Raw genomic sequence first — 60,948 nt, 5'->3', positions numbered from 1 at the left:
TGACAAGGCACACTGTGCTGTCAATGGGGGCTTACATCCCCAATGACACTACTAATAAATGACCCTCTCACAAATTCCCACTGCACACCTGGGGACCATTCGTGGCACACCAGTGTGCCACGGCACAGTGATTGAAAATGGCTGCCTTAAGGTGTTCGATAGGGTAGGATGGGTTCTGCCTTGATACCAGAAACTATCCAGCACAGCCTGTTGGGAGCCCATAAGACAACCTCCCCCTCTGCTTTCTATCACTATACTTTTTGTTTTTTTAAAGAAAAACTTGTAGGTCAAGTTCTGCCCAGGTCTCCTTGAACATTCTCCCTAGCAGTGGCACACAGTCGGAGTGGGTCATGGCCAGAATTGGGAAACAGCTGAATCAACGGAGATATCAGAGATTCATAGAAGTTGCAGACAGGAAAAGGCTGAATATGGCCTCAATCTTGCCCTATTGTCTACATATTCCCAACTTTTGTCTGTTGTGTGTATTGCTGAGATAAAGCAACTTTGGGACTGAAGGAAGCCAATGGCAGAACAGCAGCAGAACAAAAGCTTACAGGGAACAGGGTGGAAGACAGTAACACTGCAGCCTTAAGACCAAAGTAGACTGGCTTTTTTCCTTCTGTCAAGTATGACTAATTCACCTTGGTTGGACTGATTTAGTACTATATATGAGAACTAAGTAAGTATATACTGTACATACTTGTGCGCTGTACTGTACAAGAATATGTACTGTATATACTTATGTAGAAGTAAAAAAAATTATGCCTAAAAATTAACCCTGAAAACCTGGGTCGATTTATATATGGTTCAATACAGTAAATAAAACTTCTAAGAGCCTGGTGAATTGGGGGTGGATATGGGCTAAGAAGCAGGACACAAGGGGGTGATGGTGAAAAAAGGAGTAATTTTACTTATCAGTAATTGTTCTGAGGCAGCAACAAAAAAAAAGGTAGCCATTTTAGCTGCTTCTCCAAATAGGAAAAGAAGGCACTTATGGGAATTGTAGTTCTGTATGAGGATTGCTGATATGGAAATGCAGCATTATATACCTCACAAAGCCTACAACTCCCATAAGCACCTTCATCTCCCTTTCTGCTTAGAAAAGAAGGTAAAATGGCTCCTATGTATTTATATGGTTTTTTGCTGCTGCCTCAGAACAATTGCTGATAAGTCATTTTAAAAAAAATTTCACACACCCCTAAGTTGCACCCCCAACTTAGCCAAGAAAATTCCATGATTTTGGTTCAAAACCTGCCTTCGATTTATATGCGAGATTGACACGGGCCATAAAAGAAGATTGTAGCAGTGCATTTTTTCAGAAAGAAAAAGAAATTTTTTTTTTAGTTTTTTAATCAACAGAAATATAGTAAGGTTTTATACACAGTTTATACGATAACAACAATTATTAAAGCTACCCAAAACAGAAATAGAAAAATCTATACTAGTGCTGTCTGATGAGTTGCAAATTAAATTACTTGCTCCAGTGACACAACATCCCAGTTAATGGGTAGCTGTTCTCTTAAAACACAAAATTACATCTAACAAGTTTCCAGTTATCTTAGTTTGCACATTAGAGTATCCATGTTTCTCCATTAACTGCTTGTATTCCAAACCACTTCTTTGCTTGCCTTCAGTCATACTGAGGGACTGTAGAACGGCTCTTGCAGGGCTTGTTCTCTTCTCATCAAGCACAGTTTCTGCTACTAGCAAAGCATTTCCTGCATTTGCAAAATAGCAATCAATAATTGTTTAGCAGCACATCCTAGCTTGCGAGTCATTGGGGCTTCCACCATGCCCTAACACCCTTTCCAGGCCTGCCAGCATTATACCAGGCTGCTCGGACTTGCTTCTGTTATTTAGGGCAAGCTTGGGTGTTACTCATGATAAGGGGAAAAATATCCCCTAACCCCGAGGCGACCTATAACCTTCTCCTAGGCTGCACTGGATACAGCAGAAGCCATACAGTCCTCCCACGCCAGCGCAGCTTAGAACTGGGCTGTGAATTGTGCTATCAGGGATATAAAACATGCACAAAGTAATATCCTTGTGTTCCCTGAAATATGTAAGTCTCCCCAGAGTTTATGGGAATTGAACATTTTTTATTAAATAGGTAGAAAATCACCAAGAGAGAATTACAAAATACCTAGATGTAAAATGTTAGCTTTGCTGACATCATCCAAATCTTCTCAGTCTGCCAGTAAACATAGTGTTCACTGTATCAAGAAAGAAAAATCACAAGTCTTACCTGGCTTGCAAACAGCAAATATTTTGCTTAACAGTATATGGACCTTTTCCTCAGAACAGTCATGTAGAATTTGTGAAAGAATATAAAGGTCTGCTTCTGGAATATTATCTTTGAAAAAATCTCCTGTTTGAAAAAATATTTTTAATAGTTTCAGAAAACATAACTAAATTTTCATCTCAGTAGCTTCATATATGCATTGACAGCCAGAGAGCAGACTGGTATTTACATTCCCCAGACAAAAGGCTCAGGAAATCTGTTTGCAAGCATTTACTTTCATTTGTAAAGACACTTACAGCCCACTCCTAGTCATGTCTACTCAGAAGTTAACTCCAACACACAGGAGTGTGTGGACTTACTCCCAGGAAAATGTGTAGTGTACTTGATTTATATGGTCTTAATTTGCATGTGTTTGAAATAGCGTGATTTGCACATTAAGGGCCCAATCCTCAACAGTGCACATCAGCTTACCGCCAGCACACACTGTCACAAACATGCCATAAGGCATGTTTGCAGGCCTAGTGCTGGGCACCAGTCGTAGCCCGGCGCTGGGCTACTGGTGGGTGGTCACCAGAGCTCCACCAATTGGCAGTTGCGCGGACCACTGAGCAGCGGAGAGGTAAGTGGAGGCGTGGGGGGAGGAGGGGTGGAGGCATTCCAGGGATGGGGGAAGCAGCATTCTGGGGGGATAGCGTGGGGAGAAAGAACTGGTGGAGTGAAGCTCCACCGAATCCAGACACGGAGGTTCTTGATTTACTGCTGACCTTTGGGTGGGCGGTGAATCAAGTAGACCATTGCGGGGCTACTTGCTTTACCCAGGGAAAGGGGACAAAAGTTCCCTTCTCCCAAGGAGCTGCTGCTGGCTGCCCGGAGTGTGCAGGATTTGGCAACAGCCATTTTTGGCACTGCTGCAGCCCCACACCCCAGGCAGCTCAGGACTGGGCTGTAAGACCATTACTGCGATTTATGCAGGCTCATTTTTAAATAGTGCAACTAAGCTTCCTACGCTCCCATGTTTGGCCAGCAAGTGAGACACATGGGATATTTGGCATACTTTTTAATGTGAGACCATTTATGGAAAACTCATCAGCATTGCCTGGGGAGTGAAGAATGCACAAAAATCCATTACAATGGATGCCAAGCTGGATGCAATATTGCAATTTAGAGACAGGAAGCATATCTCATACGTGGCTTACAGGAGACCACTATTTGTGCCATCCAAGAAACAAGGTAAAGAAAAGTGCTCAACTGGGGACAGCTGCAAGCACAAAGAAGAACCCTTATGCTAGAAGCTCCACAGTAGAGCAAGCATATGGAACAAATGCTGATATATATTTTTCTGTACTCTGTAGGAATATGTTACATGGACCTTTGACATAAATATATAACATCTTATAACCCCATATACCAACAACACATCTGCTTATACTGCACAGTAAGTATGTTTACCAGATCTGAGTGATACTTGAGTGGTGTTTTGTCTTGGCTGAAATCTGGACATACTTGCAATGACATCTGGAAGGTCAAATACAGTGACTGTCATGTCTGGGTAGAGATGGACTAGTTCATAGGCTAGAGCTCCAGTGCAACCTGCAGACAGCAAGATATTGAAACAATGGGTGTTTGTTAAACCTAATTCAGTTAAGACTTAGGTCTAATAAGTTTGGCATTCAATGCTTAATTAAGGGTAGTATTAAAAATATGCAAGAGGTTTGCATAGCCTGCAGAATTTCCCTGTGCAACCTCCCACTTTAGACATTACAACTTTGTACTACCAACCAAAACTGAAAGTAACCACTGTATTCCAGTGGTTCTCACACATTTAGCACTGTGACCCATTTTTTAGAATGAGAATCTGTCAGGGCCCATCACAAGTAATGTCATGACTGGAAGTGACATAATCAGGAAGAGATTTGACAATCCTAGGCTGCAATCCTACCCACATTTACCCAGGAGTAAGTCCCATTTACTATAATTGTTAAAAAATTATACATAGTAGCTTGTTAAAAGTACAGGTCTGTAACATTTGCCCAAATGCAGTCACATACCATGGTAACTTCAAGTCAAATATATTAAAAATAAAATATTGAAATTAATAGGGACCCACCTGAAATTGGCTTGCGACCCACCTAGTGGGTCCTGACCCACAGTCTGAGAAACACTGATGCATTAAGTTGGCTGCATTGGATTGGAACATCTATAGCCAATGGAACTTGATCTGGTTGTCATTGGATAGTGAGCCCATCCCAGAGAGGGCGAAGGGCCTCACTGGCCTTAAGCAGTCATCCTCTAAAAATGATTCCCCCCTCATTGCAAGTATTGAAAGAAAAGCTTTTGATACTTGCAATGAGCTACTCTTAAGTGCTCTCTAATTTTTAGCATCTTGGCCAAGAAAACTAGAAACTGAAAAAGAGTCTCGACTGCACCCATAATAAAATAAGGAAAGCATTTTTACCTATTCCATAGATAGCTCTTAAAGCTATCCCCCCTCCCACCAAAAGAGTAAAACAGAAAAAAAAGTAGCAACATTCAAAGGAGGCATATTTAGTGAATTATACATTTAATCATGATGGTCAACATGACAACATGGATAGGTATAATTTTATATTCTATGTGGTTTATCTTTTAAAAAATAAATATTGTTTAGGAACAAACAGTTTGAATGGTGTAAAGCTCGGGAGAAAAGACGGACTTAAGGATTTACCATTCCTATTGGATACGGTGGCAGGGGGGCTCTTTTATTATTGGTGGTGACAGAGACAATACACAATTGGTTCATAGAACAGAAAAGGGACAGGAGTGGTTGTGAGTTAAAGGAGTCAGAGGCTGATCCTTAGGCAGTGATAGTTGCTTACAGAATAGTTAAAAGAAAGGGAGATACAATTGAAGAAAAAAGCTTGTGGAATAAAAAGCTTTCCGAATGTATCCTGGAGAAGAGATACATTCGGTCAGGAGTTGCTTTGTTTTAAATAACTCACTTGGGGTGCAATCCTAACCAACTTTCTGGCACTGGCATAGCTGTGCCACTGGGGCATGTGCTGCATCCTGCAGTTGGGGGCAGTCAGGAGGCCTCCTCGAGGGAAGGCAATATTTGTTCCTTTACCTGAGAGTTGCATTGCCCTTATGTTGGTGCTGGAAAGTTGGTTAGGATTGTGCCCTTAGTTTAGTTATTACTGTTACAAATGAACTTCAAACCATACTAGAAAAGGTAACATTTGGATAGTCAGTCCCCATGCAGAATTAGTAATACGATGTAGCCCTGTATACTTGAGGGCTCTCTCTCTCCCTCTCTTCCCCCCCCCCACCCTAGTCCTCTCAAGTGGGGTATCAGTGTGACAGTTTCAGCAATACAGCATCTTTCTTTCTGGGGAGTAACCATGTAAGGTGACAACAGTGGGGTACAATCGGATTGAAAGAGACGCCACAACATTTTATGACTATTTCCATCAGTGCTTACCTCCCAAATCACATACCACTCTAAATGGTGAGAGATCAAAAGCTGTGGCTATATCTCTTGCTGTCGCTTTGGCAATGCCATGCACGGCACTCATAAAGCAGTGCTTCACCTCTGTTTGGTAACAGACATCCTTAAAAACAGAACAACCAATGTGTCTAAACTTATTTCAAATAGAAGGATAAAATAGCATGTATAAAACTGAGATGTTCATAGCAGTACACTCCTGAAAATTATAGTGGGCTGTAGTCCAAATTTATTTAGCAATGACCAAGGAAGTTAGTCATGGCTTTGTCTCATTGAAATTTCCATGGTGATCATAAAGAATAAAAATTCCCCCCCCCCCCACTTGTGCTACTGAGCAAGGAAGCAGCAGTTTGTCATTAGGGAGCAGGGCATCTTCTTCATCAAAGACGTTTAACAACCTGCAGCTCCTGGCTTGTCCTGATGGCAGACATGAATGCTTCTTCCCACATGAGATTGCTTGTTACTGCATTCATCATCCGAGGATGTGTTGTATTCCACTGCCTATGGCAGTGTGGCTGGTGGGATCATGCAACAGAACCATTTCACTAGCAGCATTCAGGGATGCTGAATCCCAACTGGCTCTATTGCTGTCAGATGTTAAAGATGTAGCCAAGACCTTTAATTTGGCCTTTAGTTAATCATGCTGTTTCTTCTATAGCAGCAGTTCTTAAACTCTCAGGGAGTTTGGGCCCCACTGTAAGTTCTTGCGGAACGTGGGGAGGCAGCAACACGATCACTAAAATTGCGGCGCTGTTGAGGGGCGAAGGGGCTTGCTTTGACTTACTAGAGCCTGCAGCAGGCTGCCAGTGGTGCAGGGAACCCCAAGCGAGCCTCCGCAGGGTTCCCCGACATGCAGATAATGTAAAAATAACATTCATGACCCACTTCCAGTTTCACAATCACAAACCGGAAGTGGTTCACAATCGCTATTTTGAGCGTCTCCGCATGTTGGGGAGCCCAGTGGAGGCTCGTGCAGGGCTCCCTGCACTCCCCGTTGCCTGCTGCAGGTAAGTCAAAGCAAGCCCCTGCGCCCCTTGAAAGCGACGCAATTCTGGTGATCGCATCACTGCCTTTCCCCCTGCCCGCCCCTTAAGGGGGCAGAGGCCAGGGCTCTCTGACTGGTGCATCACGATGCCCCAGTTTGAGAACCACAGTTCTACAGTTTTGTTTTGGGTTTTTTTTTTGCCTGCTGCTCTGTTGATTTTGAATTAAACCTGTACCGTTTCAGACTGAACAGGTACAGATGAATTTCCTTATCTGTGGCTTTCAGCATCAGCAGGGGTTCTGGGGACAGAACCCCCACAAATGCCAAGGCTCAGCTAAATCTGTGGCAGTATCTGTTTTAAAATTGTTTATTTTTGTTATGCAAGTTCCTTGATTATCCCTTCAATGGTACAGAAAGGTAGCAAACAAATATTTTGAATAAATAAAACTTCTGGGGAGATTATTAGGTTCTGCTAGACATTATGGAGAAGGTCCACTTCATGTGTGGTTACCATTTTTGGCAGCAACTGGCTCTTAAATCTAGCCTTAATAAGACCATGATCTCCCTTCTCTAACAGTGCAAAATTTACAAATTTATACCCTGCTTTATCTCCCTGACAGGCATTCAGGGCAGATATTTAGTCTACTGCTTTAGAGCTCCAATCAGTAAGAGAAGTGAGTGGTTTGTAGATTATAAGAATTTTAGGTTCCATTCTTGCACCACTGATTAGTGGCATCAAGCCAGGCCTTAAGAAACTTATTCCTAAATATACTGTGGTAAAGCTCTTACAATCCCAAACCTGTACTAGCTTATCAATCTAATAAAAGAATATGCAGAATCTACACTACCTGAAACAAATCCTCTGCTTTCTTCCCAAATACACGATTGTTCTGTGAAGTCCCTTCCTTGACTGCTAACTCCAGATGTGTGTACAGAGGCCACAAGTGGTCATTACAGTGGAGAATATATGCATGAAGTGAATATTCACCATCTGACACCAAATATGAGTTTGTCAAATCTGCATTGATATAACCTTTAAGTGACATTAAGAGAAGAGAAATTTGTAAGTTGTATTATTTTCATTAACAAGAAAAATTAGTATCATTTTCAGTTCTGCTAGAAGAGTATCTAATAGCTAGTAAACATTAAAATGACACAGGTCAAATCACTATTGCTCATTGAGGTTTATTTACTCCCTTCTTCTGGTACAGAACTCAATAATTTCTACACTAGTTTTCTGAAGCCATGTCAAGTTCAATTTTTAAGGTATTTCACTCATTTCATTGATTGCATTTTTTTCCGAGTTATATAAACCAATATTCAAGCTAGCAATCAAATTGCTTTAAAAGATACTACAACTTCCTTTTCTCTACTTTTCCTAGGCTTCCTATCACAATTGTTTAATAGCACATGGTCACCTTGATGGTTTTTTCCCAACAGACCAAGGGCAGTACACGCATCCAGTAATCTTTCTGTGCCACAAACAGAGGTATTAAGTTGTTTTGCAGCTTCCACAGCACTTACAGCACCTTTATCTTTGAGAAGATCAAATACTTTCAGCTTACAAGCCACAAACAAAGCCTGTAGAAACAAAATATGCACTTATTACTAGAAGAAACTCTCCATGAACACACCCACCCAACTCAAGATGCTCCAGAAGCCACCTACTCCCATTATTGCCCATCTTAAAGTCTAGTTTACAGTTAGTTTATCCACTTAAATGCCTTGTTGATCACAATATTCAAGGGATTATGATCAGCACGTTGTCATATAAAATCCAATATTTGTGGAACTGATTTATACCAGTTCTGTACTGTTACTTCTGTCACAGCCTCTTCCAGTAAAAATACACTGCCACAGTAACAATAGTACAGGGAAAAGAGGTTTTTTCCACAAAAGCTGAATGAACTACTGGAACATATTTCTAACCCCAGGATCTCTTAATATTGAACATTAATACTTAAAACTTAATATTAAATATTTTCAAAAAGCAGTGCAATGAACAATTAAGCCATTTCTGCCCAATGTTGCATATAAGCAACAGGGATCAAATGTGCACACCTGTGGGCTGGGCAGAAATGGGTTAACACATCTGGTCTTTTGTAGCTACCCTAGCATTCACAACTGAGAGTTTAAATAATCTGAAGGGATAGTTTGAACAATATTTTTTAACCCAAACCAATGCCGAGAGGTAAAGGACATGCATGTTCCAAGTTCCTCCTGTGGCTTCTCTGTGAGGCCTTGCGAGGTGGGCAAATTTCACTTGACCAAGACAACAAATTCTCAGTTCTGAACAACCAGATGTTTGATCAGCACTCAAAAGTGTCAGATATTTCTGGAAACTAAATTTGATATCCACTCTTTGAAGGAGGAACAGGCTGATGGTCTGAATTCAGCTACTGAATGCCAGTACAAGCAAAAATGCAACTATGGTGGTGTGCCAAGCACGCCTGCTTTGGGCTTAGTTTGGACAGGGAAACAAAATGAGCAAACACACATGCATCTTTACAACTGTTGTTATGTAATTCATTCTCTTCGGAGTACAATAACTCAGAAGAAGGTACACAGCTACTGCTGGCGGGGGGAAAAATGGAAATGGGCACTGGACAGCAAGCAGCCAGCAGATTTTTTGCACAATTGAGCAGAAGTTGAGCAGTTGAAATTTCAGCAGCAGTGCCCTTGAGGATTGGTGGCCACTCTTGGCTCACTTTGCTGCTAGTTCCAAAAAGTGGATGAAGAAAGGACACACAACTGGGAGTCTGCTCTGGGGCAGATGTGAGAAGTCATGCACTAAGTCCATGTCACATGAACAACCACTTCCCATCTCCAATAAGAGGGAAATTTTGGAATGTTGTTCTTTGAACTATTGTCCCGATTTTCAGATAGTCACAAAAAAGACAACTGCTTAACCTCTGCTCAGAGTATTTGTTTATTACACGTTAATTTAGTTCCATCTGATGACAATTCTGCATAAAGAGCAGATTAGCCATTGCTTTGCCCTATTAGGATCTATCAATATGTATATTTCGTATCGTGAAATTTCTGGACTTCAGATTGCCTTTCTTAAAATGTCAGTGCATGTATCAGGCTCGTAATTCACTATATAGGAAGAAACGTTTGTACATATTCATGAACAAAAGAACATATAATAGGTTACCTTTGATGCTCTGAAACCATCCAAAAGTTGCACAAGTTTTGATGGAAATCGTGTTGTATTTTCTATTATGCCATTCTGATTGTCCACAGGCACATTGTAGTTATGGTTGCTGCTATCATACTTCCCTGGGTGGTGAGCGACTGCACTACTCTTTAGATTCTTAGTATCTTTACACTGGCTTTTATCTGAAGAGTCACATTCCCCATCACTGAGGATCTCAAAAGTTTCTACTGAAGGGATAGAGTCATGCTTTATATGGTGGATGGTGTGCTTAGGAGGAGGGTAATATAATTCTGCTAATTTTTTGCAGAAATGATTCAGAGGAAATCCCACCACATTCAAGAAATCTCCATGGACATATTCCACTAGCATTCCCCCAAGAGCCTGGATCCCATATCCACCAGCTTTGTCCCTGAGAATGCAAAAAAACATTGTCAGATAAAATCAGTGATGCCAAAGGACTGAGTATCTCAGACACAATTAATCAGTATGTTGCATTATGTTCCATTCCACACAATCACATCAGGGAGCACAAGTGAATCTGCTGTATGTAGCATCAGAATATTCTTGGGAGTAGATATAGCTTGTAATTACTTGGAAGGGAACTATGTGGCATCGACACATACCTGGTTTTTGTCTCTGGCCTTTGTGTTTTTAAGCCGTCTTCACTGTATGAGATTGGGCAATAGGAACTAGTCCAGCAGTGCAACCCTATGCATGGCTAACTCTCATGATGTTCAGTGGGCTTTCTCCCAAGAAGGTGTATATAGGCTTTAGCCTAAATTCTCTTTACTGTACATCTTTTAATAGGTACACCTTTACATCAGCACATCTTCCCAATCTGGAAAGCCCCTTACAAATTCTCCACTACTCAAAAGGAAGAAAGAATAGCAACAGCAAAGATGATCATCACAAAATAGTTTCATTTCTGAGAATACTAAAGTTTTACTAAAGAGTCCTCTTTTTGTCCTGGTTAGAGAAAGACAGGAATTTAAAGCATTTGTATGGCAAAGTCTGCTTAGAAATTTCTAGGCTGATGTACTCTCACATGACCACAGAGGTGTATTGCTCCTCTAGGACTAGCTCATTCAGTTTTCAAGCTGACTGACTACAGCCTCACTTTGCACTCCCATGAACTTTTGAACCTTCTCAAACACATGTTTAATTCCAAATACACTATAAAATTCTGATTGTAAGAGTAACAGCTAAATCCACAGCCAGCCCCTCCCATCCTCTGTGCTCTGGGAACATTTGCTTATTGACTTGCACAGAAAGGTCACAATTGTAACATCTGTCATTCTTGGTTACAAGCCTGAAATTCTTCCCAAAAATCCCTGGTGTTTAGCATTCAAATCCCATCATTTTGATCAGTTATGTGTTCCTGAAGAGAATATAAAAGCCTGTTGGAAATTTCCCTGTTAACCCATATATAGTACTACCAAGAAAAGTATTTTTCCCCATGCCCCACAGAAATTACTACATCTGTATTTCATAGCTAATTGTTGGTATTACATATGTGAACTGCCAGCTCTAGACATGCATTCTGAGGTCTCCCAAAAGAGACCTCCACATGCAGATCTCCTCCGTGGGTGTCAGAACACCCTTTGGGGGTGATGAAAGCACAGCTCCCATCACCTCTGGAAGGAACAGGTTTGACCCATTCTCACTGGTTCAGAACCTGAGGATGATCAAATCTGCAGGTTCCGAACCCACAGGTAACATAGGCCACCTGTATTGCTATAGCTATTGGAAAAAAAGAAATCAACAATCAAGTGCTATTGAATACAGAGTAGATTATTGAACCTTACTCTGAAGCTTGACCTGCTCCTCCCCAGCCTTCAACTATTGAAATCTGGTGATGCCACTGATCATCCCACAATCACCAAGGAATAACAGAAGTACCTTCTAATCCATTATTTTCTAAAACCAATAATTCACACCACACTGGCACACACACACACACACACACACACACACACACACACACACACACACACACAGAGAGTTTACAGGCAGTCGGTTTATCCAACATACACACTTTTCAGTCATGTACTTCAAATTATTGTACTTACATTGGCTCTCCACTGTGAATATACTCCCATAAGAGTTCTTCAGAGAGTTCTGCAAATTTGACTTTAGTCTCCTCGTAGAAATCTGTTACTTCAGTCTCTAGCTGATTATCTAGAAAAAATAAAACCTTTTAATAAACCTTTTGACAATAACACAGTTTAAAATAGTACATAATTATGTCTTATGGTCAAAATGCATGACACAAATAGCACAATCCCATGGGCTGAAAGCGCTGGTGGATCACATGGCATCATGCTATCTTGCTACTGGGATGATTGCAGAAAGGCCAGAGCCTTCCCGCATGTGTTACTAGAGCTCCAGCCACCTGCAGAGGAAGGTAAGTTGATGGGGGAGGGAGGAGGGCATAACAGAGGCAGAAGGGTGTAAAACTGGACAGGAAGGGGTGTAACAGGACAGGAAGAGTGCAGAAGGAATGGATCCAGCAGCGATGGCATCCCCTCCAACAGCAGCCTCCCCACCCCCTTTCTCTTCCCGGACTTGCATTAATGATTTCGCTTGAGCAGATCCAAGGAGACCCATTGTGGAGCTGGGGAATTACACAGGGATAAAGAGATTTAAATCCCCTTTTCCTGCTGAAGCCCTCTGATTGGCGCCCCCCCCCCCCACTGAATACAGCATGCCCGTTTTTGGTGCAGCTGCACCATCAAGGGATTGAGAAGGATAGGTTTGGGGCTGAAAGTTTCCTGCATCATAATAGCCAGCATCATAACAGAGAGCAACTGAGTCACAGAAACAATGGAATTCAGGAACATCGTGGTTTCACCTACACAGGCTTTAATGATCTTCTGACTGGAGGAGAAGAATTACCATTGTAACCAGAACTGTATCTACACTTGCAATAAAAAACCTTTATTAACTTGTTTATAATAAATATCCAGTCAAATATTGGTGAGGCACTGGGGGTCCAATTTACCTGCACTGAGAACTAGCTTTTATTTCCTAACTCTTCAAGACAAGTCAATGTTGTGACTTAACTTACAGTGCAGGTGTCTGTTCACCTGCAAGCAGTAGCAAAATACAATGACCTGCAATATGGTTCTGTGTCCGCTCAAAGGCAGGTGCAGTTCCGAATAGTTTCAAGTAGGTTCTGGGGCTGCCGTAGGTCAACATGGGGTAAGGGAACTTGTTCCCTTACTCCAAGGAGGCCTGTGGCTGTTTCCCTGGCCCCATAGGATACAACAGTAGCTATTGCAGCACTGCTGTAGCCCTGGGCACTAGAGAAGTATAGGGTTGGGCCCCAAGTCCCATTAATCTCAATAGGATTTATGTCTAAGTAGATGTGCGTAGGATTGTGCTGAAAAAACATAGGTTGGGATATGTGGAAATTCAGCTAAAACTTGAACAGTTATTTTTGACAAGCCTTTTGAATCACAGACACCATACTGCAAACATGCCGTACTGTAAAGTGCTTTTGAAATACTGTATGCCCTGGTTTCAAAAATGACTAGCACTGTGGCACAGACAACTACTGTTTCAGAAATACAATGTCAACTCTGCCTTTGGGGTACATGAAACTAGCTGCACAGTTCTTTGGATCTTGGTCTTCATTTTGTATTAGCAGAAGAAAAACATTCAATTTTCAACATCATTATTCATATAATTCAGTTATTGGGGGCATGACAACATTCACGTTTTCAAAACTTTGACATGCAGGCTTTAAAAATACAAAGAAGAAAACAACCCTCTGCTCAAGATGTTTGTGTTGAGATGTGAAGTTTCTCTTCTTCACATACTGTGAATCCATTTCCTTCCAAGGGGAACGCCTAAGGCTAGCAAATAGAAACAAGACACATCCAGCAGGAAATTTTATGACAGGACATTATAAAATATAAGGATTCTTATTGATGCTGTGATTGTGATTATTTGGGCCTTATTGTGCTATTTGGGCTTATTCTGTCTCTGGAATTGCCCTGTTATTAACAGTATTATATAACACTTTTCAATGAAAAGTTCACAAAGAGAACATCAAATGACTATTGGCTCCCCATCCCAAATGGACTTCCAATCTAAAAAAAGATGCAAAAGAACACTAGTAGACAGCTACTAGAAAAGACACTGCTGGGGTGAGGAGGGCAGTTACTCCTAGCTGCCTACACTCTCGCATTTTTAATGCCCTTTACAGTCAATCTGTAAAGATTGACTGCTCATTGAATTATGTGGGGCTGTGAAAGAAAAGTTGATGTGACCTTGCCAAAGTAATTCCTGAGGTCTAGTTGGGCCTCTCTTGCAGCATCATTCACATGTCCACTCTTAACAAGCATGCTACTAAGACAGGTATGGGGGGGAAGGGAAGAGGAAGGATTAACTGGAATTTCTGGAAAGATAAATATAAGAGAGTTGGCTATGTTTGAATGTCAATATGTGGAAGATGTCAAATCAGGCCACAGCCGATAAAGACAGCAATTTTTTTTTTTTTGGTGCAATGTACCTTTGCCCTTGCTGGTAATATTCTACCTCCATTAAAATCAGTGGTGGTTTTACCACAGATGCATGGGACGTGCAAAGTGCCCAACTCTATGCAAATTTGGGGAAGATGACTTCTAGATCTCAGCCTTGTTTAAATTATTTATTTGCTGGAAGTTGCTTTGAGGAGTTTATTTGTTGCAAGTTGCAGAAGCAAGTTGCTTCTGACCTGGAATCAAAACTTAAGCTGAAAAATTAAAATAAATATTTAGGCAGATTCAAGACACTTATCTATAGGGGACAGATTTTTAACAGTTCATATCTATTTTTGCTAGCCATAGCTAATACCTATGCAAGATTTCCAGCCTCCCCTTGTCTGTACAAATAGTATATGTATACCAACTTCCCTCCCAAGTATTGCCAATCCTCTGAGGCAGCTCTTTCATTCTACCACCTGTGGTGCTCAGACTAGCAGCTCCAGGCAACTTGCTATCTTTGTTCCAGATTTCAGCTCTGACTATCTCGCTTCCTCCCACCTATTTTACAAAATGTCGTATACAAACTTATCATACGACAGCAATCTCAAGAGCAGGTTTGCCTATGCTGATCTGTCTGTTTTGTCATTGAGACTTATGGATGTAGCGTGGCCCTTTATGCCTTACACAAGCCCTCAGTGTCCCACTGAAGTAACATTTTTCTACTGGGTTGGGGATGTCCTATATTCAGAGGCAGTCTAAAACGGTTTTGTTTCTTCGGGGACGTCAGTATTATCCAAAAATAAAAATTGGTAAGAGTGGTGTTATGTGTTCTTATTCCAAATTAATTTAAAGTTTTAATCAACTTTAAAGCATTTTTATCAGTTGTAATTACAGTCATATAGGTGGTATATATATATATTTTCTTTTGTTTTTACCATTTTAGACTGCCCCTATCTATATTTCACCAACTGTAAACAAATGAGGACCTCTCCAAACAGCCTCATTCATCTCAAAATGTGGTCCTTCCTACAAAAACAAACAGACATTTCCAGAAGAGAAGTGAGAGAGTTATTGTGAGATAGTAAATAGCCACAGACATATTGAGACAGTTGCTTTGTACTGAACATTTGTACTACTTCTTATCAATTACCTTTACTGCTGCAATGAACAATTGCAACTCCTGTGAAGACACTGTGCTCCTTGCCACTCAACCTATCAAGAAGAAAAGATACATTTAGGTTGCTGCCCTTTTGAAGGAAATACCAATGTCTTACAAGAGTTTTAACTCTTACAGCTATTTAAGAGACATGTTCTGCCTGTTTATAAATAATTCAACAATGCCAGCATGCAACCTGGTCTTATAGTCTCATACGTGACATTGTAAAATTAGATTTTCATTTTAGAGTGGTGAGGAACTAAAGAAAAAACCATCAAAAATCAGCGTAACTTAGTGCATTGTTGCAGCATGAAGTCTTTTAAAGTCTACTTACATTATTAGCATAGTCTGCTCATCAAAGACCCGTAGAACATTAAACTACATCAATATAGGTGTAGTTTATGTGTACTGGCCTCTGTTTTTGTGGATTTCGTATCCATGAACAGGCTCAATGCAGGTCCCCTGGACCGACACTGAGCCAGACTTTGCCCAACCTGAGCCCTCCAGAAGTGACTGGAGTGCAGCTCGAGTCACCTCTGAAGGGCTTAAAGGGGCTGAAATCACAGATTTCCTTATCCACTGTTTTCAGTATCTGCAGGGGATCCAAGAACGGATTCCCCATGGATACCAAGGTCCCACCTGTACACTTCACAAAGGAAAAGGTACAGCCAAAAATGTGTACTGGTAAAGGTATATCATAAGACAAAGTTTCAGAACAAATTATTCCAAATCAAACTTAAGACAGGGAAATTTTTACACTCAACAGCATACTATTGTATTGTTAGTCCAGATAAGCACTTTTTGAATTCCATTAATTTCATGCGCAAACGAATGCTAGGCAGCACAATCCTGAGCTGCCCGAGGCACGCGGTTGCAACAGCACCAAAAACAGCTGCCGACACATACTGCATGCCTCAGCATGCCGCGGGTGGCGCCTTGGGGGAAGGGGACTTTTGTCCCCTTCTCCTGGGTAAGGGAAGCAGCCCCACAATGGGGCTACTCACTTTACCACCAACCAAAAGGTCAGTGGTAAGGTAAAGCCTTTCATGCAGGGCTCCAAGCCCTGCACGAACAGACAGGATCTGGTAGAGCTCACCAGACCCGCCTCCTGCCTCCCTGCTCCCCCCCCCCCGGCACACCTCCTGCCTGCCTCTCTCTGCCCTCCCAGGAACACCTCCTCCCCGCCCACCTCCCTGCCCCGTTTACTGTGCCGAAGCTCGGCAGTTCATGAGACCTCCAAGCATCAGATGACGGGCACTGGCACGGCGGCAAGCCTAGCAGACATACCTTACAGCATGTTTGTAATAGTGCGCTCCGGCGCTGAGCTTAAGATTGGTCTCTAAGAGCCCTAAGATAGACCAATTGTTTTGTCTAGCCAGCACAAGAGCTGATTTTTTATACAGGTTTATTTATTTGATAAAAGTTTTGCTCTCAGCACTCATGTGTGAGTATCTTACACACATGCCCAAATGCTTGCAGTACTTAAGGATTTGTACTTTCAAAAGCTTGACCATAAAGTAAAATCCTTCAAGGTTGTTTATATGTTTTAAAAACAGCCGGCATGACTTTAGCATCCTTTCTTCTTATAAAAAACTGAAAAGTAAGGAGATACCTTGAGTTCTTTGCAACAACCTTAATCACTTGGACGTAAATGTATCATTTTATATGCATTGCAGGTTATGATTTTTTTCCAGAGCACAAGACCCTAATCAACAGACATCAGCTTGAATTTACAACAAATGTATTTTTTAAAAAAATCAATGACATAACAATGACTCATTTTGCATCTTATTCTCTAGGATCAACATGGCAATAATTGACTATCTCCAACTACATAAACATAATGTAATGTAACATAACTAATGATTTGGGAAATGTGTCTTCACATTCAATGTATTTTTAAAAGTATAAAACCTTGAAAGCATCTTATATGCATCTTCCTTATCCACAGGCTTCTCCAAAATCTGTTTTTCTATAGTCTGAAATGGAAATATATAGAGTTTGGTATGCACACTTAATGTGATTGAAATTCACATATCAAAGGAAGCAAGATTTTCAAAGATAATTAACAAAACTCTGTCAACAAAGAGAAGTCTGACTACATGGATAAGCAGATTTCCACCTCTGACTAACCATTTATTTACCTGATCAAATACCTTCCTACCCAATTTAGAATGGATCAAAAGATAATTTAGTTTCAACAGCTCATTAAACGTTGGATCCTCCACCAGCAGCCTACACAATTCAGAGCACAGACCCAGTTCATTTATTTGCTGAGCAGGCAGTCCTTTTCTGTATGGCAAAAGCCTGGATATGTGCTCCTACCCCCAACCATCTGCGATATGAAATGTGCAAAGGGGGCAGGAACTGTGCAATTCAGATACTTTATTTGGGGGGAGGGGGGAGTGAGGCCCACTCCTCTATTGTATAATGGAATTGCCATCTCAATAAGTGTATAATCCAGGGCACAACATATCACAGACAGAGGGGAAGTAAACCTACTTGCAGAGGAAAAAGCTTCAGCTGACACAACCAAGTGTATCAGTTTGTATTCTATTCTCATATCACTACTATATACCTTTCTCTAGTGTTTACCAACATTACACATTACATTACACACTCTACTTTAAAAAAGTACCGAATTCAGGGCCCAATCCTACCCAACTTTCCAGCACCAGTGCAACCACAGCACAGCCCCAAGGTAAGGGAACAAGCGTTCCCATATCTTGAGAAGGCCTCTGTGGCTGCTTTGCCACCACAGGATGCAGTGCATGCCCCATTGGCACAGCTTCACCAGCACTGGAAAACTGGATAGGATTGGGCCCTCAACGCACATAGCCACATATTCATTTTCTTTGACAAAAGTATGCCTGGAGGCCCGATTCACATGTGCTGGCCTGGAGGGGTCATGGAAGTGCCATAAGGCACGCCACCGCAAGAGGAGGAAGGCCAGTGCACGGACATGCGCCAGTCTCCAGAGGCTGACCCAGGGCCGTGGAGCCAGTGCAAAGGTAAGTCCATACTGGCCAGGTTGGGCCAGCATGGGAGAATGGGGAGGGTGGGAAGAAGACAGATAGATGTTCTGGAGCAGGGGACGGGTGGGTGGCAGGGGCCAGGATCCGATAATTAAGCTGAATCCTGACCCCATCCTGGGTGACCCAGCACAGTCCAGGTTGCTTGGATTTGCACCACCTCTTTAGGTGGCACAGATCTGAGTAGCCCCATTGGGGATGCTGCAGCATTACCCAGGGTAAGGGGAATGCACTCACCTTGCCCTGGGTTGAGCCATGGGCAGCCCCAAACCTGCTCTAGATATGGGGCAGGCCAGCTGGCCTCCCTGTTCCAGCACGTGTTAGGATTGGGCTGTAAATCGTTGATGATATGTAGGAACTAGCCTCAGAGGGCCTCTACTACAGGCTGGGGTCAAAGAGTGGTTCAATAAGTAGATGGGCAGAGTTAGACACAGGCAGAAAGTTTTCATTCCAAGATGTTTGTCTTCACCCTGTAGATGAGACTTGTTTCTCCAGTCTCTGACAAAGATAACACTGCTTGATGCCACAAATGGCCAAAGCCATCTAGTGGACATGGGTGCAGGAAAACCAGCTTTGGCACAGATGCCCTTTCTAGATTAGCACTTGAAAAAATAATGGATACACAAAGGGTAATAATTATTTTTTGTTAATAATGCCAATCTTCACAAAGACCCCTTGTAAAATCAAAATATTTTGAATGATTACAGCTTAATTACATGTTATGAAATTTCATTTTACATAAAATTTACATTTTAAATTTCATTTTTATATAAACGCATGATTACAAAAAGAAAAGAAGTGTTCAAATAATGCATACTTACAACCCAATCCGATTCCCCGCCACTGGTGCAACCACACCAAAAAGGTATGTGTTGTATCCAGCAGGGTGGAACAAGATGCGTCAGAAGGGAAAAGGGATATTAAATATAGCCCCAGTGTATTCAGTGAAACTTACTATCAAGTCAGCCTATAGAGCATTACAACCCTAGTTTCTATTGTGCAATTACAATATTAATACAACATAGATTGCTGGTAAGATAGCTCTAGATAGAATGCACAACTCACCACTATAGTGTCTGCTCCTATAACGACATCTGGTGTTCTAAGGTGTTGCTGAAAAAAAATTAAAAGATAGCATATTTTGTCAATTTTTCCCCTCTTAATTATTCCACTTCTTTACACAATAATGATTTAGGACCCAATCCTATCCAACTTTCCCATGCAGATGCAGCCAAGCCAATGCAGTGTGCCCTGCATCCTGCAGTGGAAGGGTAGTCACGGAAGTATCCTCAAGATAAAGGAACAAACATTCCCTTATCATGGAGCTGCACTGCAGCTGCATAAGCTCTGGAAAGTTGGATAGGATTTGGCCCTTAGACATTTCTATCCCAGAACTGTTTCACACACTACAATTTTTAGGTGTACATCGATAATATCACAAAAGCATCTATCATATAATTATACTCAGAGAGCAAACTGTTAGCTGCAGTTCTTTGCTGAGTACACATTTAGTTTCAAAATTGGCTTTGTTGCTATGAAATATCAATCACAATCAGAATCGACCTTTATTAGGCATAAAACTTAACAGTTGCCTGAGCGGCTTACACAAGAAGTTGCATTCAAGCAGGTCATCAAAACAGAAATAGGTGTAGATTAAATAGGATTTCCCTCCATTTTACGTTTGGTTAAAATCTCGTATAAAAAATTCCGCCATCGGTTTTACCATTTTTCCGTTTGTAAGTAATATCTGTAGCTATGAAATATGTGACATGGCCTTCAGAGTGGGTGCCCTGAGACAGAATGTTTGTGTACATGAAGACATTCCAGGATGTTTCAGCCACATGCCCTGCCAAATCCTTCACAGGCCCAAGGGACTTTGGTAAATAAGTCCCTACTTCAGAAGTATCAAATTAGATCAGGATGAGAGATGACTTACTAGATGCATTCTCTTTGCCACTTCAAGTGCCTTCTGTTTTGCGGTTTCTACAGCATATTCATAAGGAGCTGCAAAAGACGATTTCTCAAGTGTCTCTTTGAACCAGGAGGGAACAACTTCAAATCGGAGGCCCTGTAAAAGACAGAGAAACTGAGTGTGGGAAAAATATGAACACTTAAGTTTACATAGTTTCAGCTTAAGAATCTGCTTGAATTGCCATCTGGAGAATTTGATTTCAATGTTTTTGATACGGTGTGATAGCACTGTGACTCCACTGCATTCCTTCCACTCACCTTCCAATGGGCTGTAACAAATGGGGGCAGGGGATGGATGAGAGAAAGATTGGAAGGGGTGTATGTTTATTGCTAATGTTAATGCCAGGATCGTCAGACTGCAGCTTGACAACCCAAATCTTATTCCATTTATGCTGGTAAAATGCTTCATAGGATTGGACTATAAGGTGCACTTTAGAAATATGTAGCACAGCAGAAGGAAAGCAAAATCACATTTCTTTCTTTTATTATGTACACCTTCCAAGTCAGAGCTAAACACAACTTAAAAGTCCAGGTGCAAAATCATGATACTAATGTCAAACTTACAGGCCAGTGCTATAATTGCCAGTATAGGCAAGTATACAGGCCAGTGCTATACTTGCTATAGTGCCCCACCAAAGCTGGTGTCATGGGCTGATCAAGGGGAGGGTAGGCAGCATGTCAGAGGCAGTGTATTCCAGCACAAGCAATTTGTGCCAGGATGCTATCCCCTCCAGAACATCTAAATGTGATCAAGGGGCAAGCGAAAATACTTTCCCTTATCTCTTCCAAGCCTCCCAATTGTCTCCCAGGTTTTTTGTATCCACTAAATATCAGGCACAGATCCAAGTAGACCCATCAGGACCACCTGGGTTCAACATGAGTAAGGGAACTGCTGACCCCTTACCCCAAGGAGACCTCCGGGAGCTTCCCTGGCCCCAGAAGATACAGTGGCAGCCATTTTGGTGCCACTGTCTTCCTGGGCACTGGGGAAGCATAGGATTGGGCCTTCACAGCCCAATCCTATCCACACTTTCCTGTGAGTAAGCCCCATTGACTCTTATGGGACTTACTTCTGAGTAGACATGCCTAGGATTGGGCTCTCCATCATCCCACTTTACCCATGGCTGAATGGGGAACCCAGATCTCCTCAGTCCTTATTTGACATGCTAACTGTTGCACCACCACAGAATTATCAAGCAAAACAAGTGAGGTAAATAGTTTTAGCATTACAGAAGCCTATTTTGTAATTAAGAAGAGTACAGTAACTATCAAGATCTGCATCACATTTGTTTTTGCTAACCATTATATTGTTTTTTTTTTCCAATTTGTCCTACTAGACCATACAAATGAACCCTTAAAAAAACTCACAAAAAACTAATATTACACAAAGTGAAGAAAGCAAGCAAAAAACAGAAGAACTGCAGTATACAATCCTCTTTTACACTGCAGAAAATCTTGCACCAGTGTCTAAAGAAGTAAGCCTTATATGCAGCAATCAAGCAAACTAACCCTGACCTTATTTTGCAGGAAATCCCATGGATTGTAGTTGAGTTTATTTCCCATTTCCACAGCCTCACAACCCAATCCTATGCATGTCTACTCAGAAGTAAGTTCCATTAGAGTCAATGGGGATTACTCCCAGGAAAGTGTGGATAGGATTGGGCTGTCAGTTACCAGGCTTAGCTTCAGTAAGTATAAATGGAATATGCTGCAGTTTGTATTTAACAAGCTGGCACAGAAATTCTCATTTGCACAAAAACAATTCTAGGTGCTGAATGAGCATTTGGAAAGCAAAGCCAAAGTAAGACACAGGCACTAAAGTATCGCAGGCACATGCCCATTAGTTGATCCCACAGATAAGTCAAGGGCAGGTTTTGAGCCAACAATCATGGAATTTTCTATGACCCTCAGATAAGTCGGGGGTTAAACTTAGGGGGATGTCTGACTATAGTTTTGTCTGATTTTACCAGAGGCCAGATCCTGAAAAATAACCTACCGCTAATTGTTACCTAAGAACTGTAGTCTCTAATTTATTAAACACATAGTAAAAGATCATAAGATACATTTTTATTCTTTTTAAATTCTGGTCTTCACCACCTTTTTGTAAGCACTATCAGAGTAAGTGCACTGTAAACAACACACCAGTAAAACAGTGGTTCCCAACCTGGGATTCATGTACTCCCAGGGACACTCAACAGGACCTTAAGCGGTACTTAAAAAAGAATGGAATAATGGCAGAAAAAGGCAGAATGCTCCAGAATGCCTTGCAAGACAGGAATGCCTTGCAAGGACCAGCAAGGCAGGAAGGGAGGTAGCTAGTTGGCTGTGAAAGCCCCACCAATAGCCAGTTTTTGGTCACCAATTCATGTATGAACCAGTGATTGAAAACCAGCACAGTAAAAAAGCTGAAACATAATATGGAAAGTGATCAATCACCCAGAATTTCTCAGCACATTTCTGGTGCAAAACAGTGCAAAGGCAGAGTCTTCTGTTCTTCAAACAGATAAAAAGAGAAAACACTGTGATAAATACATGAAGTCTGGGCTTTCATAGAGAGGAGATGAGGGCTTGTATTATTAATTACAAACATTTTGCTAATATGAAGGGTACAATTTGTGGAAATGGGCTGCCAAGGGATATGCAAGTGAAAAAGGTTGGGAACCACTGCAGGAGAACCATAGATCAAATCCACCTTTAAGATGTGTGGTGTGTTAAGCCAGAAGCTCCACGTACAACATACAACCCATAACACATAAACTGTGTTTAAACAAGCCTTCTGAGTTCTTGGCCTTTTTAACATCTTTTCAACATCTTTTAATATTTTTTACAGGCCTGATTCTTTTATGATTTGCTGCTCTATGCTCTTTTTACCTGACTGCTTTTTATCTGACTGTTTTTATGATATGTGTTAATATGCTTTTATCTGTTTTAAATTATGTTTTTAATCTGTTTTAACCTGTTGTAAGCCTCCTTGAGTCCTTTGGGAAGAAGGTAAAAATAAAGGTAAATAAAGGTAAAAATAAAGTAATAATAACAACAACAACAACAACAACAACTGTGAGTGTGCAATTCAATTCACAGCAGAGAGATGCAGCTGCATATATTTGCAACCCTTTTTACTCAGAAGTAGACCCACTGCTTTCCATGGGTATAATTCTTAAGTAAGGGTGCATTGAATTGTAGCCTGCTTCAAATGGAAAGGAGGATTCCCATCCTGGTGTTTCAAAAAACAGACCTGTTTTGCAAGCATTTGCAAAGCAGAACCAGGCTGCAGCAGAAGGAAGGAGAATAAAAGGTTAACAAAGGAAACTTTTCAGAGTTGAAAGGCTTTGCCCCCTGATTGACCCAGAGATCAGGTGAAGTGAGAATTGGAACTTGATTACTTGGCAAAAATTTCATGTACTATAGGCGGGTAAAGAATTTTGTTTAGAAAAGCATGTAGAGTTTTGCATTGGTTCTGGTATCTAAAACAACTTCATAATGTTCAAAAGGAACAATAGCTTTATACCTTTATTAAGACCAACTAAAATTCACAAAGTAATGAGCAAGCATTTAATAAAATTCTTCATCAACCTAGCCATTAAGCAAACAAACCTGGGGGGGGGGGGAGAGAGAAACTGATGTTGCTAGACATGATGGAAAGTCCAAGTGTACCGTGTAAAATGGACTGGAGAGGTGACATGCAGATTTAATTGTGTCAGATTGTGCTAGAAACAAAGATGACTCCTGTTACCCCAAAGACAACAAGGGGAAAGAAGCATGGCTCCTCTCCCTTTAGAACGGGGTGGCTAAACCCTGGCCCGGGGGCCACTTGTGGCCCTCAGGGACTTCCAAACCGGCCCGCAGTGAGCCCTCAGTCTGCAATGAGCCTCTGGCCCTCCAGAGAATTGCTAGAACCCATGCTGGCCCAATGCAACTGCTCTCAGCATGAGGGTAAGTATTCAACTTCTTGCTTGAACTGTGGGATGAGGGCTCCCTCCACTGCTTGCTGTTTCACATCTGTGATGTAGCAGCAGCAGTGAAGGAAAGGCAGGCCTTGCTTTGTGCAAGGCCTTTTATAGGCCTTGAGCTATTGAAAGACCTTCATTCATTCATATAAGTTCCATCTTTAATACATTTATGTAAATTTATTCAAATTTATTCAGATTTGAATGTAATTTAATTTGGGTTCCCCCCCCCCCGGCCCCTGACATAGCGTCAGAGAGATGGTGTGGCCCTCCTGCCAAAAAGTTTGGACACCCCTGCTTTAGAAATATAAAAGCCAGCAATTACTTGGATGTGCCTCTAGCAGCAACCAGAATAGACTGGTCTCTCAAAATAAAAACATGACCATCTTCAGCACAGTAGATCAAAGGAAGGCTGCATTAATACGTCCTCCATTCTAGATCCAGCAATATCTGGTTCCCCTCATTTTTTCCTCTAGTCCAATGAAACATTTTGATAAACTCAGTCACTTATTTTGTGCTTTTTCCTTTCAGTTGATCTCAATAAAGGCACAGTATTGCGCTACAGTCACTTTTGGATTTTTTCAACACAGCTCCCTGCAATTTTTGTCCCTTTAAAGACAGCAGAGTCTTGTAAATGGAAGTCTTGCTTTTTTGTGGCTGTGGCAGTAGTGCATTGTGTAAAAGATCACAATTGTGAGCACTTCAGGCATCCTTGACAGCAGTAGTCAATTTCTAAAATCCCGCTCTGAACCTGGGAAGCCTCAACTAATCCAAGATGTGAAAGTTTACTGCAATTACTTAGAAGCAAAGGGGAAAACTCTGAACATACTCAAAAGCATCTTATTGTTGTCCGTTATAGTTTTTCAGAGCTGAAAGCAGGATTGGGGGCAAAGCCTCAGCTCAGTTAAGCCCTGCTTGATTATGATAATGTATCATATTTGTTCAATGGATTTCACAAAGACGCACAATCGATCCAATCTAAACTAACCAACTAACACAGTGGTTCCCATACTTTTTAGCACTAGGGTCCACTTTTTAAAAAAGATACTGTAATGGGACCCACCTAGCTTTACTAGACTTTTTAAAAAAGGAGATCTAGAAATAAATATTTTATTTATTATAATAACCATAAAAAAGACATTTATCTCCCTGTACTGACAAGTGCTTTCAAACTTCAGGAGCCCAGCTCCTCCTAGGGCAGTTAGCAGCCATTTTGCAAACTGCAGGAGCTGAGCTCTTTGCAGGGTAGTTAGCAGCTATTTCATTTTGAACAGCTTCAGGGCTTGAGGCAATTAGTTGTCTGATCTTTTCATCCCCCTTACTGACCCACCAAAAGTCAGGTCACGGCCCACCAGTGGGTCCTGACCCACAGTTTGGGAACCACTGGATTAACAGATGAGTGTGGGGGGGGGAGTAAGCAGCTGCCAACGTGTAGATGTGTTTTGTTTCCAGTGAAGAAGAAAGGTCAGCGATTTTCAACCTTTTTCATCTCATGGTACACTGACAATGTGGGGCTCACACCCGCTAGTGGCCCTACTAACAAATGATCCTCCCCCAAACTCCCGCAGCACACCTGCAGACCATCCATGGCACAGTGGTTGAAAATGGCTGAGATAAGTTGACAGCCTTAGGACCCAATCCTATCCAACTTTCCAGCAGTGGTATAGCCACAATGCAGCCCTGAGGATTTGTTCCCTTACCTGGAAGAGGCCTCACTCACTGGCCCCCCACTACAGGATGCAGCTCACTCCCCCTTGGCATGGTTGCACTGGCACTGGAGAACTGGACAGGATTGGGTCCCCAGTCTTACTGAACACAATGGGCTTACTTATGAGTAAGGTAAATAACACCAAGCACCTCTAGCAATGGAACTGGGCCAGTTTTTTCCAGCTGCTCTGCTCTGATCAGGTGGAAATCCCACAGGTGGTGCAGAAAAAGCCCGTCCCTGTGGAATGGCTGCCTGTGCCACCACAGGCGCCCCAGCCAAGGGCCCCGCGCACACCCCACTCACCGCGTTGATGAGGATCTCCTGCCTGCGCGGAGAGGCGCTGGCCAGCACCACCCTCTTGTTGACCAGCTTCCCAATGACGGGGCTCAGCACCATGCTGGCGGCACCGCGAACGCAAGCAGCCTCGGCCAGCGCCGCCTTTACGTCGCCTCCCCGTCCCCCGCCTGGCAGAGAGCGGACGCGCACGGAAGGGGAGGAGCGCGCAGAGCCGGGCTGTGCTGGGCGGTGCGGGAAGAAGTGGAAGGCGCCTGAGCGCACGCCGGGCAGCCCCTGGGTGGGTGCGTGGGGGCGAGGAGGACCCAGGCTGCAGAAGGAGACCTCTGGGCAGGACCCTCCCAGAAGGCTGCAGTCCCATCACACTTTCCTGGCAGTAAGCCCCGTTGACTAGCATGGGGCTTACTCCTGAGTAGACAGGCATAGGACTGGGCTGCTTACCATTGCAGCTCCCCCCCCCCCCCATTATGGTATGTGTGTAAAATAAAGCATGAAGAGATTTAGAGCCCAATCCTCAGCGTGACTACTCAAAAGTCAGTCTCATTATAGTCAATGGGACTCCCAGGTAGATGTGGATAGGATTTCTGCCTCAGGCTGCAGTCCTAGCCACGCTTACCTGGGAATAAGGATTGGACTCTCAGGGCCCAGTCCTATCCATTTTTCCAGTGCTCATGCAGCTGTGCCAATGGGGCATGCACTACATCTTGTGAGGGCCTCCCAGCCACTGTCAAAAAAAGGAAAGTGTGTTTCTATTATTAGGGAATTAATGAACTCAAATGTATTGTTAATTTAAATTTTCATTAATTCCCTAATAATAGAAACACACTTTCCTTTTTTTGACATTTTAAAGATATACACCTGCTGTTTTCAACCACTGTGCCATGGTGCACTGGTGGGCCATGGATGATCCGCAGGTGTACTGCAGGACTTTGGGGAGGGTCATTTATTATTAGGACAATTCCAGGATTTGAGCCCCCTACCAGCAGCATTGGTCAATGGTCAAAAAACTGATGGTGTGCCTTGGTGATCTTAGCACTTTATGAATGTGCCATGACATGATAAAGGTAGAAAATCACTGATATATTCAGATATATATCAATAAAATAACCAATAAAATGGACAATTGAAATATAAAATACCGATTAAAGTGCTCTAAATTAAACTTCCAGAAAATGGGGCATATCTCTTTCTCATGTATGTATGTATCAGGCCCTCTGAGAAGAATTTTATCAGGGGGTACAAAGTTTCTTTTGGGCCCTTTTGCGAAGGAGGAGGGGTGAAACAGGCTGGGGGAGGGTGGTGATGGGTGAGCAGAATGGGGCAGGGAGGGGTGAAACAGGGTGGGGGGAGGGTGGAAACAGCTGGAAAAGTCTTTGGAGTCCAGGTTTACCCACCCATGTGGCATTGGCAGCTAGATACAGTAATATGAAAAACCAAACACACTCCTAAGTCTCTTTAAAATCTTTTAAATATAGAACATTTTGCCAAAAATTAGCATCATCATATTTAGGCTCACACTAGAATGAAAAGTGTCCTGTTTGCAACAAAACTTGCTACTGCAGCAGCTGTAGTCTGGATAATCTGATACTCTGTAGTCTGGCAACTGTGTCCCTGAGTTCCTCTACACTCCTTCATGGTAAGCAGATCCACAAGCCAAGGAGTTATTGTAGCAGTCCAGTTTCCTCCCAGATTTGACACAGTGTTAAGGAGTGTCATGTATGTATTCCTCGGCCCAGCGTATATGGTTTGCCAGTGGCTGTGGTAGCTGTAGTCAAATAAATGTGGTCATGTCCCTAGCATCCCGTGCGGGCAACTGAGAGCCCAATCCTGTGCTCGGCGGCATGTCAGCCAGTGCTGGATTAGCATGGGGCAATCACCCAGCTTCAATGGCTTGGCGGTCTCCTGGACCGCCGAACCATGGCACAGTAAGCGGGGGCACGGAGGAGGCATTCTGGGGAGGCGGAGGCCGGCGGGGGTGGAGAAAGGGCAGGGGGAGGTGTTCCACGGGGTGGGCTGGAGGCGTGCTGGGGGGAGGTGGGTCTGCGGAGCAGAGCTCCGCAGGATCCAAGGTGCTCGCGGCCATTGACCAGGCACGGAGCCCTAAACGAGTGCCTTTACCTTACTGCCGATCTTTTGGTCGACGGTAAAGTGAGTATCCCCATTGTGGGGCTGCTTACCTTACTGGGGCAAGGGGACTTTCGTCCCCTTCTCCAGAGGTGCCTCCTGAGGTAGCCCAGGAGGCGCAGGATCCGGCAGCAGCCCTTCTCAATGCCGCCGAGCCTGGGCACCCCAGGCAGCTCAGGATTGGGTTGCCCGTAGATAGGAAAATGTAAATCCCAGGAAATTTCTGGGCCCCCTCCTTTGGCTCCTGGGCCCTTTTTGACCCTGGGCCCAGGTACAAATTACCCCCTTTACCCCCCCTCTCCTAGGCCCTGGTATGTATGGCCTTTATGAAGTAGCAAATAGCAAGCACCTCAAGGAAAGAAAGAAGTAAGGAAGAAAAAAATAGGAATAGAGCACCAACTAGGAAGTAAAATAGAAAATGGGGAAAGGCTTGTAATATGGGAAGTTTTCTGAGGCACCCATATCCTATAGTATATATAAAATGCTATTTTAAAGCAACAATTTTCATAAATTTCTGCAACAATCTCAAAATTGAAGTACTTTTCATTTCCCTCCCCCCCCCCCCACAGCCCCATGGACAACTTTGTGGTGTGAGATTTCACTTGGTTGCAGCAGAATTTTATAATTGTGGTTTTACAGAATCAGAATCAGTCTTGCCCATGTAACTCTCCAGCAAAAGCCAAAAAAAAAAAAATCCCCAAAGTGCTTGCGTTTATTAAATTTCTCCTCGTTGGATCGTTTACAGAAAAGTTCAAATGCCATTTTTGTAAAGAGGCTAAACAGTGTCAAATAACGTACACAGCTACATGGGCATTCGGAGGGATAATCATTATAACTTACTTAAGAACAAATGTTCAGAAGTCAAAAGAATAAAGTGAAACTGAGTAAGTTGATTGAAATGGAGAACAATGACACCCAGAGTTATCAGCAAAGTGGCTGTCTAAGCTGGATGTGCAGGTCAAAGTTCACTATGTCCAAGGTTTAGTTAGGAAACTGTTGACTTTTACAAATGTGTACTATATTTATTTTAAGTATGGATTAGAGACAGAGAGCAGACTGAATAGATAAGATTTTGCTGTATTGTACCAGTAATTTGTGTCTTTAAATATCTGTGCTCTTCTACAAAACTGTTTCTAGCAGTAACTCTAAACTCTATTTGGGAAAAGTTATAAGAGCCAGTATTGTTTCTCACCCAGATTTATATTTTCCAGTAAAAGTTTAAAATTACCTCTGGTACAACTTGATAACTCAAAGTTCTTCAGCACAAAAGTGAAAGCTTCCAGGATTCCAGGAAGTGCTGGGGTCATGTACTGAATGGATTCTCTTTCAAGAAAATTTATGCTACTACAGTATATTTGTTAGCCTTTAAAATGCCACAAGACTCTGTTGTTTTTCCTGCAAAAGATTAATATGACTGCTTCTTTGGAAGCTGGATTTGTCTGAAATTTTAGATAGTATCTTAGAACCCATTCTACTGTGATATATCATTCCTTATCCTTATTATAGTAATCCCATGAGAACATGCAAGAGGGAAAAGTATATAGCTTTGTCACAAATTTGCAAAACTGCCCGTGGAATAGTCCACCAATGGAATAGTCCACTGAGCTGCAGGTATGAAATATTCAATAAATTCAAAAAAGCTCCTGCTTGTTGTCCTAAGAACATAAGAACATAAGAACAGCCCCACTGGATCAGGCCATAGGCCCATCTAGTCCAGCTTCCTGTATCTCACAGCGGCCCACCAAATGCCCCAGGGAGCACACCAGATAACAAGAGACCTCATCCTGGTGCTCTCCCCTACATCTGGCATTCTGACTTAACCCATTCCTAAAATCAGGAGGTTGCGCATACACATCATGGCTTGTACCCCATAATGGATTTTTCTTCCAGAAACTCGTCCAATCCCCTTTTAAAGGCATCTAGGCTAGACGCCAGCACCACATCCTGTGGCAAGGAGTTCCACAGACCGACCACGCGCTGAGTAAAGAAATATTTTCTTTTGTCTGTCCTAACCCGCCCAACACTCAATTTTAGTGGATGTCCCCTGGTTCTGGTATTATGTGAGAGTGTAAAGAGCATCTCCCTATCCACTCTGTCCATCCCCTGCATAATTTTGTATGTCTCAATCATGTCCCCCCTCAAGCATCTCTTTTCTAGGCTGAAGAGGCCCAAACGCCGTAGCCTTTCCTCATAAGGAAGGTGCCCCAGCCCCGTAATCATCTTAGTCGCTCTCTTTTGCACCTTTTCCATTTCCACTATGTCTTTTTTGAGATGCGGCGACCAGAACTGGACACAATACTCCAGGTGTGGCCTTACCATCGATTTGTACAACGGCATTATAATACTAACCGTTTTGTTCTCAATACCCTTCTTAATGATCCCAAGCATAGAATTGGCCTTCTTCACTGCCGCCGCACATTGGGTCGACATTTTCATCGACCTGTCCACCACCACCCCAAGATCTCTCTCCTGATCTGTCACAGACAGCTCAGAACCCATCAGCCTATATCTAAAGTTTTGATTTTTTGCCCCAATGTGCATGACTTTACACTTACTGACATTGAAGCGCATCTGCCATTTTGCTGCCCATTCTGCCAGTCTGGAGAGATCCTTCTGGAGCTCCTCACAATCACTTCTGGTCTTTACCACTCGGAAAAGTTTGGTGTCGTCTGCAAACTTAGCCACTTCACTGCTCAACCCTGTCTCCAGGTCATTTATGAAGAGGTTGAAAAGCACCGGTCCCAGGACAGATCCTTGGGGCACACCGCTTTTCACCTCTCTCCATTGTGAAAATTGCCCATTGACACCCACTCTCTGCTTCCTGGCCTCCAACCAGTTCTCAATCCAGGAGAGGACCTGTCCTCTAATTCCCTGACTGTGGAGTTTTTTCAGTAGCCTTTGGAATGTTGAATGTTGAACATTCCTGTGGAATGTTTCAGCATTTGTACATGCTAAAACATTTGTACAGCATTCAATCTCTGGAGCAGTGGTTCCCAAATGTCTTGGTACCGGAACCTGTCGTTTAAAACAACAATCTTCACCTAGCTTTACTAGGCAAAATCAAGAGATCTAGAAAGAAATAATATTTTTATTTTGTGCACAGATATACAAGATCCGCTGTCCCTCAAGAAAACTATGTCTGCCAATGAGAAGCTCTCACACACACCCTCCTCCTCCCCATGAAGGAGGCACCTCATATGTGCCTTCGTGCACACACATGCATAACTCACAAAAAAGTTCCTTTATAGGGAAAATGGCAGCAGTCTCAGTCATATTTTACAAGAGTAAAAGAGTAAAATATGAGAAATGAAAAATGCTACCAGGCAGCCCAATTCTGAGCCGCCCAGCGCCCAGAGGAGTAGTGGAGCCAAAATGGCTACCGCTGCACTCTATGGGTTTCAGGCAGCCACCAGAGTCTCCTTGGGGAAAGGGGAGATTTGTCCCCTTTTCCTGGAGAAAGGTTCAAACCCTGCAAAGGGACTACTCAAGTTTGTACCAGCTATTTTGCTGGTGCAGACCTGAGAGGCTCTGTGTCGGACCAGGTGGCCCAACATGAAGTTTTGGATCAGGTGGAGCAGAGCAGAGTTCCACCAATCCCGCCCCCTCCCACCCTGCCTTTCCCTACCCTTCCCCCATCCCAGAACACTTCCCCCCATCCCAACTAACCCTTTTGCTGCCTGGAGTGCATCCCTTGCTCTGGGTGGCATATAGTAAGCTTCCAGCTGGTGCTGGCTCTGTGTAGACTGGGCATGCCTTATGGCATGTTTGCGACACTCAGTTTTGGCATAGGGCTGGCACGCAGGTTTCAGGATTGGGCTCTAAATGTGCTGATTCCTCACTGTAGGCAAGAGAGGAAAGAGAGAGGAAGAAGGGCTTCCCTTCTTTTGAATATTTTCAGTCTGTGGTTGGTTGAACTCATGGATGCAAATGCTGCAGATACAGAGGGGCCATGGTACTTTTAATAAGTTACCTTGCCACAATACTTTAAATGTTACCTCAAACATTTCACGGATTGCGAAAAGCTAGTAGAAATATGCTTTGGCTTTACAATATGCTGCCCCCTCCTCTGCATGTTTTACAAAGCCTGCCACCTGCTTGCCACCATGTCACTTGAAACATGCTTTGACTTTACAAAGCCCACCCCTGCTCAGCACTATGCCGTTGGAAACATGCTTTACACAATGCGACGAGGCCCAGAGTGGGTCAAAGACCACTGAGCAGAAGGTTGGGTGGTGTTATGTGTCCCACCAAAAATTACATGGCAACCTACTAGTGGGTTGTGACCCACCGTTTGGGAACCACTGGTCTAGAGGATGTGTGCATATGATCCACCAATATTGCTATTCTACTAAGTTGCCAAGAGTTTTGGGGGTTTTTTGGCTATAGAAGACATGAATATTTATTTTATTTATTTAATTAAGAGATTTATACCCCGCCTTTCTGTCCAATGAAGGACACTCAAGGCAGCTTACAATTAAAAGCATGTAAAACATAAAATATACATATATAGAAGACATTAAAAACAATAAAACACAATAAAAAACCTGGATCCCTAATTAAAATACATTTTAAAATGCCATGCCCCCTGGTGTCAGCCTAAAAGGCCTTCTGAAATAAAAAGGTCTTAAGCCCCTGCTGAAAGGACTCTAAGGAGCGAGCTGTCCTCAATTCCAGGGGGAGGGAGTTCCACAGACTGGGAGCCACCACTGAGAAGGCCCACTTTCTAGCCGCCATCCCCCTCACTCCGTTAGTGGCGGCACAGTCAGAAAGGCCCCCTCTGATGACCTGAGAGGATGGGTCGGATTGTATGGAAGAAGACGATCCCTCAAATACCCTGGACCTGAGCTGTATAGGGCCCCAGCAACCACACGGGCTGCCGCATTCTGCACAAGTTGCAGTTTCCGAACCGTCTTCAGAGGCAGCCCCACGTAGAGTGTGTTGCAGTAATCTAATCTGGATGTCACTAGGGCGTGGGTCACCATGGCCAGGTATGAGTCTGAATATGGCCATGTCTGAATATGACATGACATATGTTCAATTCTCACTCTTCTTTCTGTCCAATCAAGCAAACAACTGATTGATTTTTCATACTGATTTTTATTCATCAATAAATCAGTCAGAAGCATTGTAGAAAACTCCCAAGTATTATAAGTTAAATGGAGGGACAATTCCTGTGTGATAGAAGTGACTTGGTTTTAGTTCTGACTTAAAATTCTGCTCCGGAAATGTTAGAAAGGGCACTGGGGAAGGAAGTAATCACATTTCTTATCTGATCTCCCATTAGGTTAGTGGTTCATGATGCATAGGGTATGGGGCCATAATCACATCACTCCCAAAATAGAAGAACCCGCAGCTCAGTGAATGTAAGTGTATAAAGTAATTGAGGCCTCTCTGTTACAATTTTCCAATATTTCCTAGTGAGCCACAAACCCTACTCTATGGCTAATGCTTCAAGAGCCGTCTTTAGTATAAGTATAAAAGAACAAGGAGGGATTTGGATTAGAAATCCCCAGGTTAATCAATGAGCATTTTCACCTATGAGTTTTAAAGCCTAAAATATTGTTTGAATTCCAAGTACCTTGCTTTTGCTTTCTGTTCTACACTGGTAGAGATCACACAACCCATCACATGAATAGAGTAGGAAAGGCTCAATAGCAATTTTGACTTAATGTGTGAAATTGCCCAGTATACTGTAATATACATTTTGGGTTGTTCTCTGAATTGACCACAAGACGTCAGTATAATTCAGCAAATTAATATTACAATTATTCTTGTTATTACAAGTTTATTCTTTTTGCATTAAGACATTTAAGAATCATTTTCTGAATGATTCTTGATTTTATGTGAAGAGCCTGTGACAAGGTACAAGTTACATGCAAAAGCAGCTCTGGCAAGTTACAAGTAACACACATTATGCATAATGCAACCCTGAAGGTCACATTTTCAGATGAAAGTTACCTCAGGAAAGACCCATTTTGAGTGGAAAAGCTGTGGGTGAAGAGAAGGTCCATAATCCTTCCTCACACAGTTTTCCATTCCAATTTCCTCCCCAGATGCTCCCCTACTATTGGGTTCCAAGCATGTGCTTGGTGTGCATTTAGGCATAACAACTGGGCAGGGATAATTTTGAGTGGAAAAATGTTGTGGTAAAGGTTAAACACACCTTCTTCCTCAGAATAGGTCCTTTTCAAAGCTGCATCTCTTGGGAAAATACAGTCAGTGTGGCTGCATCACAGCGCATACTTTTACATGCAACGTGTTGTTTGATCCTAGGATATTTAAAGCAGGGAAGCCAGGCCATAGGAGTGCGGGTGGGGAAAATTCCCAGGTCCTGTGCTTCCAGGGGTCCAGGGCCTTGGCAAAACAAACTATATAGTACAAAACAATTTTTTTTACCAAATAAATTTAGGTACCTCAGTCTCATTTTCTTTTAGTTTCAATCTTGCTCATGCTAAAACTGTCAGTTAAAAACCTGTTTAAAAAATATAGGAACATCTAGTTTGTGAGAAGGCAGGGGGCAGTCAGGCCACTTGTCCCAGGTCCAATGTCAGCTCTTAGTGGCCTTGATAGGAGTTATAATGACTGCTGCAGTGAAATAAGAATGCCCACTTTGGACACTGCAGTCATTGTTCTTGGCACTCTCCCTATTGGTGCAATAATCATAACAACGATCTCAGTCAGGACTTTGGCCACCATGAACATTAAAATGGTGTTACTGAAACAGAAAAAGTTAGAAAGCAGAAGGTCATAACTTCACCCTAATATTTAATAACTGTATACCCCTCCTTACTCATCAGTTTCAGGGTGGCTCACAATATACAATAATTAAAAACATAAAAACCTACAATCACTTGCAAAACACCCAAACAGAGTGACAACAGACAGCTAAAACAGCAAACCCAGACAGTCATGGCATAGTAATAAACTGACAGCCCAATCCTATGCATGTCTACCCAGAAGCAAGTTCCATTAGTGTCAATGGGGCTTACTCCTAGGAAAGTGTGGATAGGATTGGGCTGTAAGATAATAAAGAAGACCTATCACACCTTCCAGAGCAAGGAATTTCATGTGGCATGAGCCTCCCCTGAGAATGCTTTTCCAACACATCATCTCCAGCAGCACTTCAGAAGGGACTAAACCTGCAATAGGACTCCTAAAAAGATTTTGCAGAATGGGCAGAGTCATGTGGGGGGAGATGGTCGCTGGGTACTTTATTTTTGGCACCATACTTTGGCAGCTTAATTTTGTGGAAGTCTTTTCATTAGACAAACTGGTCCATTGAGAGGGGAAGTCATCACATAGTAACTCTTCTACCCCTGGAATGTTTGCATTTTTTCTAACTTTGCCATACCCTGGACAGTCAGCGTTTACTTCCTAGAGTAGCAACTTAGGGCTCAATCCTATCCAATTTTCCAGCACCACTGCAGCTACAATGCAGCCCCAAAGAAAGGGAACAAATATTCCCATATCTTAAGGAGGCCTCTGTGACTGCTGCCCCACCACAAGATGCAGTGCATGCCCCACTGGCATAGTTGCAATGGCATTGGAAAATTGGATAGGATTGGGCCCTCATTCTCCAGTGGGCTTCAATGAGAATTCTCCAATGCTCATATAGGAGGACATATGTCTTCTGCACTTGGCACAATGCTTTGCGAGTGTGGTTGGCCGCTTGCTTTCCTGACAAAGGCTTTTGAGACCTTTAATTCTTTCAAGAGGGTGGAAGAAATCTACAAGTGATACATTCCCTATTCTTCGGCTTCAAGGATAGGAAAAGCAGCACTGGCTGAATTTTTCACTATTGCATAACTGTTGGGGGAACTCCATACCATAATTGACAAACATTTGTATCACTTTGGGAAGGGAAACTGCTTAGTGTGGTCACATACACGCTTTGCCTGCAGAAAGCCCCGGTCACTGGCTTCTTTAGGAAGGGCAGGTGAGGTTCCATGTCTGAAACCCTGGAGAATTGCAGTGTCGACAACAATGAGCAATATGAACCGATGTACACTGTAAGTAGCGCATGAGGATGTGTGCATACATGAGAACAGGATAGGAATCATGGGGGGGGCTAAGAGTTCCACTACCCCACCTCAGTTTTGTGACCCCCATGCTATTTAGAAGAAACACAAGGGCCAGTGTAGCACATTCTTTGTCATGTAGCTGTTAGTCCTAAGAGACTGAGCTGTACATCAGAATTTTCCCCAGTTCAAATCTTGCCTCTGCCATGAATTCACTTGGTGGCCTTGGGCAAGACACTTGCAACCCAATCCTTACAGTCTATCCTTTCCACTGGCATAGTGTGTAACCACACTAAAACAGGCTGCACTGTATGCTGTAAGGAGGGCTGATCAGGAGGCTTGGAAGAGGAAAGGGAATACATTTTCCTTCCCCTCTTGGTCACCAATATATAGCTAGCACAAGTGAGGAGACAAAGGGGGCATGTTGGGAGGCTCTGAAGGCGATAGCATCTGGCACAAGTTGCTTGCGCCAGGATATGGAGCCCTCACACCTCCTCTTCCAAAACCCTCTTCCCTCCTCTCAGTCTGCCCCATTCTGCCCACCCCTCAATCTTTCCAATGTTGGTGGGCCCTCTCTTGGCCATCATTGAGCATAGTGTGCTCCTTGGTGTCTGTGATGGCAGCACATGGCTACACATGCTTCCATAATAGTATTTATGATGCTATAACCACACTCCGCCACAGGAATGCTGATTCTGCCAGTGGAGCCCAAGCATGGGATTGGGCTGTCAATCTCAGCCTCAGCTCCCCAGTTGCAATATTGGGATAACAATACTTACATTACATGATTGTTTTAAGGATTCTGTCAAGATCATATATATGAAGCAATCAGCAATCTGCAAGCTCCAAAAAGTACTATACAAATGCTAAGTATTATTATATTTATATACCTACATTAACCTCTACAAAACCACCAGTATATATTACTCAACAAGTAAGCACAATGATTGCATGTTTTCAATGAATTAAATGGTGCATTGCTTTGGGAAACCTTCAGGGCTAGCGGGCAGGATACAAATATTTTAATAAAAAAAAGTTCAGATATTTGTACACTTGACACATTCATGTGAGGATTAGACATTTATCACCATGGGTTAAAAAAAAAATCAGTTGCAAAATCACATTCATTGTAAATCAAAGTGGCATAATACAGTACTGGAAAACCAACATACCACAGAGTGAAAGTATAACAAATTTCGTAATGTAACCCTCACACATAAATCAGGGTGGGCAACCACAGATAACTGCAACAGCACATTCCGTAAACAGCAAAGACACACAGACTGTATCTAACCGCTACATCCTATTTCTTACTACTTTTTGGTCATATATAGCATGCTCTGAACCTGTCAGAGGCCCACACAACCAACTGTGGGCCAATCTACTCTGCAAGTCATGCATAGGAGTTTAAGTGCCAGAGTTTTGTCTTCAAGGAAAACCTCCTCCTCACACTCCTTCTCAGTTGGGGTGCAAGCCTCCATGGCTGCTGGCAGAGATGCATATTCTCTTGGAATCCATGACCTGTTTGCATGGGTGAAAGACAGAATGGAGACATTTCAGGGTTAGCCTAACATGCAGTTTAGTAATAGTATTTTCCATCATGGATCTGAGATATTCAGAGAAAAAAGCATGAGTAGGGAGCAGGATAGACACCTTATAGTGACAGCAGCCAGTGGTAATCAAATCACCATCTTAGAAGCCCAGTAGGGCAGAGGTTGGTCTCAGGCTTAATGAACATTGTGGGAACATTGTTCCTCAGCACAGGGCCTAGGAGAGGGAGGTAAAGGGGGTAACTTTTATCCGGGTCCAGGAGCCAAAGGAGGGGGCCCAGAAATTTCCTGGGATCTTATATTTTCCTATCTACTCAGACTTGTGGATGCTGGGGACACTACCACAAGCGTGTGGTAGCAGCTACTGCAGCTACTAACAAGCCGTATTTGCTGGGCCAAGGAATGCGTACACGACACTCCTTAACACAGTGTCAAATCTGGGAGGAAACTGGAATACGACAGGAGCTCTTTGGCTTATGGTTCTGCTTACCATGAAGAGTGTATAGGAGCTCAGGGACACAGCTGAGGGGCTGCAGCTGCTGCAGAAGCAATTTGCGGTATACGCAGACATTTTCCATTCTAGTGTGAGGCTAAATACAATGATGCTAATTTTCTGCAATGATTTTCTATATTTAAAAGATTTTAGAAAGTCTTAGGAGTGTGTTGGTTTTCCATATGACTGTATCTAGCTGCTGATGCCACATGGGTGGGTAGACTTTGGCTCCAAAGATTTTTCCAACTGTGTCCACCCTCCCCCCACCCTGTTTCACCTCTCCTTTGCAAAGGGGCCCAAAAGAAACTTTGTACCCCCTGATAAAATTCCTCTCAGAGGCCTTGCCTCAGCACACTCCTGTCTGGCAAGTGCTACACCCTCTCTGCTCTGAGTTTGTGAATTGTTGCTGCAGGCATTGGTGACATTCACTCTTCCTAGCTTCCCTTGAACAAATGGATTACTTTCCCCTGCAAGAATACTACTGCATGCTCACCTGTGCCATGACCAAGTAAGGTGCTCTATATGTCACTTTTCCATGTAGACAATTGTGTTTTATTGGTTTCTGAACTAAAAAAAAAAAAAAATTCCTGTCCTTCAACACAGCCTTTCTCAGCCTTTCTCACATTCTTCCTGAACCAGAGATCCAGAAAGATTGCTAATGCTACTTGATCCTTTACATCCTCCCTAACTGCTGCTATATGCTTGCTGGTCTGTCCCATACAAAGACTTGCAGCAGCATCTAAATCATAAGAACATAAGAACAGCCCCGCTGGATCAGGCCATAGGCCCATCTAGTCCAGCTTCCTGTATCTCACAGAGGCCCACTAAATGCCCCAGGGAGCACACCAGATAACAAGAGACCTCATCCTGGTGCCCTCCCTTGCATCTGACGTAGCCCATTTCTAAAATCAGGAGGTTGCACATACACAGCATGTCTTGTAACCCATAATGGATTTTTCCTCCAGAAATTGGTCCAATCCCCTTTTAAAGGCATCTAGGCCAGATGCCATCACCACATTCTTTGGCAACCATCAAGTTTAGTAAACCATTAAGTTCAGTGGAAACCATCAAATTTACTTACTGAGAGTGTCCCTAACAACCTGCCCACTGAGTTTGAGTACAGAAAATAACCTTTCTCCAGCTTGCTACAGTTGAACTAAGCAGACCCTTCAGAATGTCCACTGTGATCTGCGTAAGATCAGGTGACACCAAAAGGTCAGAGTTTTCTTCTTTTTCCTTTGAATAAAGCCATTTATGACACTTTCCTGCTTATAAAGGTATTGGGGCATGTAGAGTATGTTGTTCCACAAATACAGAACTTTTAGCTTAGCTTGGGCTTGAATAGATCACATTTGCCTGAATTTCAAATAATATACTGCAGTATTTTTCAAACTGTGGGTTGGGACCCACTAGGTGGGTCATGGGCCAAATTCAGGTGGATTCCCATTCAATTCAATATTTTCTTTTTAATATATTAGACTTGATGGTATACGAGACATACCAGACATGGTATGTGACCGCATGTGGGGAAATGTTACACATCTGTACTTTTAACAGGCTACGATGTATATTCTTTTAACCCCTGCTAACTGGTTAAGAGGCACTTTTTCAAGTGGGTGCTCCTCTTTTATTTAGCAGGGGGAAAGTAACTGGCCCACCTCACCCCAGCAGTGTCTGTTCTAGTGGCTGTCTACTGGTATTCTTTTGCATCTTTTTAGATTGTGAGCCCTTTTGGGACAGGGAGCCATTAGATATTTGATTTTCTCTGTAAACCACTTTGTGAACTTTTTGTTGAAAAGCGGTATATAAATACTGTTGTTGTTGTTGTTTAACAATGATAGTAAATGGGACTTACTCCTGGATAAATGTGGGTAGGATTGCAGCCTAGGATTGTCAAAACTCTTCCTGCTTGGTAATGTCACTTCTGGTCAAAACATCACTTCTGGTGGGCCCTGACAAATTTGCATTCTAAAACGTGGGTCCCGGTGCTAAAAGTTTGAGAACCACTGAGGATTGCCTGAAGTGGCTATGAATTCTGTAGGCAACTGTAGGCAACCTTACTGTTGGACTGTCTTTTCATAATACTAATCAGACAATCAGATCTTGTCTGGGAATCATGCATGGGGCACGTGGCATTTCACTGTCATGCTCTGCCTCAGCATTGTTTGAGCCACAGCCTGATGCAAACATAGCCAAGATGTAGGTCAAAATGGTGCAACCACTCATCAAACATTTTTTCCAGTCTGCTGACAATGCTGCATGTTTTGTTTACTTCCCCATGTCCACTGAAAAAGAGGGGAGGGTTGTGCAGTCCAGCTTCGTCAGATGTAGTTATCCAGTGCCAATCTGATTGTTGGTCCAGATGTCACTAGTTTACTGCACTATAACTTTTCTGACATTAGCAAGGTCAGGAATAGTGAGTTTAAAGAATAGGGGCAGCTTGGTACCTTGCACTTGGGAGCTAGTGGTTCAGAAGAAGCAAGAACGCACAGGATGAGCAATGAATTCTGCCAGGTACCAGTTGTACCACACAGCCCATGTACTGGTCAGAATGTGTCTGTTTCAGTTCTACTGTTCCTTGATGAAACAGTTCTTGGGTGGAAGTGGGAAAACGTGTATATAGAGGGCAACTTGTGCTGCTGGTTGTCTCTCATTCATCTGCAAGGCAAGAAGATGGTAGATATTTGTGTGTTTACACATGGCAAATGTGTCCATCTTACCAATCTTCTTAAGCTCTGGCTCTAGCTTCCAGTGGGCCCTAGGCAAAACCCTGCAACTCCCCATTTCCACTGATGGCATTGCATCCTCAAGGCACTAAGCAGCTGCATCAATGGGCAACAACACTCCTCTCACTGCTGCTGCCATTGCAGTGGGTGTGTCCCTGTTGTGAGGGGTGCCCCAAAAAGGAGGGGTCTCAGGGCATCATCTGGCAGGGTGCCGAGGGTCGGCTGGATGGTCTCATGGGACCCCTGGGTAGGGTATCCACCTCCCTGGGGTTCCTTGCAGAGGAAGCCTCAGACCAAGCCAGGGGGAGGGGGTTCACGACACCCTTGTCCTCCTCCCTGGAGGCAGGACCTGAGGCCCTTGGTCTTCAGGTAGGGGCTCCAGCCTCCTACCTTCCCTCTCCAGCACTGCCTGTCATCACAGGCCTCCCTGCTTTTATCCTCCCCAGCCACACCCTCGGCTCCTCTCCTTCCTCCCTCTCTAGGCTTAAAGGGGCCCTGACCCTGGCCTGCTTCCCTCCTCTTTGGTGGTTAATGGTGACCCGGTCCTGCTCACTGCTCCGGTCAGGTGAGCCCTGGGGAGATGGTCTCTCCTACCCAGCTGCCCTACGTCTTTCCTGGTCAGCTGGAGAAGTGGTGGCGGCTCTATGGCCAGGCAGTTCTGCCCCTGGCCTGCAGCCAGGTAAGGCAGGGGTCGAACAAGGGCTCGACCCCTGATACCTGTCCTCACCAGATGTCAGGGCAGATGCTCTTCATTCTCAGTGCCACCAAGGCTAGAGCAATGGCAATATTTTAATAGTTCTTTTCCTAGATCACCTAGCTGCAGCAATGGTCAAATGCAAATGTTCTCTCTGTTATTGGGCTATACGCTTGGAACAAGTTGAAATTGAGCTTCCTGCTTTATGTGGTAAAGAAGAATCCTTTTTGTCATATTTTTCATTTAATGAACGCAACACAGAACCAATTCCATGCATTTTCCAAGAGCCACTCAAGAATGAAAAACAACAAAGAACTGACAGGACCCTTAAAGATGAAATTATTTATTGGGCCATGTGCTAAACTATTGTGGCATAATTTCACAATAGGGAACCCATTTCTCCAGAGGAAGTTGCATAGCACAAGATAAAGAAGTTCAGTTTTTGTTTTTCAAGCAAATGTGCTGCCTTGCCTGTAGTTGGAATGGATTTCACACTCAGCTGCAAACAACTGGAACTGCCACTTCCTTGGACTTGAAACTGTGCTTGCACTTATAATAATAATTATTATTATACAGGTCCCACAACCCCTACAGACTTTTACTGCAATACTGACAATATCTCTTCAGTTCTCTCCATTTCCTTTTCATCCTGAGGTCTTCTAGGCCTACCTTTTCAAGAGCCAGTACGTGGTAGCATCAAGAAATGAAGGGAAAGAAAGACTGACAGCCCAATCCTTTTCCCTGCCTTTAGCCTGCAGCTGTACCAAAACAGGCTGCACTGATGCTGTGATGGGGGGGGGGGGGGGGGACACAACTGGGAGGCTTTGGAAAAATAATTTCCATTACACCTCCATAAGCCAAGCCATTTGATAGGATTGGATCATAAGCGAGGCTGGCTGAGGACACTGGAGTTGGTGATCCCCCTCCACCCAGATGAGGGCTTTCCCATAGTGGGTCATTTTACATTTAAAAATAATTTCTTTTTCTCCTGCATTGGATTCTATATGGAGGCTTCAAAAGAGAGAGGCGGCTGCTCTAAAACTGAAGCACCTAGGGAATCATGCAGCCTCTGCCATGTTGGGGTCAAATGAGTCTGACAAAGGACTTTCAGAACTTGTGAGCTTTGGGCCCTGACTGGTGGTTCTCACCAGTAAGCCAGTGATGAAAGGCATCTTGTAGTCTATGTAATATTTATTGCACTTCATTTTCTGCTTGTTAAAAAAAAAAGACCTTTATTGTATATTAAGGTTGTACTCATGTTTTGTGCAAGAGACTATGTAAATTGCTTGGTTAAAACAGGGCTTTATGGCCAGGTTAGCAAGAGAAATCCAAGACCTTGCTGGAACCAGCAGGGTGGTCCTTCAGGTTATTCTCCACCATTTTTTTTTCCAGAGGTTTTCCTATGCATAAATCTACTTTGGCCTTCACAAATTGGTATCAAAGTGAACTAAGCTTTTTCACTGGGTGGGTTTTTGATTGGGAAAAAAAATAAAATAAGGCAGAAATCAAAACAAAAACAGTCTGCATCCCAAGCTGCATAGCCTTAGGACAGAAACACCATAAACTATTCATCATTAGGACTGGGTTCAATTGCTTACAAAATTAGCTTTATATATAGTTCAGGCTCTTATTCCTTTATGAAAGACATCATATTCATTTCTGACAGGACTCACATTTTATTTAATCATGTATTAATTGATGGAAGAAACCCACATTTTCAGTTTCTAGCTCAGATAATTTTATTAAGAAGATTTCCCAAAAGATGATAATGTTTGGGGGTGAATGATGCTTTTATTAAACCATGTAAAACCGTCAATGGAATAAGAGTACTTCTGCATCTTAATATCTCAGTTTAAATACTGCTACTCCCCACTTCCTCCAGTAGAAAGTTATAGGGCAGCGTTTTCAAACAGGTGGTACATGAGGTGATGTCCGGTGGTACACCCAGCACCCCCAAACACCCACCACCTGGCAGCAAGACCAAGACAAGACAAACAGTAGTAGGAGGCTCAGCGGGCACAGCTCCAGCACACAGTTTTCATGCTCTTGAAAAACACTTCCACCTGCCCAGAGCCTCTTATTGGTGTTTGTTGCATCTGGCCTCCCAGCCTGGAAGTAACTGACAGCGAAATTGTCGTCAGTTGCTTCTGGTGGTACTTCCGATAGGTGGACCATGCGAAGTGGTACATCAGTGGACAAAGGCTGAGGAACACTGTTCTAGGGGAACAAGCATTTCACGCATTTCTTGGATATGATTGGTAGGCTTACCCTGAATGAGAGAGAGAGACAAAGAGAGAGAACTGGGGACATGTTGCTTTAGTAATATTGACTTTATTGACACACATGGCCATGTGCGCACAGAACATAAACAAACAGCATGAACACTCCTACCGGCCATCAGATCTGCTCCCTCACCTCAGCTTGCCAGAGAGAGACCTTATACCAAGGTATCTTCAGCTATCTCTTTCTGTCTCTCTGCTCCCAAACAACAAACTGGTCTTTCTTTACACTTACATCAGTCACTGCCCCTTGCTAGTAAGGGATGGGGTGTTACAGCTTCCCCAGCCTAGCTTTTCCCTTTCAAAATATCCCATGGAGACTTCTATATCTCATTCTAGAGATAGTCCCCTGACATTTACCTCCCAGTGAAAAAAATCTATTGATCGTTAAGGACCATCAGATTCTTTTGTCAAATTTCACACCCTCATCAGGCAAGGCTTTGAGCAACTCCATTACCATGTAATGCACACAATCCAATGTGGCTTAAATTTTTATTTCACAATGCCACTATCAGATAAAATCTGCACTTGACAAGTGCATTTTTGTTTACATTTTCACATTTTTAGCATACATCAGAAGAGTTAAGTTTAAAAAAAATTTAGAAGGTGTCTGGTATGAGAAAAAATCATTTCACACAAATTTTCTTTCTTGTATCTACAAATATATAACGGCTCATATGTACATATGCATGTCCAATAGACTCTTAAGATATTCATATACAAACATTTCCCACCTAGTCTTTAAATTAGAGTCATTGTTTTTCATTTCTAATAACATCTTATAAAGTATAATTAACAAACCTATGCAGCAATCCTACACACACTGTATACTTAGGTCCCATTAAATTCAGTGGAGTTGACTTGTGCATAGGCTGCACTGCTACACACTTAAAAGCCCAATCCAGCATAAATTCCCACACAGCAGTGCAGTGGTGCTGGCACAGGCTACACTACATCTTGTGAGGAAATTTTGACTGCTGGAGGTCTCCTTGGGGTAAGGGGACATTTGTCCCCTTCCTCAAGGTAAGCCCCAGCATCCTCAATGGGTCAACATGGACCTGTGCCAGCAAAATTGCTGATGCAAGTCCACAGTGATCTGTGCCGGCAGATCAGGCCAGGGAAGAGGGTTTGGATATAGTGCGCACTTGTACCATTGATCCCGCCCCCTCCCGGACCCAACCCACCCACCCCCGTTGCCTCCCTCGCCCCTCCTCACCCCACCCCTGTATTTTACTTACCTGGTCCAGTGGGGTGTTTCTGCAGCCAGTGGCATGTGTAGGAAGGCTCCAGCCTTCTTACCAGCACACTGACTAGTAACACTACCCATCACAAGAGTCAAGGGACTGCCACCATCAGCCTAACCCTTCTTCTCACATGCTAATACAGCTGTGCAAACATGGTGCCTGCTGAATCCCACTGAAGGGAATCCCACTGCTGAAGGGAAGTTTCAGCATCTGGAGGCATCCTTTGAGTAAGGGAACATTTGTTCCTTTGCCCTGGAGTAAACCCATGCTGGGCCACTGGGTCTAATTGGACCTGTGCCAGCTCTAGAGCTAGTACAAGTCCATGTAGACCAAGACTGGGGGATCAAGTCCAGGAAGGGGGTTAGGGTATCAGTGTGCGCCACTGCTGCTAATACCTTCCCCTTCTCGGCCCTGACTCCTTGCCCCATTCCCTCCCTGTCCCTCCCCCTTCCTGCTCCATTCCAACCCCTCTCTGCTTCCTTCCAAACCCCTGCTCCAACTTGTTGGCACCAGCAGGCATTTCTGGTTCACTGGCACATGGACCTGGCCATGTGCCACTTGCAGTAGTGGCCAGGCTGCACCAAATGTCATCACCTTTTGTGACAGCCGTAAAGGGCCTTATACTGCCGGAATGAGCATTCCAGGGGTGCAAGGTCTGCTTAGGATTGAGCCGCAAAACTCGAAACTCAGTGTCAAGTTTATTCCCAACCTTTCATAATGTGCATTCACACTTGGCATGGCGTAATTGCATCATGCATATCACAGCGCCAGTGCAACATTGATGGATGCTGCTGGTGGGGGCACATAAATACACAGGCCCAGCCAGTTCTTTGCTGCTGCCCAAAGCACCCTAGCATTACCACCCTGCCCGGGCCCCCCAACTACCCTCCAGAAACCTTGCATGCATCTAACCCTAAGGAAAGGAGAGGGAGCCTTCTTCCCTTCCCTTCCACTACCCTCAGCACAGCCTCCATCCACTGTGCCTTCCTGTTTTGTTTTTTTAATTTTAATTTTAATACAACACCTGCATGGTGGAAGGATGCAACACAGGAAGGTAAGGGGAAGGAAGGAAAGAGAACGAGGAGGGGATTCCATCTCTCAGCCCACATGGCTGCTTTCCTCAGAGTCAGCTGTGGCAAGGTCTCATGAGCAGGGCTGGCAGGCTTGTTGTTCTTTTCTCCCATCTTCATCCAAAAAGAAGAAGGGGACTGCTGCTGCCCAAATAATCTTCCAGTGAGAAGGAAGTGGATCTGAATGCCATCTTGAGTGGCTCCATTGGTGGCAGGCCAAAGGGAATGGCAAATAGAGGAAGGGTCAGGGGTATTTCTCATCAGTTCTCCACCCTCTCCAACTCGCCACTCACGATCAACTTTTCAGGTGGCTTCATGGGAAGACTGGCCCTGGAAATCCATAACTTTGTGATGTAACTTTGCATGGTTGTTGTTCCTACTTGGTACAAGAAGCAGGAGAAAAGCTTGACATTGGAATACCATTTTCTGACAGCAGCAGCATGTTGCCTGTAACGTGTGTTTCTGCCCAGAACAGTCCAACTGGAACACTGTTTAACATAGTTATACTCTCCTGTGGCTCCTGCCATGCTATTGTTTTAGTCCATCAAGTAAAGAAGGCATTTTCATCTCACTTCAACACCGGTATCAAAAAACACTTTCCTGTCTTTGTAAACTTGGCCTAAGTGGAGCTAATCCTTCCATATGTCCACTTGACATTGTTCTTACTGACGTTGTCCTGCCAGAGAACACACTTTCCCTTCTGGTCTCCATAGTGTCACTCAGCGACAATTTCCGGCCTAACATTTTTTGGAACTTCTGATAAAACTCCTTGGATGCAAAGTAGTAAATGAATGGATCTATGCAGTTGTTGAAGCAACTGAGGCACAAGGTGAGTTTATAAATGTGGTAGTAACCCTCCCCCTGTAAAAGATGGCTGATGATATGCACCAGCAGGATAAAGTTGTTGGGGGCAAAACAAATGATGAAAACCAAGAGGACAATTGCAGCCAAGTAGATTGATCGGGTCTTCTGCCCATTGCCGTATTTGTGAGAAACCTGGATGAGCTTTCCAATAATGCCAATATAGCAGCTTACTGTCACTATGAAGGGGATCAGAAATAAGAAAATAAATGGTATTAAGAGGAAAGCTGCCCAGGCTGCCATATTGGGAAGCATACTCCATTTAAGGACATCAAAACAAGTTGTAATGTTCAGTTCTTTCACTTCATAAGTCAGGTCAGCCATTTCGAGTGGCAACAGAGCTAATAGAACAATCAACCACATTCCGAAACAGCCTGCAATTGCATATCTCTTCCTCCTCCATTTTTTTGATCTCATTGGATACACCACTCCCCAGAAGCGATCAATGCTGATGCACATCATAGTGACTATGGAGGAATACATGTTTGCATAGAACATCACTGTTACCAAGCTACACATTCCACTGCCAAAATACCAGTGGTTCTTACTGGCATGATATATAATCTGGAAAGGCAAACAGAAAGCCAGCGCAATATCTGTGATGCTAAGGTTAATCATGAAGATGATGGAAGGTGTTTTGGGCTTGATGTGAAAGACAAGAACCCAGAGGGAGAACATGTTTCCAGGAATGCTGATGAGAAACACTATTGCATATACAACTGGCAAGGTGATCATAATGTCGGGGTTTTGAAGCGTGGCCAGTGTTGCCTGATCCAACGATGAATTTTTTGAGGGGGTAATATATTTATCCATTGTGCGTGATTAGCTTCTTCGCTCTTGAAAGTCCGCAGGATTGTATCATGAAGCTTAAGCCTGCAATCTAAAAGAAGAACATAAGGGGAAAAGACATGTGTGAAAACTATTTATGGCAATAATGGCGTCTACATTTCAGCTTCATTTGTGATTAATCATTATATATGTTAACTATGCACAGCCCAATCCTATGCTTCCCAGCACAGTGGGTTACAGTGGCACTGAAAAGGCTGCTGCTGTATCCTACAGGGACTGGGAAGCGGCCAGAGGTCTACCCAAGTAAAGCTAAATCACTCACAGATTTGAGAAGCTCTGTGTCAGGCTTCTGAGTCCAACACAGGGGATAGAATCCGGCAGAGGAGGCTTCCACCAGTCCCAACACCCATTCTGCCCTCCCCCACCCAGGAATGCCTCCCCCTGCCCTCCCGCCACCCTTCCCATGCTCTCATGCCATCCAGTGCGCACCTTTCTGCCGGCAGCAGCCAGAGGCCGCTTTGGGGGGGCTGATAGGGTGGCACAGGCCTCCCCACCAGCACTGCTTACTCCATGGGTGCCACAAACATGCCTTATGGCACGTTTGTGATACCCAGTGCTGGCTGTGTGAGCAGACCACCAGAGCTGAGGCCCATAGATTGGGCTGTAAGAGGCACCTTTTAAGTGGTGTCTGTCATACATTTGGGAGGGGGAGCAACTGTCCCTGTTTACCCCAGCAGTGTTGGCGAAAAGACTGGTGTCTCTTTTGACTGATGTCACAGTGTTTTTTAAGACTGTGAATCCTCAGGGATAGGGAACCATCTTTTCACTTATTTTGCTATGTAAACCACTTCATGAATTTTTTTTTTTTTGTTGGAAAGCAGTATATAAATATTTTAATAACAGTCTGCATGACCCCAGTAGAATAACTCTTAATTAACTTACAAAAAATGAAACATCCAAAACCGAGTATTTCCCAAATGCAGCATGACACATGCATCGCATCAATACACCCGAGAATATACAAAATTATATAATGTATTCATTTCATTACAATTATTTTACTGTTAATAATTTCTGTAGCCATGAGGGACAGCTTTGTGCACTGAAGTCTGCGTGTGCCCCCAAAAATTACTCGCTCCAGTGAAATGAATGAGGAAGCTTTTTCAGATGAAGGTGAAACTCTTTGTGTGCATGGCAGCCTGTACACCCACAAATGATTACTTGATGATTAAGGCCCCAAAGGGTATTGTGCATTACAATTAGGATATACATCTTCACAGCAGCTCCTATGAAGAATATCATTATTATTTTCATATACGAGTCTTCCAGGCTATTCTCCATTTCTGTGCTTGTGTTAGTTTTTGCTAAGATTCCAAAATCAAACCTCCAGTACACAGAAGTACTGTGCATTACCACTCAGTATTGATTTCCCTGGGACACCTGGACTTATCATTCTGAAATCTTTCTGAAATTTTGCCGAGAACCTTTGGTTCAGCTTTGCATTTCCTGTAATTTTGGTGCAAATTGAGCAGAAAACAAAATAATCATACTCAATAGAAACTATCACCTATCTTTCTGAAACTTCAAAGATCTTATCTACTGACTGTACATTTTTTTTTTAGTTTTGTGCAAACAGACTACAAAAACACATGGCAGAAACCTTTTACAGTAAAATGATCCAGCTTTGATTTTTCTTTATCGGGGGGTAACTAGATGCAAGTCTTTAGGGGAGGAACTGGGGTCTCACCAAGAAACTGAAGTCATTGATGGTCAAAGTAAGTTCAGCTTAAGTACATCCCTTTAGTTCCTTCTATATAAGTGAGTGACTGCTGGTCATTGCCATGGAATACACTTAATTTGGAGATACTGTTACACTTATTTCCTTGATGTTTAGTATTCTTGGGGGAGGGGGGGTCCCAGACCCCTCCCCCACCTGACATTTTTAGCCTGAGATGGTGGCAGTGAATAAAAACTACCAAGATTCTACCTGTTCAGCTGCTGATCCAGTAAAGGGAAAGCAGGTAGCAAGAAGGGCTGTATGCGTGCTAATCAGTAGATGCTACTCCCCTTGGTCAGCCTTCTGTCTCCTGGGCTGCCTTCCCTGACCGAGAGGTACTGTGCTTCTAAAACCTCCAAAAACTTGTCTGTTCATGGCCGCAGACAAAATATGTCACTAGCCTAATATTTCCAGTGCAAACTGCATCATATTATGGTGGACAATCCAAGAAAAAATTTTTTTTCTAAATTTCTCATGATTTGCCTCAGAAAAGGATCATTTGGTAGCACTGTAGAACTCTCTCTGGCTAGCAGCTAGACAATAGTTTGTAATGTGAGTTTGTTAGGAAAGATTGATGGAAAGGACTGAATTGATAGGGCAATGGTTCTCAAACAGTCCTAAAGGATGTTGCCTAATTTATAAATGCCAAAGGGCATGGCTATAATCGTGGTTGGGCAGCAGTGCTTCCTCTCCGCCCCCCCAGTAGCAGCTTGTTCAACCTTTGATGCACCTAGCCTAATCTGCCCTGTCAGTTTCATGAACAACCAAAAACTGGGTCACGATCCACTTGTGGACCCCGAACCCACAGTTTGAGAACTGCTGGATTAGGGGAACATATGTTGGAAGGAAGGAGATTAAGAAAGAGAAACTGTCCAATATGTGTTTCAGAAGGAGGTTCACTGCCTTCAGTATGACTTGCTTCCAATGAAATTTGTAAAGGATGGCTCATGTAAAGGTTTAAGGAACCGATTACTTGTACCTTAAAATTGACTACAGTTGGAATAATGGATAACCTAGTTAGGAAGCCCAGCAGTGTCAGTGGCAAAAAGAAATCTTTCATGGGTCTCTGTTAATCAGTCCAGCTTTACTGAGACATACTATAAATCAAACAGTAGAATGAGCCAGTTGTACAGATGTTGTAGTTTGGGGATGGGACTGTAGCTTAGTGGTAAAGTGCATGCTTTGCATGAAGATGGCTCTGGATTCATGATGATGGCCATGGATTCAATCCCTGGCATCTCCAGATAGGGCAGAAAATTACTCCTGTCTGAAAGCTTGGAAAGTTACTGCCCATCAGCATGGACAATAGATCAAAGGCTTGAATTATGGCCCAATGCTATCATGAATTGGGCCAGCTTTGAAGGGCTCTACATCAACAGAAAACAGTTCTGCTGTTGTAAATGGGTTTTTTTTTGGGGGGGGGGGGTATGCTATCAGCTATTTTAGGTGTACTAATGCTGGGCCTAAAAAGCTAGATGCAACAGTGATGGAGGAGGAACAGGGTGGAGACAGGGAAGGAGGCGGACCTGGGGAGGTCTAGGCAGTAGTCACCTGTGTTGATATCCTAACCCCCTCTCTCTCCCTTACCACCGCTGTTACATGCCTCGGATTTATGCCTGCTGAACATATCCCAGAGAGACCTTTCAAATCACCACCCTTCCACCCCCGTGAATACAGTGCAAGAAGTGATTCAGGTGGAATAGGGCAGGGGTGCCCAAACTCCGGCCCGGGGGCCACTTTCAGCCCTCAGAGGCTCCCAATCAGGCCCTCGGGGAGCTCCCAGTCTCCAATGAGCCTCTGGCCCTCCAGAGACTTGTTGGTGCCGGTGTTGGCCTGACGCAACTGCTCTCAGCATGAGGACAACTGTTCAACCTCTCATCTGAGCTGTGGGATGAGGGCTCCTTCCACTACTTGCTGTTTCATGTCTGTGATGCAGTAGTGGTAGCGAAGGAAAGGCTGGCCTTGCTTTGTGCAAGACCCTTTATAGGCTTTGAGCTATTCCAAGACCTTCATTCATTCATATAAATTCCATCTCTAATATATTCATTTACGTGAATTTGTTCAAATTTGAAATAGTAAATCAATTCTTTCTTTCTCAGCCCCTGACACACTGTCAGAGAGATGATGTGGCCCTCCTGCCAAAATGTTTGGACACCCCTGGAATAAGGCTATGAAGTTTCATATGCCATTGTAAAGATATTTTGACTAGCATTTGTAAAATGACTTAATTAGATCGCTTTGTTGCATGCACAAGTTACCAACAAAAGGAATTTAGTAGTCTATAATACATTATGATAATTTCTCAGTACTGTAAGACTGGGAAAGATTCAATAAATTGATTTTCAGCGTTAGTCAAGTGCTTCATGTCGTGTTAAAGGCTTCCTTTCTGAAGTCCTTCACATAAATGATGTTAAAGATGCCAGTGATTATAACTGTATATAATTGTTAACACAGAAAGGTCAACCTCAGAGATCAAGACAAAGATATTAAATGTAGCCACTTCCGTCTTATATGTCTGACTTCAGATGGAATCGACATTCTTTGTGTTGGCAAGTGTGAAGTCAATAAAACTGCGAGGGGGGGAATAACCTCATAGTGTCTGACTGAATTATCTTAGAACCACGAAGATCTCACTCCAGGCCACTCCTACTCATAGCACAGCATGAAATCCCTGTGACACGGGTGCGCAATCCTAGCCTGTGCTGGCACAGTAGGGCCGCGTGGTCTCCGCTGTATCCAGCACTGGTTAGGAGCAGGCTGGAGGTCTCCTTGGGATAAGGGAATATTTTCCCTCTTACCCTGAGTAACACTTCAATCTGCACAAAGGGGCTACTTGGATCTGTGCCTTCTAAATTTTTGGCACAAATCTGGGCAGCCCCATGTAAGGCTGCAAGGCCCAGAAAGGGGATTAGGATCCTGTCCCCCTCCTGGGCCTGTCCCACCCACCCCCTGTTACAGCCCATCCTCATCTCCATTCCGCCCTCCTCAACACCAGTGGGATGGCGCAGGTCTTCCTGCTGGTGCTGCTTCCTCTAGAGTCATTGCTAACGTGCTTTATGGTATGTTTGCAACACTCTAGGCCAATACAGTGGCTGCTATGCTAGCAGAATGCTCCACTAGGATTATGCTCTAAGATAACACAGGCCAACACACATTTTGCTTACTTAAACATTACACCAATTCCTGGGTATATTTGGGGTGCTGATTCCAAAAATGGCATCCATTTTGCCCTATCACGTCTAGTTTTGGAGACATGGCATGGCCTCAAGCAGCTTCCTCATGAGGAAGCCTACACCATGGTTTGCTCATGAGGAAACTGCTTGAACTATTCGCTAATAAGGCTATACTGTATCTCTAAAACTAGACGAGATAGGGCAAAACGGATGTCATTTTTGGAATCGGCACCCCAAAACACCATAAATTTTGGGAGAAACTTTTCTGACCCTCAATTTTGTAGGCCTGTGTAATCAGAAGGGGCTGTGTTCTAAATCTGGACTTTACTCAAATGAATGGATGAGGAGAAGGAACAGAGTCTTCTCAGTAGTGTCAACTTCACTAGGAATTCTCCTGCCAGAGAAACCCAGCCTGGCTAGATTTCACTCTCAGGAAGTAGAAAACTCCTTATGTCAGCAACCTTTTGAAGATTATGGCTTTTAATGAAATAATTTGTTGCTGATGAATCTGAAGTTGCTTCATTTGGTATCAGGATGCCTTTGTTGTGTTTTAGAGTTTAGGACTGTGATTTTTAGTTTTTAACTTTGGACCAGGATAAGTAAAAGACCCTTTGTCCCTCCTGAACGTTCCTGCACCTTCAGATCTCCAGGTGAGGCCCTGATCCACTACCACCTGCAGTATTTTGGGCAAAATCACAGGAAATGCCCTTTTCAGTAATAGTATTCATACTTAAATTTGTTGCCCTGGGAAATACATCGGACTCCCTCCCCTGTTTCTTTTAGGTGCAGAACCAAGATACTCTTTAAACAAGTGTTTTCTTTATGAAAAGATACTGGAGCCTATTGTTTCAAGCAGCAAGCAGGGTACTTTCTTACAAGCAGAGCCACTCACAGGCAGGGTTGCACTGGAGGACAGAGTGCCTCTACCTTTAACCATTGTATAGAAGAGGGAACTTTGGCAGGTGCAGCTCAACATGGAAGGGTTTAGAAAGCTGCACGTGCCAAATTTCCTCTCCTATAAAATGATTAATGGTATAGCCACCCAGTCCTCCATTTTATCTGTCACCCTGCTCACAGGACATGCACCAGCTTGCATTGCGTTGCTTCCCTGCCTGTAGATCTACTTGAGAGGAGTGCATCAGCCTGCTGCTTGAAAGATCCTCCTGGATCCTCTCTGATCACCGTTCAGTATTGCCACTGCGTTATGGACAGCAACTCCTCCTGAGGAGGAGGGAATCCACTAAGCTGCTGGAATGCAGCCCAAGATGGAGTAACAACTTCCCTTGCTGGCTGTTGTGGGCAGCTATATATTGCAGGTATTTAGCTTCTTGTTTACAGAAACTCTGCAAGATAACTGAAGCTGATAAACAGTGCATAGCTCCAGAAAAGAAAAAGAAAACCTGCAGAAGAACTCAGATATGGTTTCCTCAGTGGCATCCCTCCCTAACATCTACTCCTTTCTATAGATGTTATCACTGCAATGTACCTAATTTTGATTTCATGCCCTGCTCTGTGCAACAAATACTAATGACTAATTTGTAAGATAACAATTGTGATTCTGGAATATTTTGCATTTCATATTATTTTTACTAAATATGTTTCTGTTTCTGAAATGTATTTCTGTTTTCCCAACAGCCAGGCTGTTGAAGAGGCTTGTGTGACTTCATTCGATTTTCAAATAGGTGAAGAAGTCAATTTTAAAGGGCACAATCCTAACCAGCTTTCCAGCACTAACATAGCTGTGCCAATGTGGCGTGCACTGCATCCTGCATTGGGGAGATAGTCCAGGAGCCCTCCTCAAGATAAGGGCATGCTTGTTACCTTACCTTGGGGCTGCATTGCGGCTGGGTCAGTGCTGGAAAGTTGGTTAGGATTGCGCCTATAGATAGATAATATTGGTGTTTTAGACCTGGCTAGTTCTTTAATACAGTGTGCACCACTTAAGGATGGGGATACATTCTCCAATCCTGTTATGTGATTAAGTTGTTAAGCAAACATTCAGCTCAATATAGTGCCTTTGTTGTTGAAACACACACTCCCTGTCAGACACTAGCTGGCTGCACAGGCTACTGGAGATAATACTGTCTCTTCTTTGCATTAAGAACCTCTTTGTTGTGGAAACACACATTCTGCTGCTGGCTATTGGAGACCTGACTGCCTCATTAAGAGCCTCTTTGTTGTTCTTTGACCATCGTCTATATGCGGTCTGTCGTTAAGCGGAAGGTCATTAAGCAGTGCACGCCTGTAGTTAAAACAGTTTTGCAATACAGCAGTGATGTACTTCTTTCTCAAGAAGAAGGCCCACTTAGGAGCAACAAAAGACTGCGAACATTAATGCTGAAACGTTGTAATTGTTTTGTCATTTGCAACACTATGCCTTATAATTATCAGAAGTCTCTTTGAGTCTCAGGGAAAAATATGAGGTGAAAAATCTCCAAATGAATACAAATAAACATACTTTGAGCTTTCTGAGGGTGGGGAGAGAAAAGAAAGAAGGAGAGAAAGGAAGGAGAAAGGAAACAACTGTTTTAAAAATAACAGGAATAAAGGAAAAAGTTGATGCCCCAGTCTTGTGTACTTTGCCCTTGCTGAGAACGATATGCACATGTAAGATTTTAAAATATATGGAGCTGTTTCTTAAATAACACATTGTTTCTCATACAGTGTAAAAAGGGCAGAGTATTAACACTCTGACCACAGTCTGCTGCTGATGGAAAACTAGCAGCAACTGGGTCCCTCAGTCACCGTCTGAGAGTTGTCTCTTCACTACGTTCATCACATTGTCTGCCTTAAGGTTGATTCCAGCGACCAGAACTGATAGGATATTACACACATTTTGGGGGCACAATCCGCTACTGGATTCAGCGGATGAATGAGTGGGGCTGCAACCCGGAGTCAGTGATTGACTCAGAACCAACATCAACTTACATCATGGACGATATAGAAACGACTCAGAGCTGGCCCAAGTGTGTGCACTATCTGCTTTCATGCACACACACATGTATCTAGGGTGTACTGCTATGGCTGTTGCTGCCCCCCCTTGCTTTTGTGCTGCCACCACTTCCTCTTCCTGCTCAGTAAAGTAAGTAAAGGCGTTACAAGCATTTGGGTGGGGTTGTTCGAACTGTTGAACATACCCGCTAAAAAGCTAAACAAAAAAACTTTTTCAGTCTAGAAAAAAGACACCTGAGGAGAGACATGACTGAGATGTTCAAAATTATGTATGGGTTGGATAAAGTAGATAGGTTCTCTCTCTCACAGCACCAGAACTGAGAAGTGAGATACAGGAAGCTGGACAAGATAGTCCTTGAGCCTGATCCAGCGGGGCTCTTCTTATAAGCAGGATTGGGTCAGAATCAGCCCTACTGAGCAGAGTTGCATTTAATTCAGTCCTGTGAGCCACCCACACCCCTTTTCCCCTGCCCCCTTGCAACTTACTTTGGTGCAGGGAAAAGAGGAGGTGGCAGAGATAAATGGACTGATCCATCACTCATGGTGACTGCTTCAAATGGCCTCCTTATTGGGCCACTGCTGAAGCTGATGCAGTTCTGGTGTCTTTGAAGTTCTGACCCAAATCAAGCCTGGGCAACCTGCAAAGTGAAGCCTACAAGGAGTCACTATTCCTCTGTTGGGGTTCTGTTACCCCTCCCCTTTCTTTAGTTAAAAAGGTGGAAAAGGAACAGTACAGTTACCCAGGTCAGGAAGGAAAATAATGATGTTTGCAATCATTAAAAAAATCCACCCAGAGCCAGGGGAAATCTTGAGTGAGCAGAGCTGTGCATATCAGGTGGATGAAGTCTGAAGCATTACCCCCAAACTTTTGAGGTACACCATTTGCTGTAGACGTAACTACACTTGTTTTTGATCTCAAAATGAGCTCTCATTCTTTAAATGGAGGCTGTCATACCACAAATTAAGGAGTCAGTTTAAAAAAAAAATCCTAAGTGGGATAGAGCACCAATTGGTGCCTCACGAGCTGCAGTTCTGTTGCAACCTAGTACGAGAGTGAAAAGAGTATGAGAAGGAGGACTTCTGGTATAAGAATATTTAATTTTCATCTTTCTCATGCATATCCCATGCTCAGAGGAAAAAAAATGCATTCTTTTAATTGCATGTAAGGATCTCCAGACACTCACCTACCAAATGTATGGTTGATAAGGAGTATGTGTGTGGGGAACAGGGAGAGGAATTCTGATTTTGAGATGTAGAGTAAGCTTAGATGTCTCTCTCTCTCTCTCTCTCTCTCTCTCTCTCTCTCTCTCACACACACACACACACACACACACACACACACACAAGTCAAACACCACCTGTTTCTTATGCGTACAGACTGTGACCACATATTCTGCCAAAAACTGTTCTGAAGAAGTGAAATTAAGTTTAAAATCCTCTAGCCATTTCAAAGCCTCATGCAAATACAAAGTCTTTAAATATCCAAAACCCCAGTTTTGACAGAACATTGACTCAGTTCTGTAAGTATGTTGACCAACACCACAATCCTATGCATGTTTCTTCAGAAGTCTCTCTTGAGTTTAATGAGGTTTCCTTTGTCCTGTTGAGGATGGCAGCATAGAGGATGTCCTCATAAATCTGTGCTCTGAGCCTAGGTTAATTGGGTAAGAGGCACTTTTTCAAGTGGGTGCTCCTTTTTATAGCAGGGGGAGAGTAACTGGCCTACCTCACGCCAGCACTGTCTGTTCTAGTGGCTGTCTGCTGGTATTCCTTGGCATCTTTTTAGATTGTGAGTCCTTTTGGGACAGGGAGCCATTTAGTTATTTGATTTTTCTCTGTAAACCGCTTTGTGAACTTTTAGTTGAAAAGCGGTATATAAATACTGTTAATAATAATAATAATAATAATAATAATAATAATAATAAGAAGAAGAAGAAGAAGAAGAAGAAGAAGAAGAAGAAGAAGAAGAAGTTAAAATACTTTGTTATTGCTGAGGGCAAGGAAAACAAAAATAACACAGAGTCTTTTATCTCAATACTTGTGTGAAGTCTTCTCTTTCTGAACTTCTTTGCTGGTGCAAGGTAGCTCTTTCTGAATGTTGAGAGCAACAGGAAGATAATAAACTAGTGACCCAGTCTTATTTAAACTGTGTGCTGGAGGAACACGCATTCCACTGGCACAGGCTACCAGCATGCAGATGGTAAGGTTGGACTCTTCCCATGCACACCTGCAGATCAACAGAAATCTGCCAGTAGAGGTGGCAGAGGGCAGTGAGAGGAGCAACGGAGGGGTAGAGTTAGTAGCAGCGGCACACTCTGAATCCTGAGCCACCTTCCTGGGCATGATCAACCAACTAGAACTTGCGCCAGCGGTATCAGTGGCACAGATCTGAATTGGCCCAAAGGGGCTGCTGGGGGCTTACCCTTGGGCAAGGGGGCAAATGCCTCCTTACCCCAAAGAGGAGTCAAAACTCCCACACAGGATGCAGCAGAAGCCAAGCCAGTGCCACTGCATTGCCACATAGGGAGTTTAAATAGGATTGGATTGCAAGTTTGGAGAATTTTCAAGCACACCCTGGTGGAAGATACCCCAAATACTCATGCTTCTTAAGAATTACATAAGATAATAGCACTGCTTCCCTTTGGTTAAAGAAGAACCACTGTGACACTGTGATTTAAATAACCATCAGCAACCATCTCACTGCTCATTGGTAAGTCATACAATTTCTATGAAGAAAGTTCCAGGTTCAATCCCTGGCATCAGGACCAGCCTCTCTGAGTCAACTGAGACAGTCCCTTCTGTCTGATGGAGGCAATTGATGGGGGCACTCACTTCTATTCACCCACTCACCTTCATTTCTCTTCCCACTGCCTAGTGTGGAAAAGAAAGAGGGGGGGAGGACATACCTGAGCATCAACATTCCAGCCCTCCGCTGTCCTGTCCTCCACACTTTCTCTTTGGCTTAGCTCCCCTCTTTCCCAATCCAAGGAGTGGGAGGACCAGAAGTTGGCACATCACCAGGTAAGGGGGTAGCATTGGCCACCACAGATGCCAAGAAGCCTTGGACCAGCATTTTGGGCCTTGGCATCTCCAGATAGGACTGGGAATGATATTTCTGGTGTAGACAATACTGTGAACTTTTTGTTGAAAAGCGGTATATAAATACTGTTGTTGTTGTTGTTGTTGATCCCAATGGCTACTTTTTTCTTTAGTGAGAGCTGATTGCTAGGCATGCTCAGTCTAACATATGAAGCAGCCTTATTGTTCTTAGCAAAAAACATGGCAGTGTCCTATGTTAGATTGAGCGTGACTAGCTAGCACCTAACAGCTTCCACTAAAAGAAGCAAAGAATGTGAGCAGAGAGAATTGTGCAAACACCTGTACACCTGTACACCCTGGGGCATTTGGTGGGCCGCTGTGAGATACAGGAAGCTGGACTAGATGGGCCTATGGCCTGATCCAGTGGGGCTGTTCTTATGTGCTATGGGGAAACAGAATTGAGTATCAGTGCAGGATTTGTGGAAGCACAAACATCTTCATGGTTTGGTAAATTTGGTAGGCATCTCACTAACCTTATCCCAGGGATGAGGCACAGCTGTGTAGTTCTGAACAAGACAGCTAAGGGAAGGATGAAGATGAAGCTTCAGACAGCAGCAAAAATTCTGAAAGAGGAAGCAAGAGGTCAGGGAAAGCAATTGGGAAAGGCAGCTGGATTGGCTTTCACCTACTTGTTCAGCTACAGACCACCTTTATGGTCATACTTCTATTCACATTCCCACTGTCTGGCTGGCATCCTGCTAGTATATAGCATACTTTATACAAAGTTTGTACCACTGAAACAGGAAATATTTCTAAATGGCCACATGAATCACAAGACAAAGAGAGAGCTTGAATTCCTGAGCACGTGTTTTTAAGTTCCCCTTTTTATAGATCATATCATGTGCAAACTGTCTGGGGCTGATTTTTGAGAGCAAAACAATAAACATGTGCTCATGTCAAGGAGTACAAGATGCTGCCCTTTTTGCTGCTTGGCCACACACAAAAGTTTGGCCACACACAAAATGCTACTGGCTGTGTCATGTAAAAGAGAATTGAGTCATGTCAAAGGGGAACACACAACAGATTTTGCACCTCAGTCGCCTCGGTGCAGTTTCTGATGCTATTTTTGAAAATTAGGAAACAACCTGTGTCAACATGGGAGACCTGAATTCTTGTCTTTTCTTTGACACAGAAGGCTTGGGTGAACAGAGGCCCATCACTTTGCCAACTTGTGGCAAGGAAGGATGTTTCCTCACACTTAGACAACTTCACACTCCTCCATAGTTTTCTCCCACCTGCCTCAGAGAAACTAAGAAGCAGACATACTGCTTCTGCTTACAGCTTATCATGGCCCTGGCTGCTTTGGAATTACAAAGAAAGGGGAAGAAGCCTGCACGGACTTGTCTAAGGTAGTACCTAACTTTATTCTAAATCTAAACCAGTGGTTCCCAAACTGTGCACTGCAGCTTCTCCATTGCCATTTTAGGACTAACACAAACTGCAGATAAGACTGAAGACAACTGTCTTTTTCTTTCTTTAAAACCTCTTTTTAAAATGCAGCTCAAAGAAGAGTTCTGTGTGGTTTGAAAGCTCATGCAACACACAATAGCAACTGTTCGTTCCTGAAAATTGTATTACAGTATTTTATTGTGTCAGTGAATGTTAGACATAGGGCGCAATCCTAACCCCTTATGTCAGTGCTTCCCAGCACTGA

At 43.3% G+C, this 60,948-nt stretch overlaps 2 protein-coding genes across 2 annotated transcripts; both read right to left on the bottom strand.

Moving 5' to 3' along the window:
* Positions 1-1,349: 1,349 nt before the first annotated feature.
* On the bottom strand, positions 1,350-26,607 carry ASMTL (acetylserotonin O-methyltransferase like). The gene is made up of 13 exons (XM_066620616.1): positions 26,455-26,607; positions 20,462-20,593; positions 19,591-19,638; positions 17,408-17,472; positions 15,488-15,549; positions 11,938-12,046; positions 9,866-10,277; positions 8,127-8,289; positions 7,557-7,741; positions 5,700-5,829; positions 3,692-3,832; positions 2,246-2,368; positions 1,350-1,718 (listed from the first exon to the last, which is right to left on the bottom strand). Exons 1-13 carry the CDS (start codon positions 26,545-26,547, stop codon positions 1,501-1,503), a joined length of 1,881 nt encoding a protein of 626 aa, XP_066476713.1. The 5' UTR covers positions 26,548-26,607; the 3' UTR covers positions 1,350-1,500.
* A 19,968-nt stretch (positions 26,608-46,575) lies between these two features.
* LOC136645071 (P2Y purinoceptor 8-like) lies at positions 46,576-48,317 on the bottom strand. Its single transcript, XM_066621322.1, has one exon. It carries the CDS (start codon positions 48,315-48,317, stop codon positions 47,229-47,231), a length of 1,089 nt encoding a protein of 362 aa, XP_066477419.1. The 3' UTR covers positions 46,576-47,228.
* Between the last annotated feature and the right edge of the window lie 12,631 nt (positions 48,318-60,948).

This window comes from Tiliqua scincoides, chromosome 3, assembly GCF_035046505.1.
Source record: "Tiliqua scincoides isolate rTilSci1 chromosome 3, rTilSci1.hap2, whole genome shotgun sequence".
NCBI lineage: Eukaryota > Metazoa > Chordata > Lepidosauria > Squamata > Scincidae > Tiliqua > Tiliqua scincoides.
This window is presented reverse-complemented; position numbering and strand designations above follow the sequence as displayed.

Coding starts and splice junctions, on each gene's coding strand:
- LOC136645071 (XM_066621322.1), bottom strand. CDS start 48,317: ATGGATAAATATATTACCCCCTCAAAAAATTCATCGTTGGATCAGGCA.
- ASMTL (XM_066620616.1), bottom strand. CDS start 26,547: ATGGTGCTGAGCCCCGTCATTGGGAAGCTGGTCAACAAGAGGGTGGTG. Junction 12,047..15,487: donor TGTTCATTGCAGCAGTAAAG/GTAATTGATAAG, acceptor TATTTTTTCTAG/ATAATCAGCTAGAGACTGAA. Junction 10,278..11,937: donor ATTCACAGTGGAGAGCCAAT/GTAAGTACAATA, acceptor TTGCATTCTCAG/GGACAAAGCTGGTGGATATG.